We start from the raw sequence: 71,901 nt of genomic DNA on the forward strand, positions 1-71,901 counted from the left end.
CAATATCCCTTCCCTGTGGTGGGCATTAAACTTGTTAATGTGATGCTAATCGTGTATGCTGGCTATCTGTTATTGATGTGAGCATCACTGGTTGCATTATTCAGCTCCTCTCTGCTGCCCGCGCTCCTGTGTATGACTCAACTCACTTCCTCTTCACTCCTTTCAGCTATTTCTATTTGCCTCTGCATGACAGCGCTGCAGAACAACCTGAGAGGGAGTTTACAGTGAACTAAGAGTCATAAAGCTCGACACACACTTATCATCACCAGGAAGAAAACGCATGCTGCTGCATTCAGGAAGTGTTAAAGGCCCTTTGGGTTTTTTATGTTAAAATTTAAGTTGAGGCCTCTTCCATTGCCCTTGATCATCTTTAAGATAGTTCTTTACCTTTATGGAGGTCCACCTGTTGGAAAGTCGTCATTTCAGCATGTGGCTGCAACTAAAAGTGGTTCTGCAGCAACCTTACTAAAATAAGACTTTTCATATATTCCAACAACTATTCTTAGTCCGTGTTCTTTCCTTCCCCCTCCTCGTCATCTATCATTGCTGCTCCTCTTTCCCCAGCTCACCCCTTTTGGGTCTTTGACAAAGTAGCTTCCGCTGGAGCCCTGTGAAATCCTCTCTGGAAACGCTCCGTTCTCGATGGCCTGCTCCGCCCTTTGGATGATATCTGCAAACTCAGGATCATCAGGGAAATGGTTGAAGTCCCCACTGTTGGCACCTAGGATGGGAAAAAGCAAATAATATTAAATATGAAATTAGATAAAATAGCATGGAAACAACATGGTTAATGTTAGTTTTGAGTCTGAGTTGACAGCAGACTACAAAATGAGTGGCAAAAAGCCATCAAAGAGTATCTTGTTTTATAAAAATGAACTTGGGAGGTGAAATATTTGATGGTAAACTCATGTGCAGAATTGACTGACAACGAAAACAGGCATTGAATATCCTGCTCATCAGTGCCAGGTCTTGTGGTGTTGGAGCCCTCTCTACCCGCCATGAGGTGTGGGTGGGTTCAGCCTGGAGGACACGACTCCAGTCTGTCACAGGGTCAATCAACAACCTCACACACTCGCGTTCACATCTATTGGACACTTTTTAGAGTTGGCATTTAGCCCTGGGAGAACATGCAAACTCCACACGGAGAGGCAAAACCAGGAGGCCACGGTGCTAACCATAGATATATATAAGAAGACTAGATGACTCACCTGACGCTGATGCCCAATGACACAGCGTTGCTATCACGGCTGTCATCTTGGCTCAGGCAACTCTCTCCCTCAGAGCATTAAGCCTATGGTGCATGTTCTGCTGTTATAAGCACAACTTACTCAGTTTTTGATCGATTTTCAAACGGTTTGGGTTGTTATGAACGAAAGAAATGCAGCTATGATACTCCGTACTTAAAATCACAAATAACACACTGTACCATAATATCTACATACAGACAAAATTAAAGTTATGAATAGTTTTTTTTAGTGAAGATGACTGGATCACCCATCTACTGCAGCCAGAGTCAGAGCAAGTTGCCTGACCCAATATGGCTGCCTGTGAGTTACGCCTGCGCATAGTCCGATCCATCCCCTTGGTGCTAACCACTGGTCAACCATGCCGCCCACAATGGAAATACTTAAAGGGGACATACTATGGAAATATCACTTTTTGAAGGCTCTTAAACATGTATTTGGGTGTTTGTCTTGCCTTCCGGCCCCCAAAATGTGAGAATTGACAAATTAATCTGTAATATTCAGGCTCCCTAGGTTGAAATCCACGTGGTTTTATGAGCTGTTCCCTCAGTTGTCGGATAGCGATGCAACTAGTTTTTGAATTTGCACAATACTACCCCTACGTGGGACTGGTAGAAGGGGTGTGGCGGGGCAAGCAGTGGTTCATTTGCATTTAAAGGGACAGACACCGAAAGCAGCTGTTCTGAACAGAGCTGTTTTGAACGGATGAAAAGAGCTGTGATGTTTGATCCTTGGGGGATTTTGACCAAAGCATGTCACAGACATGTCTTTAAGACACCTGGGAACTATTTTAATTTGTGAAACAGGGGCATAATATATCTCCTTTAAATAATGTATATTTAGGCCCATCTAGATCTTTCTATCCATTCCTATCCATTAGTGTGTCATATCTAACACACCATTTCTATCCACTCTCTGTACCACTCATCCTGTTCATGGTGATGGAAGGCTGGAACTGTTCCCAGCTCATACTGGGAGGAGAGGAGGGATAAAACAGGTGGCTGGTCTATCACAGGGATGGTACACACAGCAACACACAAACATTAATATCAAATTCACCAAACCTGCATGTCTCTGGACTGTGGCATGAAGACACAGAGAGAAAATATGAACACTCCACACTGAGAGGCCTCAGCTAGTCAGATCATCTGAGCCAAAGTTCTTCCTGCTGTGAGGCAACAACGCTCGCTGAGTGACTCTGCCTACAGTCGGAAAAAAACATTTTCTTTTGCTTTGCAGATCTAATATAGTTCTGTAGATGTGACCGCTCTCTGATAAGTATGGGGTGTTAATTACTCCTGTGAAGAAGGCTCGGTCATATGACAGGACTCCATATGCTGTCTATCAGTCACACCAAAGTCACAGTGGGATGCGGGGGAGAGATGAAGAGACTTGACACTGGGGAGGGAAGGGGGTGGACAAAGGGACAGGAGGACAGTTAACTGGCCATTTGTCACAGAGAGATAAAGGCAAAAACAAAGATCTCTTTGAAGCTAATTCACTTGAAGAGAGCAGAGGGAGGCTAATTAAAAAGGAGGAAGGAGATAATGGAAGGATGGAGATGTGAAAACAGTGGACCTGAATCCCCACAGGAAAATCTATTCACAATATAGTTACAGAGACTACCTGAGGGCACCACAGACCGTGGACGCTTTTAAAAATCTACCTTTTAAAAAAAGCTTTTTTTTCCCTTTTTTTAAAGATGCTCTTTTAAATTCGTATTTCTTTTTCGGTAGCACTTTGAGATTGTGGGTTCAATATGAAGTGCATTACAAATTAAATTCATTATTATTAATATTGAATCTTTCACTTTGGGGGTCCAAGATATTCATTTTGTAGTCATGGTCTTTATCCCCTGATGGGTTCATCTTTCAAAAAACCAAATAACTCAAAACATTAGCAGTGAAACCTCTCTAAAAGCCACAGATTTTGTACATAAGGTCCACTTAACAAACAAGTATAATAATATTTTAAACCAGGCTGTACTTCTGCTTTGTACTCTAAGGCCGAGTCACACAATACAATATTTAAAAGTCTACCATTTGGGCTTACACCAAGGCCACCATCAGTGGCAAATATCATCCTATGCTCCATGGTAAACTGTTAGTTGATATCTTTAGGCTTTGAATTGAATTGAGAATTTACATGCTAGTTGATAGCACACTAGGTGAAGGCTGTGGTAACTGAAAGAGGTGTTGCACTTACACTTACATCTATAGAGACTCCAAACTTCCTGCTCAGCATTTGGAGGACATGTAAAATGTGTACGCTATCTTTGAGCCAGTCAGACTGCTCTGATTATGCACCACTCTGCCATAAGATGTGAGGCCATGATGTAACTTTTTTGTGGTCTCCACTGAAGCTGACTGAGCTTCAAAAACCTGCTCCATCTTGACTTTAATATGGAAATAATATGGAGATGGAGTGTGATAAAGTCCTGCAGGCAGTCTCTGATTTACAGCCAGATTTATTCTGTGTGTTTGTGTGTGGGGCTGATGTGACAAATATTTTATCTTCATCATTTAATTTCTAACAATAAATTCAGTGTGTTTATTCAGCTGTCGTGTTTGATGAAGGATGTGCGCTTGCACTGGATTGCGCTGTTGATGAAAGTCTATGATAATGCCGGCGCGTAGTGTGACTGCAGGAGACAGAGATGTCTCTCTCTCTCTCTCTCTGATCCTCTCTTTTCATTATTCTCAACCTGCAGACAGCCAGAGCGAAAGTAAATACACATGCATGCTTTCCTCTCTCCCCAAATTCCCCCTTCATCAACATCATGCTCGCTACTGGGCCACAGAGTATTTGTGTGCCTGTTTGAGCAGCGGCCTTATCCATATTTAATGTCTGTCTCTCAGCTCTTGGTCAGTTAATGGGCTCAGAAGAGCTCACTCATGGAGGGGGTGGGGGGGTTGCAGCTCACTCTCTTCTCCAGAGACCTGCTGACCTGCAGTGCACGGCGTGCGACATGTCACAACACAAAACGTGGGTTGCTGCCAAAATGTGCAGCTACAATTAAAAAAACAACTTAAAATTTTTGTCATTACTATCTCATGTCCTTAGTGCATTCAAGCAAATCAATCAAGATTAAACATATGTTGTTTAGCACACACTGACTGCTGCTTCTGGCAACTATAGACTGTTGGAAAATGGCTGCTAGAATGGGTTAAATGCAGCTTCATAGGTTGGATGCATGTAAATTTTACAACTGACCAATAAATCCTCAAGTAACGTTCCAGTCGTGTTCAGGGAGATATGCTTGGTAAAATTTAACTGCCACAATCTAAAAAGGGAGATTGGAGGACATCTTGGCACAATGGCTCTCAGGACTATGTGTGACTCCTCATTTGTAATGCAAACTGTGTTGTAACTCTAGATCCTGACCTGAACACTATTATTCTAAAAGGCCACAGGAAATGGGACACTAACACCTGCGTTTTCAGGCTCAGCGTGTCTACCTGTGGCCTAGATATGTGTGTGGCCCTGCTGGAACATCATTGAAAAACAGATCTCTGCAGAGAAACACAGAACAATAGTAATAATAAAAAAGGTGAAAACGGATGGAAACAAATGCTCAAAAAAGATGCTGCAGGGAGAAAAAAAAAGGTGGGTGTTATAAGAGGGAGAGGTGCTAAATCCAATTAGCAGTTAAGTGAAATATGTGCCGCTTCCATGGTGACGAGATCACTTCTTCTTTGTTTCCTACAATAACCTTTCCTTTTATAGTCCAAAACAAAGATGGTGTTGTGCAAGTGACAAAAAATAAGCAATGCAAAAAAAAAAAAAGATTACATAAACCTTGGTTCAGTGGCAAAAACACTGTGGCTTTACAGAGAGAGAAGCGTTGACACCTGCTGCACAGGAACTGACACTTATGCAGGAAACTTCAACACTGCACCATAATAACTACGACAATTATTGGGCCTCTGGTGTGTGACGTCATTTAAAAATGGTTACAGTATTAGCTGTACTCGTGGCTGGACCTGTAGTGTTGATGTCATCAGGTGAAAGTGCCAGCTCATGTCATTCACGGGTGATAACGTGCAGCTGTTACATCACCTGACTGAAGACCACAGTCATGGTACAGACTCCATCTCAACGCAAACACAAGACAGATGTATTCACTGTGCCATTAATGTGCAAAACAAACCAACAACAACAAAAAAACAAAAACACATTCAGTTATTTGTCCTTTTTACAAAGACCTGGGGATTTCCATCTCAACAAAGGCAATAAGTTACTTATTTATCTCCTATCCAAAGTTACGGATCCCCAATTCAGGGCAGGGACCGACAGGTACAGGGTTAGTATTCCGCAGAGGACTTGCACAACAAGTGCACAACATTTTGACCACGTTGCATTCACGGTGAGCTCACCTACCAGTAATCAGTGTTGCTCTGCAGTGAACCATATGCAACAAAAACATAATGTACCTCCGGACGCTTCCTCGCTCAGCCATGAGCTCCCTGGTCTACCTGTCTTAATCAGCCGCTGCTTAATATAATAAGATTTTGACGGCCTTGATCCGAAACAGTTACCTGGGGAGGCCAAGGTGTCTTTATCCGACGACGAGCTGTGTCTGTTCCGCCTGCTCCGCTTCTCTCGCGCTCCCCGCGGAGACGACGAGCCTCCCGCCAGACACGGTAACAACAACGCCTCTTCGCCGGAGCCGTCCGTCTCCAGCTCGGTCAGGACGCTCTCACACGAGTCCGAGATACGGACGGCGGCTCCGGGGTTCGCCGCCAGCCCCAAGCCCATCTGTTTCCTGTCAAATAACACCTTGGGAGGCTCGGCGGAGTGAAAGTTAGACCCCAGCACACACTCCGCTGTTGCCCCGGCAATCGGTCCGGGCTCGGTGGTCTCTGTCTCTGTCGGGTCGCATTCTGACATCATTGTCGCTCCGTTTTTAACACATACAAATACACTAATTTACACCGAGTTGTATTCAGGTTGTCAGCCTTCCATTGAGAAGAAACCCGAGTACATAAAACCCAAATAAATTAATCGAAAGCAGCTGCTTTCGCTCACCGACATGTCCACATAATCCTTCCAGCTTGTCTGTGTCCTGCTTCCTATGTAGCCCAACGCGCATGCGCACCAAAAAGAAAACGGTTGGCCAAAGCTGCCTTCAGGTGCTCCTCGGAAAGTCCGGACTTCTCGGAATCAAATTTGTAGGCTACCTCATAACAGATAACCTGCATCCTGCAAAAACAATACAGAAAACTAATTTCTATCACAAAAATGTGCTAGTTTTAACGTCGACAAAAACAAATAAAGCAACGTAATGGAAATTAGCCTAAATGTGTGAGTCAGACAGTTTTAGGCTAATTAGCAGGCAGTCATTTGCTGGCCTGCTGTGAAACTACTTCTTCCTTTCGCATGTATGGTGTCTATTTTCAAAGGAACTATTAGGCTACACTGTGAACAATTCCTGACATTTGAAGCGCCATTCTCTAACCCGAGCTGATGCCCCACGGCAGTCGTTTGTTTCAGTCTAATCCAGTTTCACAGAATGATAAAATCATATATATATATATATATATATATATATATATATATATATATATATATATATATATGTATATATATATATATGTATATATATATATATATATATATATTTTTTTTTAAATATATATATATATTTTATTTTATTTTTTGTAAATGTTGATCAAACAGACTAAAGACAGTTCCTTAAGAAAACAACACTGATTTCCTATACAAGTAGATAGATACAGTGATGCATTCGCTGGCCATTCATTCATGTTGCTGCTTGCCTGTCTTGTCACTTTTTGGGCCACTAGATGTCGACAATGATACACAAATAAAAACGGCTGCAATAATGTTGAATCCCACATATAATGGCCTTCTTATTAGTTTTTTTTTCCCATTTTGATGTGAAACATAGGTGTTCCTCATGAGCCAATTTTAATTTCTTTCATCCAGCGCCATCTTTCTTAATATCTGCCCAGTTTGAAGTAATTTCTTTCCTGCATCACAAATTACGGCTTTTCTTGTGCAGCCACCAAATGGAAAGACAATGATTAATTTTACTAAGCTCAATTTTTGCGGTTTGGGCCCAATGTGGATAATAATAATGCATGTTGAAAACGCTCTAAATTAACTTTGCTAGTACTAATTCAGTCATTTCCCATTCCTTTATTTTACTTTCCCCTCTCTCTTCTTATCTCCCCTATGAATAAGTGTGGCCACTCTTCTCTTTATTCTCCTAGTGCACTCAATCACCCAGTGGTCTGCACAGCACCAGCTCTACCATAACCCTCAGCCCCTCTCCACCTATAACTCAGCCCCTCCACCACCACCACCACCCAGCTCTCTAATAAGGGAGTAGCTGAAACACATGCAAATGAGCAGTCAGCCAGCTGGTATCACAGCAGTCATGTGATCTATCAAGGTAGGGGGTTAGGGGGTGAAGGAGACATGGAGAGAGGGGGGGGGGGGGGGGGGGGGGTGAGTACCGGGACAGAGGAGGAGGGAGGATGAAGGAGGGATCTTGAGAGAGATGGACAGGTTCAAAGACATGTGATAGAGACACCCTAAAATAATCCAACCAGTCTTGTTTCTTCTTGTCCATCAGCCTTCTCCATAGTGCCTGCTATGATCTATATGTCTATATCTCTCCATTCTTCAAGGACAAATATACCTGAAATGTCACTCACGTGACGCATGTCACTTTACAGAGAAGCACATCAGCACATCCCTCTTTTTGTGTGTGCTTGTGTGTGTGTGTGTGTCAAACCTATGTACTTCACCCACCACTGGATGACAAGCCCCTGCAGCAGTCAAGGCACACTGCAGACACACTCACTGCATGAATGCATGCGTGTGTGCGCATGTATGTGTGTATGTGTGTGTGTCTTTGCCTGACTGTGGCACCCAGCAGATTCTGCTGGCACAAGATCTGATTTACTCTGCCAACAGCAGCCACCCTCATCCATTCCTGCTTCCTTCCTTCTCTCTCTCCCCCTGCTTGATGAGGGAGAGAGGGTCCTATACCTCAACTCTATTTTGTGTGTGCATTGTTGGTGATTAGAGTGTATTTTCGTATGCGAGCAAATACATCCAAGTGTAATCCTGCGGGCTCTTGATTGCAAATTCAAACACAGACAGTCAGCAGGGTTTGATGTTGGAATATTTAAAAATGTAAAAAAAACAAAACAAAAAAAAACCATACTGATTTACAATCTTCACATACAAAGTTAACTTACATTATAAAAGTGAATAATCACATACACATGGCTTTAAGTGGTCATTACACATTTATAAATATTTAATCTTGCAGAATAATACATGATAGTCAACTGAAGTTAAAAACTCTGTAATTTATATTCATGAATTAGGTTTGTCATTTTGTGGCCAATAAGCAGGCCTTGTGCATAAGTCAGCACTTGTCCATTTCAGCTCAGTCTGGTTCCTGTGGAGGGGACGCGCTCTGCCATGGTGACACCAGTCACCTGTTACCTGTCAGGAGAGATTCACACAGAGAGAAGAGATCCAGAAATTGCATGTGTGTATGTGTGTTTGTGTGTATGAGTGTACGTGTGCATGTGCATTCACCGTGGGAAGGCAGTACCTCTTGGACCGAACATCCTCATGTAGCAATGTGAACAGTATGGCTTCTCATCATACTGAAATTCAATCAACAGGGCATATTTACATTTGCATTTATAATTGCATATCTGGTTTATTTATGCAATCACTTTTGGTTTGTACTAGTTTTCTATATGCATTTCTTTGTTTCTCTTCCTGATGTACCTCAGCATGTTGTCCGGCTGTGAGCTGTCTGTTGCACTTCTGACACTTCAGACACAGAGGATGGTAGTCCCTTCCTAAGGACCTTTTCTTCTCACCTGACCAAAGAAAGATGAGACCATGTAAATGAAAGGAAGAGTGAGATATATATTTTAAATAAAATAAAATAAAATAAAATCTAAATAAAAACAAGAAGAAATTTCATTCAGCCCAACATAGGAATCTTGCATCTCCACATTTTCACGTTGTAGGATGTATTCTTTCAAATGTGTGACAATCAGTTCAATTAAATAATATTTTATCACCTAATTAAAGAAGGACATAACCTTGTGATTCAAATGTCTGGTTGGGAACATGCAGGTTGTTACTCTCCTCAGTACAAATAGGCCAGAGAGTGTGGTGTGGGAGGAAAAGAGGTAAGTAGGCCAGGTCACATCAGAGCATTTGAACTTAGCTGACATGAATAGGAAAGGAGAACTAGCAGTAAAAGAGCAGCAAAATAGACTTGAAATAGCTGGTTTATGGGCTGTTGTGAATCGAATACTGAGTTCTGACTGTGGGAGAGGACTTGACTAAAAGAGACTGAAGGTAAGGAGGAAACCCAGAGAACAGCACGCACGCATGTTTGGCTAGACCCACATCCTGTTGTCATCATGGATATGTGTATGTGCACTTGTGCGCGGCAGAGAGAGAAGCAGAAAGCCGGGGAGAAAATCTTTTTGTCCTCAATTTAAGCAAAACTAGATAACTCTGGCATTTAAATGTGAAGATTTTATAACCTATAAATAAACAAGTTGTCATTATGATGGCATAGGAGGAGCACATAACGAATGATGTTGCTTTGGCTTAGTTGTATATGTTTGTGCAAAATTTCAAAGAACTAAGTCTGGGTACTTACATAGAGTTGTAGTTTGTGTTAGAAAGCCCACTGTATAAATTATCACTGATGATCATTATCAATATCTTTACCTATTCCTCACTTCTCTTCTATCCCATTGACATTTTAGTGAAATTCTGACAAAAATCCCTACTAAGATCTTTTTTTGTTCTTACTTTTCTTATGAAAGTAAATCCAGAGAGTGAAGGCAAAAGATGAAATCAACAGACGTTCAGAGCAAAGATGCCAGGCAGACAGAGGAAGACAAACATCTAGATTTAAAAAAAAAAAAAAAAAAGTGAAATAGGTCAGACTCACCAAAGTAGACAGGCTTCCCGCAGATTGGACAGTAGCCTACCATGATAGCATATAATTATTTATCATACAGTGTGTGTATGCGTGTGTATAAGCTACCCTCCGAGAGCATACGCGTGCATATGTGTGAGAGCTGAAAATTGACAGGAAAACCGTTAAACTGAACATATGTCGATGTCTTGTCAAGTCAAAACCAGGATGTGGTGAGTGAGACGTCAGAGGAAGAGAGAAAATGTGATTTGAACTGTAAACGCTATCATCAACAAAAATAAAAGAGAGACAGGCGTCATCTTAAATCAAGCCTTTAGAATGTAAAGTCATATAAATAGGCTTTTTTAAAATCTTTATTGTCAGCTTTGTATTTGCTTACATCAGATGCTTGGGGACCCAGCCCTGACACTATGAAAAGAAAGAAGAAAGAAGGAAAGAAAAAAGAAAGAGAGGGGGTGAGAAGGGAATGGACAAAACCCAGCTGTCAGCAGCTCAAATTCCCAGCTATCTCATCTCCTTTCCTGCTCTTTTCACCCTCCTTTCTAGATTAAAAACAAGGAATTGAGCCTCTGAATTGAAAAAGGAAACCTGACACTTGTGCCTTTCTTTCCTTCTTTCTGTCTTTCCTCTCTCTCTCTTTCTCTCTCTCTCTCTCTCACACACACACTCTGTCTCTCCTTCCTTGTCACATACTCACACACACATGCACGCCCCCGCTCCCACTGACTCACACAGACACACACCCAATTACACACCGCGCACACACTAAAAGGCCGTACTTCTCCTCAATGACATCACATAAAGAGGCTGTAGCCAGAGAGCAGAGGGAGAGGCAGGGTGAGGCTGGGTTGGTTGAGGGACAGACGGGGGCGGGGGAGGTGTGTGTGTGTGTGTGTGTGTGTGTGTGTGTGTGGAGGCCGTTATCCCCTCTGGATATGTGATGGAAGTAGACCTGGGGAGGGACAGGGGTGAGGAGAGATGAGCGAGACAAGGATGGAGACAGTAGCCAGACTCAGCTCAGCGGGGACAAAGAAGATGAACTCTGATGAACTTCGCAGAGCCGAACAAGGCACCGAAGTCACAGAAGACAGGCAAACGTCTGTGTGGTTCGATCCCTATCACTGTCAATGGGACTTGTTTCTGCCTTATGAATGACTGAAACACATGTACAGCTGCATGAATTAGAAGTCAGGGTATTATGATGATGGGAGAAGTACAGTGCAGATCCTGGAGAGACGAAAAAAAATGACCTACAAGTAAGTGGTCATTATGACGAATGTTCATTGTCAATGTCAGTGTGTTACATTACAGCATATCATTTGATGATAATATCATATTTGTATGTATATAATTTTATTTAACTAGTTTTTTTGTATTATTCTTAACTTATTGTTCAGTTCTTGTTGTTGTGTGTCTTTATGTGAACGTCAGAGAGAAACCAGAGTCAAATTCCTTGTATGCAGCATACTTGGCCATTGAATCCAATTCTGATTCTGATTATAATACAGGTACACTTCTTTGGGCTCAACTGCAGAATTTTATACTATATTATATTTGTTTCCCAAACTTTAAAGGGACAATGAGGAGTTTTGGAAAGCGAAACACTACATTTCCCATGAGCCTCTGTGCGCACTGTGAAATTCTTGGACCGGTGCAAGACGGAAGAAAGCGAAAAGAAAGTTTTCAAATCAAGAATGAAAGTCGGAGGTTCGAAGACGATCAGATACCGTCGTAGTTCCGACCATAAACGGCGATTCCCATTTACCTCGAAAACAACTCTGTCTCATAACATTCCATTATTATCTCATAGCGTGGTGAATGTGCAGGTCACAACTTGTCCACGAAAGCGTTTTGGAGTTGTTGGATTGTGTATTTGATGAGTTTGATGAGGGAAACCAAGAAATCCCATTAGCCTCCGTAGGGTAGCTCTAGTCTGAGCAGCTCCTCCGTTCTAAAAATAGCTTACACCGACAAATAAAGGTAACAAACCTACTGCTATGACTATAGCGATTATGGCAATGGGCCAATTTGCCAAAATGTTGAACTATCCCTTTAATTTGCATCATGGCTAATAGGTGGCAGCCAGGGTTTGACAAGGAAGAAGAACATGTAAACTGAGGTAAGACAATATCCATATGTTGCATCTGTTATAAGATCCTGAACAGAAGGAGAATGTGAACTTCACGCTCGGCAAGATGTGAACACTGAACCTTCCTGTGCTGAGGCGTCAGTGCTAACCACTGCACCACCATGCTGCCCCGGGACTTAAAGGCAAATCAGCACAAAATCTAATTTGCTCATGAAGATGTCCAAAGGTTTCACAAAAAGAAGAGACCCACATCTATAACAATAGATGACCTTCTATAAACCCCCTCCATGAATAGAAAACCTTGACCTCCTTGATATAACTGTCAGATAAAAAGGGGAGTGAGAGAGTACAATGCGATGGAATAAAGTAGGCTTTGATGGAACTACATCACTGAAGTAAAGTAAAATTAAAATAGCACAATAGCACAATAGTACTATTTTAATGGCACATATACATCTACGGTTGCATTCATGTTCCTGGCAGCATTTGTGATGTTTTGAATGGTATTTTCACAGAACTCTCACATCACAAACACATCTGCATACCATTTCTGTTGCTGATGAACTTCACACAACCACAAAATATATGAAGTATTTCATCATTTGCATATTTGCCGGCATCCCTCTCCTGTGTGTCATGCTTTGCAGAGGGATGGAATACCAAGTAGCTATTTCATCTGACCAGCGTTCCCTACAGGATAACCTATCATGTCTCTCCATCAGCATTCATTGTGTGCGGACAGTGCTAGGAGAGTTACATCCTGAATTACGTGCCCATACGCATACCCAGCTTACAATGTTTTTTGATGCAAATGATGATGTTGTGATTTTAATAGAGAGCAGAGAGTGAATACACACACAACAAAATCTGAAGATTTGCCTTATCGAATATTATTATTGTATTCAATTCTATTCTATTCTTAATTCTTATTCTGTTTTTTATATAGTATATGCATATTTATATTTTGGCATATAGTATTATGGTAACTTTTGCACTAGAATATTTTAATTCATTCTATTTTATTTAAATTCTTGATTCTATTTTTGTATAACTATTTTTGGTACCTTTATGTTTGTCCCTGACACCAAGACAAGTTCCTCATGCTGTAAACTGACCTTTACTGCTCTTGGCAATAAAAACAGTTCTGATTCTGATTCTGAGGGGTTTCCACAGGTTGAATTGGGGGAACAATGAAACTGAATTGGGAGAAAGGGACAACATTTAAAAAAAAAAAAAAGAAAGGAAGAGGAGCATGGAGAAAGAGATGTTATTGTGAAATGGAGAGAGAAAGGAAACAAGAGAAAAGAAGAGAAGAGAGGGGGCGTTAAAACCACATTTCCCACCGGATCTTTTGGTAAGACTGCATTGAGAAAACTGCCAAACTCTTAACACACACATTCCCGCACAAGCACGCACATATGCATGGTTCACTTCTGCCAAGTCATATGAGATACACCAACACACAGTGGATGGAGGGACGTGGGAATATGTGTGTGTGTGTGTGTGTTTGTGTGTGTGTGTGTGTGAACAGGATTTATAATAACATTCAGTGAGTGGTGGAAACAGGCAGAGTTCGCAGGAGAGAGAGAGAGAAACACTGGCTCCTCTCCTCTGTGTCCTCTGGTGGGTTGGCTCTTGTTGAGGCCAAACCCTCCGACGCCGGCTTTGAGAACTGTGTATGTGTGTGTGTGTGTGTGTGTGTGTGTGTGTGTGGGGTGGGTGTGGGGGGGTGACAGGAAGAGGCTCAGGAAAGAAAACGGCTGGAAGGATTCCTTCTTCCCACACATACATGCACTCATGATCACATGTGCGTACACATGAACGCACACTCACACACACACATATACACAAAGAGCCAAAAGGAGCCTTTGGAAGCTTTTTTTTTTTCCCCCACTCACTCTCACACACCCACTCGTCATCACGTTTCAGTTCTTGGCATCCTCCTTTCTCCTCCAAGCCCAGAATATGACATGGCTTTGGGGTTGCATCTCAGCTGCATACACACAATCAGCTTCACAGTACAAGACATATGGCAAACAAAACCAAACAGCCCTTCAGACATGTGACATGATGAAGATAACCAAAGGACCACATGGTGATTTGCTTTGTGATACCTATTTGAGGTACAGACGCTTTTTTATTTTATTTTATTTTTCTCTCTCTGATAGCCTACTTTATCTTGAGACATTTCTGGGGTGTGTTTTTCCACAAGTCTTCCCCTCTGTGATGGCCATTCCGGAGTCAGACGATCTAAAGGCCATAATCCTCTACTTAGGGTATCAGCGGATGGAAAAGTCAGGAAAATAAATCCTTGTTTTTCACTATTAATCTGGTAAAGCCCTTAAGTCCCCTCATACCTCTATGTAGTGATATGATTATGGCATGGTGACTATAACTACATGATTAGTAGCTGTGAGTGGCTGGGTCAGTCAGATTTCATTATGGCATATTTGGTTTGTTTTCTGTGGTGTGTGCAGAAGCAAATGGACGATGATGGTGTGCTGGCTTTGAGCTCTTTATGCGATGGCGGTACTCCAAATGGCTAACACGCACAGGTCTTGAAATACCACACACACATGCACGCACACAGGCAACAGGTACTTACATGCCATGGCAAAAACACCAAGAAGTTACGTTTTTTTTTTTCTCCTTCTCTTTATTGTATATACATATAGGCTACTTTTGTATCCCAATTCCATACAACAGTGTGAAGGCAAATACATTTATGTATGCAAATTTAGTGCAAACACATTTGCATGTGCAATCATGTGCCATGGGCATAGTGCAATTTAAGTCAATCCTGCACTTTATTGGGGCATTGTGCAATCAGAATAATTTTCATCTTGCACTCATGCACTCGTCACTTTAGCAAACAGCACTTTAGCACGTAGCACTTTAATTAGCACTGTAGCACTTCATAACTGTTCTGTAATCTTTTGGTCCCCTTACTTCTTTGGTCAATTAACATACGTATGTTGTTTATGTCATATATGTTAGTGTAGGATGTCAAGATGTATCATGATGCATTGTTCTATTGTCATAGTGCTGCCTCTTGTGCTTTTATCTCATTGTTTTTATGTCTAACATCAACCTGCCAATGGGACTGGAGATGGAAATTAGCCACTTGCTACAATCCCACATATTTACATGATAGTGTTCATCAATATAGCCTACTGTTAAAAAAACCCTGAAATCTGTAGTTCTTGCACGTTTGTTGTTGTGATGCCATCAGCTTCAAGAGAGTAAACACCGTAAAGCTAAAAGCCGAGCCGATTCAATTCACAACCAAGTCAGTACATTCATGGGCCTTTAGAAAAGATCTCTGCACTGAGTTTGATGATCCTCTTGACTTTTCCACTGGTGTCAGCACAGCTTTGATTTGAAATGTTGCTTGACATCTAGTAAATCTGGTGCCATCTGCAGGTCACAGCTTTGACTCATTCAGGTTTTCTACCATTTGGATTGGCACAAATGTTGACGCAGACATCCATGACCGCCTCAGGATGAATTACAATAAAATAACTTTGGGAGATTTCCTGAATTTTCTCCTAGCTCCATCATAGGATCAACTTTCTAATGAGTAAAATGCCTGCAAAGCTAATGACATTTCCATCCACCTCAGCTGTGCTTTCTGTTTGCTGCTGGTCAACGAATGTTAGCATGCTATTGCTAACACACTAAACTGAGATGGTGAACACAGTCAACATTATATACGTACTAAACTTTAGCATGTCGGCTCCGTGAGCCTGTTAGCAAGCTACTATAGTTATAGCATTTAAGTCAACGTTATGCTGTGCCCATACAGGCTCGCAGAGCTGCTGGCATGGCTGCTGCAGCTTGGTCCACTCTAGCAGATATTTCCACTGTGTGATCAATGGTCTGAACATTTTTCACATTTTTTTTGTAACACAAGTAATGGACTGTGGCCCCTGGTGGGCCAATCATTACAAATGCATCCCGTGCAGCCAAACATGGTTCAAACCCACAGAACAATAATTTGAAGTCGAAAGCTTTCAAAGATAGTCCTACCAACGAATCTCATGTAAATTTATGTGAAATGCTTCACAAAACATCTCAAATATTTCCATTTGATTTAGTGATGCAACCATGAAAACATGTCTGCCTTGAGTTTAAAATATGCCACTCAGTGTAAACATCTATGGCCTAGCTGAAGACTTGGAACACGCTCATACCTGCAGTGAGACTGTGAGGAATAAGTCGATTTTAACAGCCTCAAAACTACTTAAATGGAAACAAAGAATAGAAAATGTATTTTAAGGGTATGATCGTTCCACATGGTTTCAAACACCCAGAGTTAACCTCAGTTTACTCAGCAGGGTTCTGAGGGTAAAGTGCTCAGTTCTCCAGGCTGGACCCACCTATTGTTTAGATCAGCTTAGGGAAACAGAGAGTCAGGCAGAAGGAAAGAACCTAATGTGTTGCTTCTTGCCTGTGCATTCTTGGCATAGCTCTTTGCCCTTTTCATTTTTTGACTGTGATTTTTTTTCTCCCTTGCTTTAATAGTGAAGCCAAGGGTCCACAGCCAGCCAAGTCCCACCGCTCCAGTCTGGCTAAGCCACAGAAAGCTTGGCTTCCTCTACTCTGTGCTTTCTCTCTCTCATTCTCCATGTATGAATACAGTATGCGTCCCGCTCTCTTTCTCTTTGTATGTTTCTCTGTGTTGCTATGTCTTTTTTGTTTATCTCTTTCCTTTCCGTTTTTAATTTTGCTGTCCGTCTGAATTGGTCAATCTGGCTCTTTGTCTCTATATTCTTTTTTTTTTTTTGTCTTGTTCTGTTCTCTCCTAACAAACACTCACACACATACACACAACCCTCTCTATTTCCCTCCTCGTTGTCTGTCACAGCCAGCGGACTGGTTTAGCAGGCGGGGTTCAGCTGGGCTCCACAAACACATGGCTCTCAATCTGCCTTCTTGTGTGTGCTGGAATGGTATTTCTTTTTCTATTCTGCCCAGGCTCTCTATTGAATCTTCTTTTGATTTTACGGTCTTGCTTAAAAATAATTCAAGTATCTCTATATTTTTATGTATGTGCTCAACGGACATATGGCAGGGCCATATGTTTCACTTTTTTTCTGTGAACTTTGTGTCTGGATTTACAAATTTCAACCACTCAGATCATTTGTGATGTCTTTATTGTCAAATATAACCTTCAAAAACATATTGCATAACCATTAGGTAACGCTGAAGGTATTAAAGCCGTGACGTGTCATCTAAAATTCAGCTGTTCCTCAGAAGACGCTCAGTCTTTCTCAACACAATGTGAGTTTGAATGTATCCGAAAGAGACAGTGTTGGCAATTTGCTCCTCTCTGTCTCTCAAGTGAAATTGAATTATAGATCAAGAACCTCTTGTGTGCACTAAAAACAGAATCCTCCAACTCAAGCAAAGCCCGCTCCCTCTTCTACTACGCCCATTTCTATCTGATCAGCACCATTCATTCCGCCACTTAGACAGGAATCTAATTAGACCAGAATATCAACATTAAAACACATATCTGCCCCCCCTCTCTCCCTCCCTCCCCCCTTCTCTCTCTCTCTCTCTTTGTTTCTGTGCTCTTCCCTACAGCTGGTGAGAGTATGGTTTGTGGCTGCCCCTCCCCCAGCGTTTGAACAAGCCAATAAGAGAGCACGTCAGCAAAATAACCCCCCCCCCTCACACACCATCCCTCTTTTCCCTTACCACCCCATCCATTCCCAACCCCATCCCCCAGAGCCCTCTCCACACCCCATCCCCCTTTCCTACCACCCCTAACCCACTTACTCATCCTGCCTCCACCCTCCCACACACCCACGAGACTTCCCCACCCTCTCCACTTTCTCACCCGTCCTCTCTCGTCTTCCTCCCCTTTCATCTCACTCTGCTTCCCACTCACCCCTTTTTCCTGGACACCCTTTTCCCTTCCCTATACACCCACTCGCCATTTTCCTTATCCCCATCTCTGCTGCTCTCCTTCCTTCCCCCACCTTTCCCTCTCTCTTCTGTGGCCTTATCTTATGAATATCGGTAGCACACTGGGTGAAAAATTGATCCTCCCCGCCTGTCTGTGGACGCTGCCACAGCGCATTAGCCTGTGTGTGAGTGTGTGTAATGTGTGTGTGTGGAGGCTTGCTGCTTGCGGGAGAGAGGAGAGGAGGAGTGAAGGGAAGGAGGGTGGGAGGGATATTTGCATATCATCAAAGTAGGGAAAGGGAGTGTAATGAGGAGAGAATGCGTCTGTGTGTGTTGGGTGTGTGTGTGTATGTGTGTATTAGAGGTGGTGTTGATGTGTTGGGGTTGAGTGTGTGTGAAATGAGAGAGCAAGACCAAGGGACTGGGATATGGGAGGTGAGATGGACTGGGATGGGTGTGTGTGTGTGTGTGTGAAAGAGAGACAAGACAGACAGACAGAGATCACACATGTTTCCCCTCACATGCCATCCATCACACATCTCACACTTGCATAGAATATCAACACTACACAGTATTCACACTAGTTTCTGTCATACATCATTCACATATAGGCCATTTCCCTGACCTTTGCTATAACACCCCTACAATGCTTGCACAAAAAAGATATTACGCTTTTTCTAGCTAAACTAAAAATAATACAAGAACTTGACATCTTCCAACATATTATACCATTGCAAGAATTCGAGGAGCTAAGCTGCTTTGCCCTAGGATGTAGATACATGCACAAACCTGTTCTGCTGGTGAGAAATGTCTCTTTCAAACACACTCACTCCCTTTACCGTTGGTGGCCTGAACTGCATTAGACGAATTTATTTCAGGTTAGGGCTACACAAACATTAAAAAAAAAAATGTTTATCACTATTTTCTTTCTCTTGTTTTCTAGCTACCGCGAGATGGTAGCCAATATATCGTTTACAAACACAACGAATACTTATTTTTAAAGCGAACTTTCGGCTCCAGAGGAAACAGCTGCAATGGGCAGGCTTGGTATTTGTAAATAAATAATTTAAAGCCCCTTTTAGCCTGCCTCTCTGCTATCCACAGCTTCTGATTTAACAGGGCATACAATCGATAACCGATCATAAACCGGTTCATATTACGTGTAAACTCGTGATTTTCTTTTACTAAAGTGAATAAAAACCTCCACGTTTAGCACTTTGAAATGTTCTTTCGAGTTTCCTTCGTCTGGGTGGATGAATGGGAAGGGCGTATGGTAATAGCGACTACAAACGCTTTCTTTTATCTGCTATCGACTGGGCAGGCCTGGTGAAATCCGACTTGAGCGTTGACGGTCTGTCACATTTCACGCTGACACCGAGCGAACACTGGGCTCATACACACACACTCATACACTCACGCAGGGCTCACTGTATTATCGACATATCCGCGTCAGAGCACAGTCGTGGAGAGCACATTGAAGGTAAGTTATTATAAAAAAAACTACTCCGGGCAGGGTAATAAGAGCGGGTTTCAGTGGCAGACTGAGAGGCGGGCTCGTTCCCTAAGATCGCGTTAATTTTAGCCGTGGCTCTTTCTTTGTAATTTTAGATTGACCACTTTTTATCTCTCTGTGAGCTTTGCTGTCTGTCCCTCTTTCCAGCCGGGAAAACATCACCGGCTCTCCCTAACTCACTGAAATAACACCGAATAAGTTTTTTCTCGAAGCCATTTTTTTGTTTTATTACTATTAACCAAGAAATTTAAAGGGATTCGAGGCGTGGGTGGCTAGCTGCGGGATTTTTCTCTGTGTTGGTCGGTGGAGGAGGAGGGGTTGGTACGGCTCGCCAAGCTAGCGAACGACATTACGCAGACTGGCTTTAAACAAGTTTAAATGGTTGTTAAAGTGGACAAAGTCGCCTTAAACTCGGTTCGGGGATAAACACGGCTAAGACGAGGCGACTGGGTGTAATAATACATTTATTGTATTGTTAGAATAAACATAATACACTGTATGCTACGCGCACTAACGTTAGCATACCCCCCTAGCGTTAGCCTCCTGCGAGCTAGCGAGCCGTTGCCGGAGTCGTGTCTCGGTTGTTATGGACCAAACGAGACTGAACGTTACCACCTCGTGAAAGTGGCTGCTGAGTTAAATGTTTATCTAAGTTACCGACCCCCCCTTTAACCCACAGTCGTGTCCACTGAAAACACGATACATTTGAAAGTTTCGTAAATATACAACGCTGTGTGTAGTTGTTGAACCAGTTTGTGTAATCACGTTGTTTAGAAGCGTTACTTTGGCAAACTTGAGTCAAGCAGCCAAGCTAAAGTACCAAAGTCACAACTCCCATACTTGTCAAAATAAACGGTGGCGGTTCACGTTTAGTGTTGGGTGTAAACAGTTGTATGTGGTGACTGCAGTCTGAACGGAGGACACCCCACAGCTCGTGTTTAACTGCAAGCCACACTCCAACGTTGTATTTTTTGTGTATTTTTTTTACACACAGAGTCTAAAAAGCTTCTTCTGTGAGAGGAAACGAGAGGAAAACGCAGGAAAAAAAGCAAAAGAGGAAATCCCCCGAAAGGAAATGCCAATCGCAGCCGCTGGACAGCCAACGACCCAGGAGCCTAGAGTTTGCCCCCGGCTGCCCTCCACCCCGGAGCCTGTCCCTAAAGGGGCTGATTTATTTGACGAGGCGGGGGCGGCGGAGTCGGCGGAGCGAACAGAGTACGGGGGCGCAGAGGGGGGCAGAGGACTCGGGGGCTATAGTTACAGCCAGAGCGGCGCTAGGGGCTTTGTACAGCCCGGATCCACCAACGGCTCTCCGCCGCAGTCCCCAGCCGCGTCCTCATCTTTTCTCTTCCACCCCCTCCACCCCCACCAAATGGCCATGGAGCCCCCAAGGACTCGATCGCGTTCTCGTTCTGGATATTACCAGCAGTTTGGTGGCGGGAATGGCACTGGAATAGCCGGCAGCGGAGTCATGGGATCTAACCATCACCACCAGCAGCAGCAGCAGCAGCAGCAGCAGCAACAGCAGCAGCAACTGCAACTGCATCCCCAGCAGCACGGTGCCGGTTGCGCACCACTTGGATCTCACAGCAATCACCCGGAGAACCAGCAGCGAGCCCCAGGAAGTAACGCCTCTCCCGGCATTCAGAGGCTATCTTCGGTTCCAGGAGCGCACCGTATCCCGGCAGCAGGTAAATGTCCCTACTTGTCATTGACACCGACTGTGTACGTGTTTGTGTACCCTCGACCAGGAGAGATAAATGAATCACATGTTTTTTTTTTAGACTTTTCCCTTTTCATACACACCAGGCAGAAGTGACAGAAGTAGAGGGGATTGGTATTTAGTTTTTTTTAGAGGCACAATGAAACAGGGAGGATTCTGGTGGGCAGTGGGGGTGTTGTACTCTAATCAGACAGGATATTTCATGTGCTTGCCATGGAGCTGCAGAGTCTATGTGCTGTACAGTTAACTCATACAGTATGTAAATGAATAACAGCAGTGTGGTGTGGACTAGATGCCTCTAACTTATTGATCTGCTGTGCTTAGTTAGTTACTCGTGAATCTTAAGGCACCATGGCATGTCTATTTTAAGTCAACCACACAAATATTGATGTAGCTAGGTAACAAGCTTCCTAGTGTGGAAGGGCTAATCCTTTTTTTTTCTTCCTCTATGGCTTATTCTTTTTCTAAAACTCTCATAGGTAGTTGGAGTAATTCAGATAACCCACTGCTTTGACTTTCTGCCCTGGCAGTGCTAAGTTGTGAACAAGAAGAAAATAGGCACTTCTATTTTTGCAGTGACACAAGTGTTCATTTTAAGCACAGCCAGATTGAATGATATACATCATGGTATCGCAAGTCCTCACTTGGTGTAAGAGAATCAGCCAAATGGCATGTGTCATGTTACACAGAAAAGGATGGCCATGGCCTCCATAGTAACAGGTATTCAGTCTACTTGGGGATGTATTGGCAGGGCCTAGTCAGTTTCAGATAGAGAGAGGGTACCATACTACTAAGCCATGCTTTGATATTTGTGCTTGACTGCGAACCAAACTTAGCGTGTGCATGGACCGGTGCTGGGTGGAGTATACATGTGAGGGCACCCTCACACAGCGAATGCAGTGCAGTGAACCACATAACACAGAAACGGCATAGAGTTTCACATTCAAGCAAGGACATGGATAAGCTTTTCAGGTTAGAAAAAAATTTGGTGGTCAGTGGTCTCTTGCAATGCTTCGGGGAGTATCATATGAAGGGTCATTTTTTTTCAAAGTAAATATTTAAATAGTATTCAATTTTTCTACACATTTATTTGCATGTACAAGTTTTTAAAGTAAGTATAGATTTTATTACCAACATATAACATTTATAGCATTCTAATTTTTTCTTACCAAACACCTCCAGTTTGTTCTGCTGAGAAAAGACCAACTACTCATATTGATTTTGCATATTGGAATAAGTTGTCATGAACTCAGGAGACTAACCACCCTGTCATCCCTCCTATTGAGCAACTCCTGTGTTACGGGCCGACTAATCCTGGAATGCACAGACACAGTGGCTGGGTTAGTTTAGTCACCACAGGTGTAGTGACTAAGCTAACTTCTTGGTTTTGTTTTGTTTCTTTTCTTTTGGATAAGTGTATTGTTGAAATAAGCCAATTTGTATATAAAAGAGCAGCATGATATTCCCCCAGTCCAGATTCTTCATATACAGCACCAAAACCTCCATCTCAGCTGCATTTAGATCAAATGAAAAGAACATAGACTCTTTTTTACAAGGCGTCTGCGTTTATGTGTTCATGAGAGGCTGAGCAGCTTCAGAGACTGGATCTACCTGTCTGGCACAGTGAAAGTAAAACAAAGGCCCCTTCTGGACCCCCAGCAATGTGTGTGATATATGTCTAACTTGCTGGGTTACTGGGAAATAAGGCTCTATATTTCCTTTTATGTTTGTAAAAAAGGCAAAAAAAAAAATCATTTAAGAACTAAGACAAAAGGATTTAACAATCAATAAAAAAAAATTCAGACAGGTTTACATAGTAGCATTGCATCACCACACATGTTGAACGAGTCATCATGGAAGTTTAGTGGTGTGCTGTGACCTGTGACCCATACTCTGTCATAGTAGCTTGGCTATGACATGTAGGATAGCACAAATCAATGGATAGAATGACTGTATTGCATTTCCATCCAAATGGATTTCGATCTGGGAGGGGGGAGGCACCGGCCACAGATTCTGTAGATGCTCACTCATTATCTGGACTCATTTCTGATTTTAATAAGATCCGGGATGAACAGCACTTAGAAAAACAGTAACTCATAAGAATACAGATTTTTCTTCTATGTGGAGGTGGATGGTGCAGAAATTCATGTTCATAAGAAATACTGTATTTTGTTTAGTGTCAGTGAAGCTACACTAAAACAAAGCAGTGGCTTTATTTAAGGATAAGAAATAACACAATTGCTCTATTTTTGAGTAGTGTTTACATTGCTGCCTTGGGCAAAGGAAACCTTAGGGCTAATTTATAGTTGAATGTTCTCTTACACAAGTGAAGCAGCTGGCTAGCTGGACTTTTTCCAAGACTACACCTTTTATTAGACCCTCTTTCCACTCCAAGAATGGGTCCTGTTTGTTGAGAGAGGAGGGAGAGATACTTAGTCCATTCTTCCTATGCAAGTCACCTGCATTGGGCATGAAAGCTAATGATATCCCGATACTCTTCAACCCCTTCCTCTGTCTCCTCTCCTATTAGTCTATTCTACCCCTTTTTGCCCCCTCTCCCCCCTTTGTGCCTCGGTCTTTCATGCCTGTTTCATACTGTTGCATTCACACGTTTTTCTTTCATCTTCATCATTCTTTGTCATGCACTTTTCACATGACTTTGCCCACCATGTCTCACCATAACTCTTGAGAGCCCATGTCTAAAAAAGCAGTTGATTTCCTATCCAGATTCTGACCCACCTCTGTCGCAGCCTGTACTCTCATAGCCACATTCACGCCCCCCCCCCCCCCTCTTTGGACCAGTCTACCCTTTCTGTACCCCTCCAGTCCATTTTCTCTGGCCTCCTCCCTCACATTTGTCTAATGGAGGGATCGGTTTAATGGATTGCCCAAAGCAGCAGAGGGGCAGACGCTCTTGCCACTCTACCTTTACCCCTCCACTTCTATCCTCTCCATCCTTCTGTCTGCAGCAGAAGTGGAAACATAAACATGCACTCTGTTTCCACCCCCCCCTCTCCTTTTGTCTTGTCGCCCAGGCAACCCCCTCCGTTTTGAAGAGAAACTCTTTCACTTGGATTGACCAAGTAGCAGGGGTTCCCTGTTACTCCGTTACTCTGAGCAAACAACAAAGCAGTCGCTTTGGTCAGTTAGGGCTGATCCTGGGAGGCACAGGAAAGTGACCCCCCATATTATCTCTGAGGGGTGGACTTTGATCTGGTTTGGAAAAAGATGTATTGGAGAAGGAATGCCAAGGGTTACTAAAAAATCTTCAGTAACGAAGGTCTGTATAGAAAGAACAGTGAGTTCAAAATCTTAACTGGAGAAGAGAAGTATTTTCAAAAGAAGTCATAGTTTGGATAAGGTTGTGGTGGTGTAGGTAGGAAGACAGAGGATGAGGTCTAGAGAAGAGGATGAAGATGGAAGGGAGATGGTTAGGCTGAAGCACAGGAGAAAGGTCAAAAAGAGGAGGTGAGCAAGTTATATGGGGTAGGGCTGCCTTTGGAAGAGACACAGGGTTTCTCGGTGTGTGTGTGTGTGTATTATCGTAAGCAAAGCAGAGGAAGCACGCCTCAAAGGAAGCAGTTGAGTGTGTGACCTAAGAGGAGGAGGCAAGGATATTGTGACTGGAAAGAGAGCGACGAAAACAACCGGCTGGCAGCAGATTGGGGCACGAGGAGGAGAGTGTATGATTGAAGCCAGTAAGTTAGTGAGGGAAGATAAAGGTGTGTGTGTGAGGAATGAATGAATGTTGAGTGCTTTAAAGAAAAGGGGAGGATGGGGAGGGGGGGTGATGTTTATCCCTACTCTTTGAACGTTGGTGTCCTGTCCCTGTTGATATAACTGGGCATGTCAGCCAGGTGTGGCTCAGTAGTGTCATGAGTGCAAACCCGTGTTTCCAGTGTCCACTGGATGTAGGTCAGGAGTGTGTCCTCAGGCAGCTATATGTGTTGTTCTGTAGCTGTCTCTCACTGACTGGACTGTGAACGTCACACTGCCTCCTTCTTTTTCATCATGTCAGAACCAGGTTGTTTGTATAGCAATGTAATAAAAAGGTACAGTAAAGTTGCTGGCTCTCACCAACTAAAGATGACACGGCTTCTACTATTTCTGTTTGTATGTCAACCTGCAGTAACTTTTGTAGCAATTCAGTGTCTCAACAGTTTGTTGGCATCTTCAGTTTTCACTTGTTATTACAACACAACTCCTGTCTCGTGTCCGTTCCCTACTTCCTCCCCTTGTTGTCCTCCTTCTGCCTCGGTTGTAGCTGTTATGCAAAGCGAGTTGACACTGCACACATGGAGCGGCTACAGCACTGCGAGTCTGCTCGTTGAGGTTGTAGTTAAGTTTGTTTTAGGTGTTTTTGTAGTCATGTAGTTGTAAGAAAACGCCCTTTAAAAAAAAAAAAAACATCTCTTGCAGCATAATCCACTTCTCATCCGTCCACACACAAAGCAGAGTGTCTTCCAGTAATAATTTCACCATCATGTTGCTTAATATGCTACTAATATCAGGGTTCGACGTAACCCATGGCCCGCTGGCCAGTAAAAGTACATGCAGGGCAAATTGATTGGCCACTGACTGGCCAATCACTGTAATCACTGTAATCAGCGATTGGCCAGTTACCATCACCACTACATCATTTTAATCCAAGAAAATAACATGTGAACATTTGAACCAATTTCAATAAATAAACAAGATTTTGTTTAAAAAATAAGTTATTTTCATTTTTTGGTGGCCGGGCCAGTAAAACTCAAATCTACTGGCCAAGTGGGCCATGCAGACAATTTGAGCACTTTCCTTCATAAACAAGGAAGCATTCAGATAGACAGAAGAGATGTTTTCTCAAACAGCTCATGTTTGGTGGCACCTGCTTTACACTTCACTCTGGTATTTTCTTTGTCCTAACAAACCACCACCTACCTTTTTTACTATAATACAACACTATGGTACAATATGTGTTAGCACTGAATAAGATGAAATACGCAACACTGGATGAGTTGTGCATTGGTTGTACTTAGGGCTGCCCCCAAATAGTCGACCAAGCACTGGTCGACCAAAAAATCATTAGCCGACCAAAATTTTATTGGTCGATTGGTCGCAGGAAAAAAAACAAACATTTGGAGCCATGTCTTGTCAAAATTAAGCCAACATCAATGACTGAACTGTATATGAAAGGTTATGGGGCTTTTATTTTGAAGGGCAAGATACAGGAAGTCGTGACGTGACACTTTCCTTTTTCTTTTTTCTTTTTTTTACATGGCACGGCGTCTCTCTCATATCACCGCTGTTTTCAACCTTAGCGGGTGCTGTCTGAGCCCCGGTCCCGTCCCACAGCGCTCACCGGCGGTCAGTCTCAGTGTCACGGAGCGGATCCATGATAGTCCCCGCTGCAGTCAGAGACCCGCACCCATAGACATGTCTATGCCCCCACCCCCCCACCAGTCACACAGCCTGAGCTCAGTAACTTTTTACCCTCCTCATCTACTGTACTGTGTTTATTCGTGATAAATGGGCATTCTGCCGGTAATAACGGTGAAACCAGACCGGCTTGTTGTTGAATCTCGGACCCAACACGGCTGGATTCACGAGCATTAATTAAAGCAGATATCAGTGGAATGTTTTTGTTAATATAAGTCCTAAATAGTCCTATTTTCCGTCAGCAATCACTTACATGAAGTATTTCAGCCTAAACACGAGTCTCTCCGTCACTCTGCTCTGCTGTAACCCGAGGAGAAAATTTTCCTTGTGGGATACAAGTGTTATCCAATGAGGGGAGAGAACGGCATGAAGGGCTGTGTGTGCAGCCAAGGGATGCGCGTGAATGTGGTGACGTAGCACGAGGACCAATTGATGCCTGACAAGGGCGGGGGCTGCTAACTCATGGTGCGTTCAAGGAAACTCGTACTTTGTGTTTTTCCTTCCTGTGAAGTCATACCAGTTCGATCTGGTACGAGTTCACGGGTCGGAAGTTACGAGTGGCCGTTATAGGGAACTTTCACAGACAACAGGACGGTAAAAACACGAGCTACGGGTTACCTGGAACGCTACCAAGTCGTAGTTGTGACTTGAAGCTGTAACTTACGGTTTCAAAAGCCTGCCTTGAACACAGCATTAGCCGAAACGGCCGTGCCACTGATATCTGCTTTAATTAATTCTCAACCTGACTGCGAAATTTTTATTTTTTTCCCCCTCAAGGTGGCGGGTCGATTAGTCGACTAATCGCCATAAGTGACGACTACTGGTCGACCAACAAAATCTTTGGTCGAGGGCAGCCCTAGTTGTACTACATTTAATAATGATAATAACAAACTTCTCATAACAGTGTACTTTATAACAACACACCAAACAAGTGAATTTCTTATCAACCGTTTCCATTTAGTTCCTCAGACTGTAGTTTAAATGACTTTAATGGCCCAGTTTGTGGTTGTAGTGTTGAGATTTATGATGGAAGGGAGGAATTAAGAGAGACATCTGTCTCTGACTTTCTGTCCTTGACTTTCTCTCAACGAGCACTGTGTCTCTCAGCTGGTCTCTGTCTTTAATTGGGGGAGGGGGAGATCGAGAGAGGACAGACGGAGGAGTGAGACAGAGTAAGGAGTGTGGAAGAGTGGGTTAGCTGCATGACATGTGGTGTGTGTGTGTGTGTGCTGACTATGTGTTGGTGCACACACCTTGTTTACTTGCTGCTGGGTGGGCTGTGAGCAGAAACAGAACTGTCAGAGTCATGCGTACATGCAGGATGACATCACTGCAGCGAGAAGACAGAAGTTGATGGAGGTAAAGGCAACGGAGCAAAGGTAGATGGCACATAAGGTAAAATGTTTAGCAGGTTCACACTGACATGCACCGAAACGTCAACCAGTTAGCAATACGAAACCGACCATCAGAACAGACAGTCGACATATAGAGCCACGCAGCTGTTATTGACACTGAGGATGTATGGGCCTTGCAATGCAGTCAGACAGGTATCATCTGTTGGCTGTAGGTGCAGCGTCTCTGACAGCTCACTGAAAACAAGTTGTTTTAAAAGTTCTCCTCTAAATTAAAAGTAACTTTTTGAATGATTTATTTTTTGATGTGTTACTGATGTGTCTGCCACCATGTTAGAATTAGCAACTGTGTCTTGCATCTCTTGCTGGCTGCACAGCTTCTCAGTTCTGTGACCAAAAATATAACAGCAAAATCACAAGATGAAATGGGTACATTTCAAAAGTTGCCAAAGACTGCCCTGGCTACTGCCTTTATGAGTCTTAAGAAAGACATTTATGGTGCCTATATACATGCGGTTTTTAAAGAAAGTGGGGGGAATTAATTATATATTCCTTTCAGACATGGTTTAGTGGGGCTTCCTTGAAAGAAAGGTTAACCAAATGCTTTGCACCATATTAGATTTATGTTCATAACATTAATTCTGTGACTTGTGTTGGACCTTGTGCGAAAATTGAAGAAACATGACGGAAGTCTAAACTCAGAATGTGCTTTTACAAAATGAATGGTTAGGCATGGACATGAGGAGGTTGTGGGTAGCTGTTCCTCACATCTTCAGAATCTCTGGTGCATCTGCAGTGCTGACAGTTAAAGGAGACATATGATGCCCCTTTCCACAAATTAAAATAGTTCCCAGGTGACATGCTTTGGTCAAAATAACCCAAGGATCAAACATCACAGCTCTTTTCATCCTCTCAAAACAACCCTGTTCAGAACGGTTTCTGTTCTGTTTCTTAATATTTCCTGTGCATCTTCATTTTGGTCAAAGTAATGTTGCGGTCTATACACAGAATAACTTCACATTCAAGTACATTAAATGCAAACACCTGCATGTGTTCACCGACAGGGCCTTATGAGCAGTTTTTCAGACTTTCGGGGGGGGGGGGGGGGGGGTGCAGGATGGAGGAGCAACCTCGAGAGCCACAGCAGTAACAGAGGTGGAAGAAAGATAATGAGAAAGATAATGAGGAAGGAGAGAACAATAAATAGATGGAGGGGACAATGAAGTGGGAGAGAGGTAGAGCCGTTCCCGTTTCTATACGCGCACACACACACACTCGCCATCAGGTCTGTGTGATGCGGTGTTAGGCAGGTAATAGCTGGGCAGGCGTTACATGCCGCCTATTTTAAGCCCATATGGCAGCTTGTTACTCGACTCTGCTTTGTGCCAGGGTGTGAATTGTGCTGTGACATATGTGCAGGAGGCGGGGTGATGTAAGAGGTGTGCATGTTCCTGTTAGACGTATGCTTAGACTGAAATTGCCTTAACTTTGTGTGTATGTTATGTAAATTGCTACAAGTTGTGCAGCGGTCAACAAGGTTCCTGTCGGTGTTCCCATTTGTTACTGTTGAGCTGGTGATTTATTTAGTAAGACTGTCACTTATCTGTCATCTTATCTATCCAGCCAGCCTTTCTATTCACCCACTTTCCCCTCTGTGTTTTTCCGCTCCCACTCGAGGGGAAGGGATGGGGGGGGGGGGGGGTTTCATGGAGAAAAAAACACACAAAAAAAGAGGAGAGAGGGTGATGGAGATCATGGACAGAGATGGTGCGATAGGGAAAGCAAGGAAATGTGGATGCTGTGAGATAAAGCAGCAGGAATATATGGGAGGGAGACAGGCCGGCTGATAGGGAAATAGATTGGTGGCAGGGAAGGATGGTGATGAAGTGATGGAGAGTGTGAGGAGGAGGAGGATGTGTGAGGAGGGTGTCTGAGCTGAGTGCGGGAGGAGGGGAGGAGGAGGGGGGGTTAGAAAGGGAGGGAGAGGTGGAGGAAATGGATAGAAATAGCTGATGCACTCTGAGGCTTACAGAAAATCAATAGCAGTCAAGAGGGGAAGCCACAACCCCACACCCTCCCCCCCTCCCCCCTCTCTGACTGCTCTCTCACCCTCCACTCCTCCACTCTTTATCTTCTCCCGTCTCCCTTTCCCCCCCCTCAGTGCTCTCACCCCTTTAATGTACGTTTCCAACCCTGTCTTCTTCTTCTGTACCTCCACTCTGCCCTCTCCTCGTCCCCCGTCTTCGGCTCCTTCCTAAACCCCCTCTTCTTCCTCACCTCCCATCCTCGTTGCAGCGTTCTTGTCATCCCATCTTTACTTCTACAGGCTGCTCTGCTGCATGCTTTAGATGAAAAGGCAGGGATCGTCCTTCATCATTTTTTTTTTATCAGTATTTAAAACAAACAGCTGAAGTCAATGACAATTTTCCACTGTCGCTAGAAAGGTGTGGTCGGTTGGATGTGAGAAAGAGATGGTTTAAATTGTCGTTTAGTTATTGTGCAAGTGTTGATTGCTAAACCATCTCTCCATATTCGACTTTACTACATTTGTACCACTTTTTTTCACACCTTTTTTAATTTAAATTCACTTTACAAATGTTGATTAGGCAGAGCAGGATGCAGGTTTTTCAGTATTTTCTTGGGTATATTTACCAGGCTTTACACTTTGACCATTTCAGTCACATACGACTAAAAATACATGTGTGAACTGGAAAACATGTTCAGAAGCGTGTTTGTGGAGAAAAGGGGTACTTACAAAAACAATCCAATCAGCCCTTTTGTAACAAAAAAGTTGGTAATACTCAACTAATCACTGGACCAGTGTGTCCTCTCTGTACCCTTTTCTCTCTCTGACTAAAGACCCTATTCATTATGGCAGAGTTCATACTGTCACACAGTTAAAAGCATGAATATTACATAACCAAATACAGTTTTAAGCACAAGAAATTAATAACCTACTGTGCATTCTGTGTTCAAATGAATCAAATCGTGTTGCTTGTAAATGTTTCCTTGTATCGACTCATTAAGGAAAAAGTTATCGTTTGATCAATTTTTATTATAGCCCTGAATTTATGTTTTCCAACTTTACCATCTTGGCAGCAAGCCCTAATTGATGCAGTCAAATGTGAGCTTTGACATTACGTATGCCACTTGTTTTCATGCTACACTTTACTTTCTAACTTTCTTTCTTGTATATTAGTCCATGTTTGGCTGGTTAATACTACAGAAAGCAAAAAGCAATTCATACTTGATGATAGTATTTCATTTCCCTGCCAAGCTGATATTGTCAACACACCACCATCTGATTTGTCACAACCTATGACTACTTTATGTTCATATTCACACTCCTCTCTATAATGGATACTATCTGATCTGATGCTTAAAGTCATACATTTTGACAAAGTTCACTTAAAGAGATAATCTGCATCGTCCTGCCTATCGGTGAATGCCAAGAGGATATATCTTGGAATATGTTTCTAGTTGTGATGGAAATTTAAGGTAACACATACTCATTAAACTCATTATGTCAGTTCTCTAACTCTTTTCGCTGTTTTTCACTGGGATCAATTCCAGTGTGTGTGTGTGTGTGTGTGTGTCTTTCTAGAAGCATGTGTGTGAATACATGCTCTGCTCTGAGCTACTAGTCACAGTGTGTTCATGCAGACAGTCTGACTCTGGTTCTTGTCTCCATGTCTCACTGCTCTGAAGCACTCTGTTCTGCCTCTTGAGCTCTGCTGATGCCTCAAGGTCCAGCTCTCACTTAACTCCTGTTTGCTCAAGAATTTGTCTGAGACTATACTAACATGCAAACAATATTAATCCATATAAATCTCAACATGGGCCCGGAGTCTCAGCGGAGGGTAAAGGTGATTCAACAAGACGCCTGCTCTCTGCAAGAAATCCCCGCTCGGCTCGGCCATACATGAGGAAATCCGCCACATTACCATGTTTTTAAATTTCATAACATCACTAAATCGCACACACACTGAAATCCACACCGCAGTGCTGTGATTCAACTTTCCGTGTGCTGTGTGCAGTCTGCGATACACCAACAGGGGACATGATGTCACCCAGCATTTTAAACCTGTTCTGTAGCTTCTCTATAGAGTGACTCCGTCTGAATGATTCGTCTCTGACTCAATTTACCGGACTCTGACAATGTGCAAGTGAGACTATATTGAGGAGGGGGGGGGGGCTGGATTTTTGCCTATTGTGATGAATGAATGAGTGTCGTGCAGAAAAGCGCCATGCAGCCGGCAAGTCCCATGAATGCTTCGCCACTACTCTGTCCCAAATCATCTCTATGAAAATAGTCTGTTAGCTGGTTTTTGACTACACTAATATAAGCTTTACTTGCCCCAACCTTTTCAATCCATTTATTTTGCCAGCGCTGGGGATTGGGCTATGAGAGAAAAAGCTTTTTTTTTTTTTTTTTAAGGATTGAGGAATTCAGTTGTGAAAACCTCACTCTGTCTGCCTCTTCTCTCTCTCCCCCCTCTCTTCTTTGTTGTCAATCAGAGCTCTTTTTCAAAGACGGAGGCTGTGTGAGCAGGAAAAAATCCCACAAACAAACAGCCGAGAGGTGAAAAATACTCCTTTAAAAGGCTGTTTTGCATCTATTCCCCTTCTTGTTTAGCTCCCTTCATTCTCTATGGTAAAGGTAGCCTTGTCTGAAGTGCCCTTGGGAGCGCTTACCCTTGGAGTGTATACCACTGCCACCATCTGTGGTAAGGACGTCCCCCCAGCTAAAGATGTGCCCATGACAAGGGGGAAAAACAAAACGCCAGAATAAATAGAAAAGACAATAAAAAGATGAAAGGATTGTGGAAAAACAAAAGAGTAAAAGTCTTAGCCATAATACGAGCGGCGGTATCATCAGAAAGCTTCTCTAATCCTGGATTACTGTGTTTATTTTGTGTGCCTGGCTGCGTGCATGTGTGTGTGCGTGCGCGCACATCTACATCTACTGCCTCTGATCTGAGACAACAGTATACCATATGCGTTTCAGTCACTTTTGTGCTGTACACATGGTCAGCGCCCCTCATCACACAAACATGTTGTCATTGTTTTCTGTTGTTGTGTATTAGAATCCAAGTTGCAGTAGAACAATAACAACAAAAGGATTAAATGTACGGGATGTAAATGAAGAGGCCACAATGTGCGTGTATAATGATGCTATCAATTTCAACAAAAGATATTGACAACATGTTTGTGTATATTGCATCGTAAAGTAATACAACAGTTAATAATTAACTATCTAATGTAATTAATAATAGAAACAAACCCACACATACTGGACGCATAAGACAGAATGTGAGGCTGTGTACAAATGACGTGTAAATATGATAAAAGTAAAGAAAAATAGGATTTATCCACTTCATTTTATTACAATTACAGGCAGCGTTGTGTTAGTGGTGATTAATGAAGATGAAAATATCAATGTTTTCATATGGTATCTCAGTTTTAGTATTGTTTGTGTGATATTCCTGCTCTTACAGAGATCTACTGGAACTCAGCATTGATCTGATGAACAAAATCTTGTGTTATAAGAGTGTAGAACATTTAAGAAACATGAATTGTCTGGTCTGTTCTCTCCCGCCCGTGTAGGAGCCTCCGGTGGATCCTACCACTGCCACCCGGACCACGCGTACGGAGAGGAGAGTGATAAGGTAAGCCCGACCGTCACACACCAATGTTGACTTCACGCTCACATAGGGCCATGTACGGATGTTTGGATGTTACACACTGTTGAGATCACGCTGCGCTGTAACTGAGTATTAGATAATATCGTCTCTCAGCCGATGGCGGGGTGAACCAGCGACACACGCGCACGCGCACAACCCACTGAAACAGACAAGATCCTGAAATTGTGTGTACACGATGTAAATGCAATGTGTGAGTCTAATCCTGACCCAGTGAACTCCTAGTTGTTGATGATGAAGCTGTTTTGTAGCCTGTAAACATGGTTGGGATTTAGTGGGGTGGGAATCACCAGAGGCCCTGCCATGCATTATTATCACAATACTTACTTGGCCTGATACAATATTATTGCAGTGTTAAAAATATTGCAACATGTGGCGATATGTTGCGATTTATTAGCTATTTTTTAACTGCAAATCGTGTCTCCACATAAAAAATTTGATAATATCTGTTAGAAGATAAACTTCTGAGTCTGTTCAGAACGATACTTGGCGTACATATAGCGATACAATATTGCCACACAAAATATAGCAAAACTATGCTATATAACAATTTTTCCCCCCACCCCTAGTAAAGCATAACTTTGACCCATTGTGATCTCTAATGGGATACATACTGTGCTTTTAGTTTTGTCCATCAAAAAGTAGTTCTTTGTGTCATATCAATGTACCAAATGTGACACATACAGCATAGTTTCACATTGGTGTATCAATTAGACACAAAGAAGTGCAGAAACAATAGAAATTATAAATAAATTTAACATATGACCTTGATCCATAAATTATGTCTTCAATGTTTTGTTGTTAAAGTCAATTTTTAAATGATTTCTGATACTTTTATAATTTACTACCGATACCATTTAAAAATAATTCAAATGAAAGAAAGGGCTTTTAGGCTAAAATAATACAATAAAAAACTTTTAAAATGACAGTTACCCCCCCACCCCCATCCACTTGTCTGATAAAAATGCAGAATTTTTTTCTCGTTGCTTACAGGCAGTTCAGCGCGTTTGTTGTATAAATGATTGATGAACCGAAGAGCTTCCTTGAGAAACTCAAACAGCACAGTTTGCAAATATGAGCTCTGATTGTCTTTATGTAAAGCACATTGAGTTGCCTTGGTATGAAATGCGCTATATAAATAAAGATGCCTTGCCTTGCCTTGATTTTTGTTTCACGAATGCCAAAGTGTGTTCCTAAATTGTACAATTTGAAATGTCCTGTGGGAAGTGTGTCCTCTATGAAACACAAGGATGCAGTGTGTTTGTCAGTTGTTCAAACATGTTCCTTATTGGCAGTTGTGATCACATTTCACCATCATATTCATCATCACAAATCATCCAGCATGTGTAGTTTTTCTTCCTTCTACCTTCTATTTAATTAATTAGATTTTATAGCCGATGTAGTTTGTTAGGAACCACAGAGTTAAAATTATTTAATCTACCAAGGCTTCATTTGCTTTAGTGAGAAATAATCTATTTCAAACATAGTTTCTGGTCATTTCAGCAATACTGCTATGTCAGTGATGGCAGTATCATTAAAAGTAGTGTACTACATGACTTGTGATGGCGATGATGATTTCCTGAAGGCCCGTGTTAAAAGCAGATGAAATAAAGGAGAGGAAGGGGAGGCAGGTTGCTGTGGAAGGTGTTGCAGAAAGCTTGAAGGGAGAGAGAGGGAGAAGAGAGGAGGAGGCAAGGCCAAAAACAGGGAGGGGGTATTGCTAATGATTTCACCTCCAGCTGTGGGACTTGGTTGGAGGGAGAGGAGGGGAAGGAGCAATGGAGGGAGGGGAAGGAAGGGAGGAACAGTGGCAGAGGAAACAAAATGGGCTTTGAAATCTTGTTGATGGAAAGAAAATAAGTGGGGGGAGGGAGAAGTGTTTGAGTGTGAGTGGAAGCATGTCTGCAAATATTAATGAATCTGTAAAAGCAGAATGACCATATTCTCTCAGCGTGCACATCCACACTGGAGAAGGAGGGATGGGAGGCTGCGTTCACTTTGTGTTTCTCAGGTTTGTGTTAGTATACACTCTGGGATTTTCTTTATTTTGGGTCTCAGCATTGACAGCGAAGCCACAACAGCTGCTGGCCACAGTTACTGTGTGTATGTGTGTGTGTGCAAGTGGATGCATGCATCTCCCAAATGTGGACATAGTGAAATAGAACGTGGTAGGGTGTGTCTGCACTCATGCTTCAGGATGTCTGCTCAGCCTGGTGTATGTGGACAGAGTGAAAGGGGATGGGAGGGTGTGTGTGTGTGTGTGTGTGGTTGGTCTCTACACTGCAGAATGTGCTGTAATATCAGTCAGCAGTGTTTCTGGGCCACGCCAGGAGTCACTGTGCGTATTTGTTTGTATAAAGTCAGCATGTCTTTGTTTTTTTCTCCCCTCCATACATTCTGGCTTTAGTTGAAACTTGTTTGGACCATAAATATATGTGTGTGTGTGTGTGTGTGTGTGTGTGTGTGTGTGTTCTCAAAAAGCCCCCTATTAAAACATAAGGCCACATTATGGCACATGGCTTGGGGACACACAAACGCACACTCCTTTGTCTGACACCGCTCCCTTTCCACTAACACGGGCAGACAGGCCCATCAAACTTTCATACTAATGGGCGATAGTCTGCATGTGTTAAGACAGACTGTATGTGTGTGTGTGTGTGTGTGTGTGTGTTCTGTCGAAGAACTTCTTGTCTTGTCCCCTCAGATTTCAGGCCGGGGTCTCGGGACAGGACAGGCACACGGAGGAGAACGGGGGAGGGACCAAGAGGAAGAGGGGACTGTAGAGGGATTCAGTTTATCTGATGGAAGGAAAAAAAGGAGGGGGGGTTGCTGATGAGCAGGGGGAGTGGTTGGGGGGGGGGGGGGGGGGGGGGGGCGGCATGTCAGGGTTGGGGTGGAGGAGGCTGGCTTGGATATGAAAATGGGCACAGTAGATGTCCCAAGGGTTTTGGGGTTGGGGCTGGTAGAGAGAGGGTTGCGGGGTGCCGGGTTGGATGAGAGGGGGTTGGTGTGTGTGTGGGGGGGGGTTAAGGGTGGGGGAGGGCTGTGGTGCCCTCGATCCTATGCAGTTTGTGTCCTCCGTATCAACTGATAAAATGGGCCCTTGAAACGTTTCAGCTTCTTCTTTCTCAGAACAAAGTCATGCTTGTACATGCCAAATCTTTTGTACGTGACTCAATGAACTTGGCCATATGACGTCTGTATTCCATTAACCGTTCACTAGCTCCCTCCAGGTTATCCAAAGTCATAAAACATAGAGTACGTACATTTTTTTTTTTTTTGGTCACTGGTCAGATCTTTGACGAAAGCTCACACTTAACCTGAGGAAAAGAGCAAGTCAGCGAGCGACGTATTCAGATGTAACAAGGCTTTGAAGGGATGGTTAGCTGCTCGCTGATACACCAGTCGTCTTTGACCCAAATGTTCAGCCATGGTAATTTTACACGGCTTATGAAATACAGACAGACACACTCAAAATTGGGGTGTGTAACCCTCGCTGCGACCCAAATTTCTTCTGTCATGTAGGGTCTGGTGTGCCCCAAGGCTCCGCCGAGCTTCTCTACCAGTGCTTCTCTTATTCTTCCAAAGCCTCTCCTATCATGTGCTCTGCTCCACTCGGTACGTTTACACACAGCTTAATCGAGCTATGCTCAAAATTTCCGATTTTGGCATCTAACCGGACTTCTGTCCTTGTCCCAGTTTACATGCAACTGAGAAAATCGAATAACTGACAGTGTCCTCCTCCTCAGGCGGCGATTCAGCAGGTTAATACGGCCCCCTCGCATTATTTAGGTCTTAATCAGATAATATCAGGATATTAGTCGGACTAACGCGTTTACATGCACTTCAGTTGTCCAGTTATAGTCGGATTAAGGCAATACTTAGCTTTTTTCAAGTGTCATGTGAACATACTGAGTGAAGGCTAATTGAAGCCAGTGTTTTTGTTTGTCTTTCCCATGAGCAGCTCAGGTCACATCTAGTACCATGAGACAGCGATAGCGGCGTCAGGACACGGTGTGTTTGAGCCCGACGATCAAAATACATTTTGTTCAGGTCATGTTGGAACGACAGAGTGTGTCTCTGAAGAGCTCCAGAAGGTATTGTTCTTTAAAGAACAATATCAAGAACTCAAACGGTGGCAGCTGCCCATGTGTGAATGTGAATTTGCATGTCTGCAGGCGTTTCCATAACTCTGTGTGTGTGTGTGTTTCTGCTGCCTGCTCTCCAGCTGTTTCCTGTTAGCTATCACACTGCTCTCAAGGTTGCTGAGCTGTACATGTGTATGTATGTGTGTGTGTGTGTGTGTGTGTGTGTGTGTGTGTGTCTGTGTCTGTGTGTATATATATGTGTGTGTTAAAAGTCACAGCCGCTGAGTCATTTTTATCACACTTTAACAACGTGTCTACCCCACAAAGAGGGGAGGCGGAAGAAGGGATCAAGTAGGTAGAGGGAAAAATTTGTTGAGATGGTAACCATGAGGAAGTGCGTGTATGTGTGCAGCTCTTTAAGGAACCTGTGTTCTTCAGGTCTGCATAAGGATGAATGACTAAGAGCTGACACATGAGTGTGTGTTTGTGCGCGTTCTTGCCTCATCAAGTGCCAAGTGTGAGAGTCACCGCTTGACTGTAAGTGAAGTGAGTCACACACACGATATGATCGGTCTGACTCAAGAGAAAAAAACGATGACTCCCGAGTCGGCCTCAACCTGGGTGAGCACATGCTCAGCTATGTCACTGGTTCTGTGTGTTTGACTGGCTGTTTTGACTCACAAGTATTTGCCTCTCCAGTAACTCTCCAGTAGAGGGTGTGTACATATGACTCGCACATGGGCCTGTGAGAGCTTGTCTTGTGTTTGCATTTCCTTGCAACGAGAGGAAGTGACTTTGAACCCTCCGGGCCTCCGAGCACTGGTGGTGTAATATGCTGTCTCTTTTTCTCTCTCTCTCTCTCTCTCTCACACGCACACACACACAAAATGCACATAAGCATACACTCACTCTGGATCATACAGGAAATGCCACGAGTCACAAAGGAACCCGTGTCTATGCAGTAGTATGGATTCTAGGCCAGAGGGAATGTCAAGCATGGTAAAATTGATTTATTTGATACGAGTGCAATGGGTCACTAACCACAATACCCATCCCCTCTCCCACCCCTCCTCTCCTTTTCCTTTCTTTCCTCCCATTTCTTTTCTACCGCCCCCTCCCCTCCCTCTCCTTCTCCAGAGTGAGGAAAGCCCCAGTCCAAAGCGCCAGAGGCTGTCCAGTCAGTCCGTCTTGGAGCAGCTAACCTCATCCGCACCCCCACCATCCACCCCATCTCCCCCCATCCGCCCCTGGGAGTCAGGGCCCCCAAGTCGGAGGCCGCCTCACCCTCACACACACTACCACCAGGAAAGATGCCTCACTCCTGCGCGCCACCGACGCAGGTAATAGAATTTTTTTTTTTTTTTTTTTTACTTTCAGAGATAACGTTATTGAATATCCCAAATATTAAACCGCCTGCCGCCCCGTCGCCCCCTCTAGCCCGCCAGCCAGGCGTCAGCGCGGCCGCCTCTCCAGACCCACCCGCCACCACCTGCCTCCGCATCACCACCCCTCCACCCAAGGCCCCGCGCCTCGCCTGTCGCCGTCAGACCTCCAGGATGAAAACTACCACCACCACAACCCTCATTCCTCCACACTCCAGACATATCCAGCGCACACGCCCAGCACCTATGGTCAGCCCCCTCCGGCCGGCGGCGGCGGGGCAGGCGCGGAGGAGCCCCGGGCCTTCCACCCACCTACCTTGTCGCCACGGCTACTGCATCCAGCTGCTCACCACCACCATCACCTCCATCATCAGCAACAACATCATGCAGCGCAACAGCAGCAAGGAGCCATGGTCATGGACCTGCACGAACAGGTTCGTCCGCTGCAAATGTCAAGTTATGAGCAGTGACGCCAGCAAACGTTGCCAGTGTGTTTGTGTGTGATTCAATTCATGAGTCAAGATTCAAACTGCTTTGTTGGCCATTAAACTTGCATAAAATGAAAATCTGGCAATTGAGTTTGAGTTTAAGTTTATTTGGTCAATTTAGAACAACTCATCATGTGTTACAATACATTGAATGATCATTAAAACATGGACCAAAAAGGTGTAGGCTGAAGCCATGAGTTACTGTGCCTATCATTTTTACATCAAGATGCAGTTACAGGATGAAGATAAAAAGCAAAGAAAACTAAACAAAAAACTCAGAGTACAAAATATATACACACATACAAAAACGTCATACAAAACAGTGGACAAGAACAGTACCGTACATGTGTTTGTGTGAGAGACTGTGTATCAAATGTGTTGTGATCTCTCCTCAGCTGCAGCAGGGCAGTGTACCGGTCTCCTACACAGTGACCCCGGTCCCTCCTCACGGTCTCGCAGCGCCTCTGTGTAGCGGTCAGCACCTTCCTCCTACCTGCTCCTCACAACAGCAGGTCCCTACCTGCAGTGTGGTCTTCAGCACTGGACAACACTACCACCCGGTGAGGACACAACGATGTGCAGTTTGCTTTAAAATACACTTTGTGCTCTGCTATTTCTCTTCCTGCTTAACCAAAGAAAAAAAGGGGAAAGTGCTTGAGGGGAAAAGTGGGTAAAAAGTAGCAATTACCAGCAGTGTCTTCCTGCTTCAAAGCTCTTGACTGCCACCTTGTGGCAAGACTCTGCACAACTCCATATCCACAGTGAGAAAATGTGCATTTAAAATGACTCTCTTTTCTCTCTTTCCCATCCTGCTCCTCTTCCACACTCTTCCAGATGCTGCAGGCATGTTCAATGCAACATTTGCCAGTGCCCTATGCCTTCCCCTCACTGCTGTCCAGTGACCCACAGTTCCTGCTTCCTCCTCCACCTCACATTTCTCACCACCCGCCCCACCTCCCAACACCCGGACAGTTCCTGCCTTTCCAGACACAACAGCCTCGATCGGTATGTGTATGAATGTGTTTGTTTTAAATGACATGAGTGTATAATGAATGGTGTATCGATGACAAACAGAACATGCAAAGTGGTAACTCATAGTGGAACTAGTTTTCTTGTCAGACAGGTAAACAGGATTCACAGACGTTATATTTTTTATTATACATTTGCCTGTTAAGCCAGCATAGCACCATGACGTCTGCTACCAACTGTATGAAAGATTTCCCTTACAATGGTATTTTATATTGGCAGTAATGGACATATAATATATGTAATAGCATACTTTATAGCAGTATACCTAACTGTTAAAATCTACTGTCCTGATTTTGTCAAATTGTCCTACACAGTAAAAACAACAGCCGACGTGTCACACGATAACGGGGTTGACTGTCGTCATGATCAATAATGTAGCGTGTTTCTTCTCAGCCGTTACAGACAATTGAGAACGAGGTTGAGCTTTTGGGGGAGCAGATTTCAGTGGGCGGAGGCTTCAGCTACGCTCACCACCACCACCATCACCACCACCACCAGCCTCCCTCCACCCTGCCACCCTCCACGCCCCTCCAGTTCCTGTCGCATCACGACCCCCTGTCGCAGGAGCTCTTTACAGTGGTGAGCTCACCCGTTCAATGTTTGCTTGTTTTGACTTTTAATCATGTCATAACGCGGAGTAATAAATTGATTTCCTTCTCTCTTTACAGCCCTATCCCCATTTTATGCACCGCCGATTCACAAGCCGGCGTTACCGCTCCCAGCAGGCCGTTCCCCCGTCACCCTACCACCCCAGCTTCCTGCCTTACTTCCTGTAAGTGTCTCTCGCTTCCTCAGGTTTATGTTGAAACCAATCTATGCCCAAGACAGACAACCAGCAATCTCCTAAACTCACGCTCCTTGTCTTCCACCGCCTACCACAGGTCCATGCTTCCCGTGCCGCCAAACGTGGCCCCCACCATCAGTCTAGAGCTGGATGTGGATGACGGAGAGGTGGAGAACTATGAGGTGCGTCCAACTGCTGACTCACAACATGACCTTTTGAAATCAACATAAATCATGTACCATGAAAAGCCGGTCACTCACTCAATTTCAACACAACCTGACTTGAATCATTTCTCTTTTAAAACACTTGACCTTGACAAGAGAGAGTCCATCTCTTTGAGCGCTTTTAGTTATCATATCATGTGTCTGTTGTAAACTTTGCCCTCTAAGCTTTTGCCCCTCTTTGTGAAACCTTTAGGCCCTGTTGAACCTGGCAGAGCGTCTAGGAGAGGCCAAGCCCCGCGGCCTCACCAAGGCAGATATAGAACAGCTTCCCTCATACAGGTTCAACCCCAACAACCATCAGTCTGAGCAAACACTGTGAGTACCTCTCTGGCTTTTTAAAGCGTGTGTGCTGAGGAGTTTTTTGTTACGGGTTTGACATGGTGTAATTTTAGAATATCGAGATGGTGTTAAATGGAACCAACCCTGCTTTGTCTTCCAGGTGTGTCGTATGCATGTGTGACTTTGAATCTCGCCAGCTTCTAAGGGTCCTCCCCTGTAATCACGAATTCCACGCCAAATGTGTAGACAAGTGGCTCAAGGTGAGTGAGGACAACTGCACGACTTTTTTTAATATTTATCAGCCGTTCCTGCCGGTTACATCAAAAAAGAAAAAAGAAAAAAAAGAAATGACCAAAGGGAAATTCATCCACATCTTGTGAAATGTGGTTCTGCAGGCTTGGTGATGTAATGACTACTCACAGGGCTTTTTGGCAAGCGGATGGTGAATGTGATAATGAGCCGGGGATGTGCTAGCATTAGTCACCGACATGTCATCTCTGAGTTGCTTCTCTTGTATCAGTGATCAGCCAGATAACCTCCGGCATTTTGTTTTAAGGACATCCTAAATCTAAAAAGTAAGTTAGTAGAAAGTTAGCATGAACATTAACTGGGGACAGTTCACTCTGATACTGTCTCCAATCCATTGCCCTTTTTTATTTTATTTTTTGTGATCAATTTTGGGGATTTTTTCTTTTTTTGTCAAAGAAAATTGAGATGTGGCAGGAAAAAGTACAACAGATTCACAACAGAAAAACAAGAGAAGAAAATCAAAAATTTAGGTTTATCAAAAAGCAAAAAGAAGATGACAACCATTATTCAACTACTGATAGAGATAATGATTATCTAACAGTAATGAGATATAATAAATCAACACTTACACATAATTTTGTCTTTTGTGTTCAGTAGATTTTGTATAATGGGTGTGATATAATGTAATATCAACAGCACCAATAACCTTTGTTTTAGAGTCTGTTCTGGCTTATGGTTTGTTCAGTCAGATCATGCCACTGTCTAAATTGCTATTAGACTGGTACTGGTGTAGCTGTATATTAGCTCGCCACTGTTCAATGATGCCAAAAGCCAAACTCATTGCTTCACTTAAAAATCACGACGAATGGATCTACCAACAAAATTCCCAGCTACAAATGCTGATGTTCTTTTTTAGTTGTGTGTGTTTCAACTCGTACCCTTCATGTTCTTCTGTTTCCTAACTTCCAGGCTAACCGGACCTGTCCTATCTGTCGAGCCGACGCCTCTGAGGTCCAGCGGGACTCTGAGTGACCTCTGACTCATACAGGCACCCAACGCCCAGACTTCCTGCCTCCCTCTGCCTCCCTTCTGAATGCACAAACCAACCAGTGAACTTATCTCCTTTTTCTAAAACACCACAGGCGCACAAGTTCTGCCACTTATCTGGGACCAGTGCTCTTTAATCCGTCACTCTTGCCCGCCAGGACAGTGATCAGTACGTCTCACCTGGGATCTGCATTTAGGGGTGTGGAGACTTCCTGCTGACTCCTGTTGACTTAATTTGCTGGACTTCCTAGGCCTTCTGTTTTGGACTACTACTCTGCCTTCTGCTCATGGTTTCCTGCTTTCTATGAATGGCCTTTGAAATGAACAATTTCACATGCAGGTGGATGGCTATATATATATATATATATATATATATATATATATATATATATGTATATATGTGTGTGTGTGTGTATTTTTAAAAACACATCATGAACCCTTCCAAACTGATGTGACCTAATCAGTCCTCTTTGGATGGACAGAGTAAAATCTGCTTCTGTATAACTTACCTAACTAACCCTGTGGGAGAATTGGCAGTCCAAAGATTCTATTTTGATTTAATTGTTTTTAGTTTGATTATAATTAATTATTCACATCTTGGCTAGCAGAAACATTTTTTATTTTGGTCTTTTTTTTTTTTTTTTTTTTTACTAGAGTCATTATAACTGCAGTTGAACCGAATCAGTCCATGTGTATCCATGCATTCCTTAACGTGAGTGCAGTCTGTGTGGGGTGAAACAAAGATACTGTACACTGTGTGTCAAAGAGCAAGCTACTTTGGAACAGTGAAAAATATGCTTTATTTTCTTTCGGTGTGTGTGTGCGTGCGTGTGTGGGTGTGTTACACTTCCTGTGGTATTTATACAGTTCATGTGGTACAATGCATTTACTAAATCCCAAATTCAGTTTTTTTCCACTTCAGACTGATTTCAACCTTTGTGGCCGAGCTTAGGACCAGGAAGTCCTCCAGGGAAGTTCACAGTGCTGTGTTATGTCTCTTGGTATTTTTCTGCCACACGTCACCTACACAATCTCAAACTTAAGTTCCATCCACATTGTTCTTGTCTGAAAGGAGTAAAGGCTGAAGGTTTTTGAGAGACACTTTTTTTTTTGGTCATTCAGTGTTTTTTAACCACAATGAAACAAACCAGAGCTATTAGTCTCTGTTCCATCATATCCACTCACTCTCCTCTAAGGCTCATTACGCAGATGGAGTCTAGAGGACTGACCAGGTGGATGCAAAACGCTCATGAAAAACGTCTCCAAACCATGCTCAGTGTACTTAGCTTTCTTATAGGAGTAAGGCCTTCGAGGACACGTGTCTGTATCTGTCTTTGTTCACAAGCAGCTCTCTGTGTGTGTGTGTTGGCGGATGCAGACGCAACGTCTTCTCCATCGCTGACAGGGAACAAGTTTAAAGAGACTGATAAGGTCACAGCTAAATCTTAGGTTTCACCAGACGCCGGATCCGACACTTCAGCACTTTAATACGTAGATTTAAGACCTACTCACTCTCTTTTCATCGTGAACAAACCACTGATCAGTTTTCACTTAGTGTGAGTGTGTGTGTGTATGTGAACAAAGATTTTGAATGCATCACAAACATTCTAGCTTCTTGTACCTACAGTACCCCGATGTGTCAACGCTGCACTGCACGTCTGTTCTGTTTTGACTCCGTTCCTTTAACAAACAGCAACAGCTTCTTTTTTATCTCTGTAAAGCCTATGTCAGCGTGTCATAATGTAACTCCAAGAAGGTCACATCATGCACAGAGCAGGAATATTCATGTAATTTATCACTATTTATCACAAATGGTTTGTTGTGTCAACATGACAGCCTAACATAGGACTTAGAGAGATTGTGTTGACAAAAGGTCGGTTTGGAAAGTTCCGCCAGGCACCTGCAGTTTTACATTTCAGATGCCTTTAAAAAAAGAAAAAAAAAGAAACAAAAAACACAAAAAACAAAAACTTAATTTCCCAGGTACAGTTTGTATCTGTCCTACGTCACCACAGACCAATACATTTGTTTTTAACCTGTTTGCAAACCAAGTGTATCAGTGTCCAGGAAGAACGTTTATTTTATAAGACTCCTCTTCAGTGTTGTCAATGTATAAAGTTATGTAAAATCCATGGGAATGTTGGGAAATCTCATTTTCTGTCATCTTTTTTTTTTCTCTCCTTTGGGGTCAAAGGTCATATTTGTGACTGTATGCATCCATTTTGTGTCTTAGGAATGTTATTTTGTGTTGGACAGTTTTCTGTTGCTTGGTACACTAGCAATTACCTCAGTCCCACTATTTATGTCTTTTCAGAAAATGGCGCAACCAGTATGATTAGTGCTTATTGAGTCATTTTGCTAATGTTTTCCATGCAAGTTGTTGGGTTGTTTGAATTTTTTTTCCCTTTAAAACTCTATGAAACTCTATTATTAAAATAGTGTCATAGTAGTTTCATCATGTATTATATCTGTAACCAAAATCATTTGAAGGCTTGTTATGATAATGAAATTTTTAACAAACATTTGTACATTTTGTATGAGAGTTATTACTAGTAATACTTTATTAAGTAGTGCAATGATTTTTTTAATCCCTTACCCCATCTTTTGGATTTCAAAAGCTGGTTCAATAATAAATGTATAACATCCTCTTCTAAAGCATTGTGTTTTCTTTCTCCTTTCTGTCAGTTTCTGAAATCTAATTATAGATTTTCTTCTCCACTGAGGTTCGCAACGCAGATCAGCGATGTGTTTCAAGGGACGGTCCACTTGGTGGCAGTGTTATCCTGTTATCAGGGAGGCCTGGCTTCTTTCTCCTTGAGTTGCACAAGCTCAATGTCGTCTATTTACTTTCCACTTTCTGTCTTGATCTGTTAAAGTCAAGTGCTGACAGCATTTGCCTGAAGTTGCCCATGCAGCACACTTTTCTATATCACGTGATTTAAACACTTCAATCAGAGAAAGTCAAAGGTTCAGCTGTGTGGAAACAGTGGAGAAGGCTGTCCGGCCAGAGAGCCAGTTTAAAGTGGAGACAAAAACTACTTCTCTGATTACACTCGATACACAATTCTACATATTTTATCTCTATGTTTCTGAATGCCACCAGTCTGTGAGTTTAGATAGAAACCATTACATCAAAGACTGATCATATTTCATAAACTTATTATGAGCTTAATTGTTTCAGAGCTGGTATTAACATCCATCTCAGGTGATGCAATCACAAGTTTTCAGCTCTGAGTAGAGTAACCATCCATTCAATACTGTGCAAAGCAGCACTTAATTTGTCCCCTTAAAAGTATTCATCACTGCCTCCACACTGACACCATCATTTATCATTGTCTAGGTTAAAACAGTCAAATAACTCAGGAGCTGCTGTGGCAGTATGACAGATGACACAGAGGGTGAGGCTCATAAGTTTAATGTTAACTCAGAGATATGAGTTGAGGAGTTGCTCTAAAATGTAAGAATGCTCAGCACCACTGTATGTGGGTTCATGTCTCACCTGATCCTACCTCATCTTTTTGTGATGATAATACAGTAGATACTGAAATGATGCTGGGGCTCTAAAAAAAATCCATTTCAGATGCGGGTGATGAAACAACCAAGTGACTGTCTGAGGACTGGAGACGTTGCTGTCATCGTGCTGCTCACATCATCCTCTCAGACACCTCAGGCTGTCTCCCTTTGTTTCCAACCTTGCTGTTTGTCCTCTGCCGTCCTGCCGCCGTCTCACATGTGCTCCATTATGTCCCCGTTCTCCGAGCTCAAGTGAAGGAAAAAGAACAGGCGGTGACTCAGCCTTCATCTCATTGGTACTTTAACATGATGGAGTGTCACTTGGAAGTAGCACCACACACTTTGGACTTGAACTGTACTTACCCTGCGATGCGATGTGGAGAGGCTTGTAATGTTGGTTCACTGGCTCTGTAAAAGTCACTGCACACCACCACTGGAACTTAGAGAAAACTTTAGAACTTTGAAATTGATTTATAGCAGTTCAAACCCAGCTGGCCACCCAGACACAAAGTTCATTGCATGCTCATTAGCTTAGTGTAATTTAAAAGATGTTAACTGTGTTATACCAATTGATATTATCAGGACATTAAAGGGACACTTCATCCAAAATCAATAATTCACCAATGTTCTACTCACTGTCATGCCAAGGAAGGGTTTGGAGAACTTTTGGAGTCATCAAAACACTTTTGGAGTTCCGGGGGGGGGGTCCGGCTGGCAACGGATTTTCATATAATGGCAGCGGATAGTGCTCACTTTTGAACATCCAAATACCTCCATACTGCTCGTCCGTACTGACCCAAATGTCCTGAAGAAGCCACATGAAAAAGTTGTTCGGAAAAAATTAATTTGATCTCTGTTTATACTGTAGCCTTGTTGTAGTAGTAGCTCCCAGTGGCTCTGTTGATGTTTGTGCACATGCGCAAGATTTGCTGCGAGATGGTTGTAAACCATTGGATGTTTGATGTAAACACGGAAGAACATCTCGCAGCAAATCTCACCCAGCCACTGGGAGCTACTGCTACAACAAGGATAAAAACAGATCAATTTTTTTTTTTTCCGAACAACTTTTTCATGTGGCGGCTTCAGGACACTTGGGTCAGTACAGACGAGCAGTATGCAGGTATTTGGATGTTTCATAGTGTGTGTTTTGGACGATTCAAAAGTGAACTCTATCCACTGCCATTATATGAAAATCCGTTGCCAGCCGGACCCCCCCTGGAACTCAAAAAGTGTTTTGATAACTTTGAAGGTTCTCCAAACTCTTCCTTGGCATGATGGTTAGTAGAGAATTTGAGAATTATTGATTTTTGGTGAAGTATCCCTTTAAGGTGGCTGTGGCATTATTACTTAAACCTGAGGTGTGTCAGAATAGAGTATACGTTTATTTGTGTTTAATCAAATCACCACACAGCTGAACCAGGCTTATATAATACTCCAGCACAGGAATACTGTTGTCAGTACACAAAGAAGGGTAGGAACGGTGGGCTAGGTGGAGGACCCATCTGCTTATTTTTACCACGGGCCCCCGCAGCTGGTTAATGAACTAGCATGACTCATAAGGAAGAAACAATGAAATAATGCTGCACCAATGCACACATGATTAGTGCCTCAATATTTATCATCATTACTTTTAATTAGTCACTTTAAAACCACTATGTGCAGTATAATTAGGACCTTCTGTTTCAGGAGTAGGTTTATATCATTACTGCCATCTAGTGGCAAACATTATAAGATAATGGCCTCATGATAAGTATGCAGCTTATGCAGTTTTTCCAGGGTCAACTTGGCTTCAGTGACATATCAAGGTAGCAGTGGTGAAGTTTGGATGAATTTCTGCCTTAGTGCCCCGAGAGTGCAAGTTCACAAAATTTTGAGTGTGTGCATCAACTTTTCCACCATCCATCACACGGATCCAGACTGACAGGTTTAAACTGAGTCACTGTCTGATGTTTGACTGAACTGATTTGAAGAGAAGTGTTTTGAGTGATTGTTTGAACCAGATCCAACTTTCTCTCGAGATGGTTCAGTGAGGTGGTAGGTGTTGTTTACACTCAGAGTCATCTAATCCACCTAAACTGGTTGAAACACTGCCAAAACACCAGGAAATGTGATCAGATACACCCTGAGAAAAGCTGTGCCAGTAAAACAGATTAATGAATGACTATAAATCTCATCTGATGCAAATTTAAATGTAGATGCCTGCCGTGCGTAGATACGCCCTCCACTGCTGCTGGAGCTGAGGTCGTCCAGCTTCCCCCTTCCTCCCACAGCTGACAGCCTTTAACATGACCCCGACAATCACAGGTTAAAACTGTTTAAATTACAAATAATCAGTGACTGAGTGATGGGAAGTGTGGCAGCATAAAATATAAATGAAAATATATAACATTAGATGCTGTAAAAAGGTTATTCAGCCTACTGCATTGGTTATATTGAATTCATGTCCTTTTATATGGACAGTGTTAAAGGGATAGTTCCGTTTTTTTGAAGTGGGGTTGTATGAGGTACAAATGGCCACTAAGTATAATATCTGCAGTAGAAAGGTCTCTGCCCCACCCCACCCAGAATCACTTGTGCATCGTGCTGCACTGAGACACAGGCAGTAAATGGCTGTGAATGAGGGACGATTAATCAGCGTATTTTTGTCCTGTCTCTAAATACTACACCAGTTCAAGAGTAAATTAAATTAAACATAGTGGCATTTGTACCTCATGCAACCACAGTTTAAAAAAAAACTGAACTATCCCTTTAAGATATAATGTTAGCATTTTGTTTGACCTTTTATTTACAGCAGTGCTTTTTTGCACAGTAATGACCATATTGTGCTGCAAAATAGATGCTAATGGATCTACACCATGTGATGTTTGTGTTCATGTCCAAGTATTTTTTTAATAGTTATATTTACCTGGTATGTGAAGAATTAAAAATACAGAAAATGAACTTAGCAGGATGTGACTGAAGCCTGAGGCCAGAATGGAAATAATAGTGTTTGCGCTGACACGATATGATACAGGGTCTAGTGAATTGATCCCCTCGGGTCTGATGCTTTGTGCCTGACCTGTGTGAATACAATCATCAGCTACAGTATGTGGAGGCTTCAGTCCTGTTCCATCTGCTTCCTGCTCTATATACTGGTTTGTTTTGCTCCATCCCACTTCCCCCATGCATTAGGCTAACTCTTCCAGTGCCACTCATATTCATTTATCTTTCCTCCGGCCACTCAGCCTGGTGTTTTTCTGGATGTCAGTCAACTACCTCTGGCTTACTATGAGGTGACTTTACATTAGGCTACTACTCATGAGTCTGTAGTGACTCAGGATCTTAGGCTCTGATTTTTTGGTAACACTTTACAATAAGGATCCCTTAATTAACGTTATTTTGTACATTATTAAGCATCAATATATAAACTAATGTGTTAATTAATGCTGATTAATGCATACATAATGATAACTAATTACATTATTCAACTTTTATTATTACTTAATAAGTTATTAACTAACTTTGAGTAGTAAACATTAATTAACTGCTTACTAATAGGCTACATTAATTAGTGTGTTTCCTAATCCTAAGTAATACATAATAATGATTGTTAATATATCTGTAAACAGTTAATTAATGCTTAATAATGTACTAACTAACCTTAAAGCAACACTATGTAGGATTTGTGGTACTGGTACTCTGGTTAAGAAGAGCAACTGTCTGCTGCTGTGTCTTTCCCAATGAAGCACAGTAGCCTAGTAGTGAATTTTTTACTGGTACCGGCGCCATTGCCGCTGCCGCTGCCGCCATCATTACCGGTATCAGTCATTATAATAACGTCATTATAATACCAGTATACTGGTACCGGTGCAGTCGCCGCTGTCATTACCAGTACCGGCGCTGGTACTGGCACCGTTGCCAGTAGCTGTTGTTGTTGCCTGTACCGGTACCAAGCAAAGCTCCAGAGGCTCGAGGGAGGCTGGTCGGCCGTGCTGCCCAGCACAGGGCGCTGGTGTGTGGGTGAGAGGAGCAGGGAGACTCACCACGGTGTTCCTACCCGTGCAGGGAAGTTACATAGTGCAGTTTCAGCTGACGTGACCCCGCTCAGGCTGCAGTGGTGGCACCATTCATCCTATTAACCATTTTTCTACCACTTGAATGAGTTTAGAAACATTATTTTAAAGGGATAGTTCAACATTTTGGCAAATTGGCCCATTGCCATAATCGCTATAGTCATAGCAGTAGGTTCATTACCTTTAATTGTAGGTGTAAGCTATTTTCAGTACGGCGGAGCGCAGCAGCTGGCTGCTCAGAGCTACGCTATGGAGGCTAACGGAATTTCTTGGTTTCCCTCATTAAACTCATCAAATTCAACATCCCAAAACTCCACAGCGCTTTTGTAGACAAGTTGTGACCTGCACAACCACCACGCTATGAGATAATGACGGAACGATACGAAACGGAGCCGTTTTCGAGGTAAATACAGGGTAAATACGGAGACTGCTTGCTGAAAAACTGTCCCTGAACGCAACGCGCATCAGTGGTTTTGTATGAATTTACCTCGAAAACGGCTCCGTTTCGTATCGTTCCGTCATTATCTCATAGCGTGGTGGTTGTGCAGGTCACAACTTGTCTACAAAAGCACTGTGGAGTTTTGGGATGTTGAATTTGATGAGTTTAATGAGGGAAACCAAGAAATTCCGTTAGCCTCCATAGCGTAGCTCTGAGCAGCCAGCTGCTGCGCTCCACCGTACTGAAAATCATGGATGCAAACAGCGCGCCGAAAAGCGAAACTCGCTTTTTTCATGACCAATTAGGTGACTTGTGTGAATCGTTCAGATCCGAAGAGTTTTTGTTTTTGGGAGGGGGGGGGGGGGGTCTCAGCGTCTCAGCTGGGGTCAGTAAAATGTTTTTCTAACAGGCTGACAGTGACAATCACGTGAAACTGAGGTGAACTCATTCATGGTCTCTGATTATACTGATAACAGCCGACCTCCAATGTTGACGCGCGACGTGCGCGCTCATTAAAGCGGCGCGTATCCGCGTGCAGTCGGTGCGACGGCGACGCTGTTTTTCCCCCCGTGCACCGTGGAGCTGTGGCCGCGGACATGCACAGTTCCCTACGTTGCTGTGTCAGGCAGGTGTTTCCACGGAGCTCTGCCCCGTTTCAGAGGTGAAGGAAGCCCTAAAGACGTCGCCTCCGCGATGTAGAATGTGTTCAATTAAAGTGAAACTAACACATTATATAGGCCTATATGTCCATTACACACTGAATGAAACATCCCATGTCTTTATTAATTCAGTTTATTTTAATAGTAATAATTATGACTAACATTCAGTGAAGACCTAAAAATCAGTATCTCCAAAATGGAAATATTGCAAAGGATTTTTTTTTTTTTAAGCATTTTTAATATAGAAATGTTGGCCTTCTGAAAACTATGTCCATCTATTATGCACTCAATACTTGGTTGGGGTTGAACTACTGGAAACTGACTTTTCCGTGATATTGCAATGTACTTATTTGTTACTGGTGAGCCCCCCCCCCCCCCCTGGAAATTCCTCTCTTTTTTGGTCCTGACCCGTTTGCATCCCTGGAAAATAGCTTACACCTACAATTAAAGGTAATGAACCTACTGCTATGACTATAGCGATTATGGCAATGGGCCAATTTGCCAAAATGTTGAACTATCCCTTTAAGGTCGAAAAACTACATAGTGTTGCTTTAATTAAGGGACCCTTATTGTAAAGTGTTACCAATTCATTTATTTATTTTGACACTATTATTCAAAGCTTGGCTTCTATTGAAAACATTAACCTATATTTTATGTGTCCTGGGTGTCCCTCAGCTACACACTGCTCGTCTGATTTAGCTGAATATTTATCTGCAGTCCTTTAGTAATTTTGACTCATTTTCATTTTGTTTTGTTATTTTTATACATTATTTTCATATTCATTCACAATACCTACCGAGTCGACCACTACCTAGCACCACCAACTGAGACGTGTGAGATGAAACCCCTACACGTTTCCAAAAAATCAGTAGCCTCATTGCTGTAACCTGATCTGGGTCATGTTTAGCCTTTCACCAGTAGTTGAACTTTTGCTATATGAGGCTCAAGTTATCAAAGAGACTGATCATTTATTAGATACTGTCACAGGGAAATTATGAACTTTGTTAATCTTCCTTCACACATGCACTCCATTCAGTATTTTGGGAAATTTTTTTGCCCAGTTTCCATTGTGATACAGATCATTATATGGTTATATGATTATATGGTCTGCATCTAAAACCCCTTAGGCACCAGGCTGCTGCAGACATATATTTAAAGATGCCTGATAGATAATAGTGTTAGACACCAATGAGCTGATAGTCTTTGAGTTTAAAATAGTTTAATTTTCAGCTATGTGAAAAGGAAGTGTTTTTTTTCCCACATCCTGTCTGGTATTCATCTGTATAATGTTAAGATATGAGATAAGACAAAATGTTTTTATTGTCACTGCATTTAGATACAATGAAATTGCAACTGCCTATCACAGTGGTATTTCAGCCTACACACATACAATCATTGCACATCATAAAACAGAAAATGCTGCTCAACATAAAACAAGAATATGTATAGCTGCTCATGTTGTACACACATATACAGGTAGCAAAGTGTTCCCATGTGTACAGTATTTATGTATTTGTATGTATCTAGTGTTTGTTCCAAGTGAAAACAAACACAATGAGGAAAAAGTGAACAAATAGTTTGACTTTCCAATTATAACAAACCTCCATTGGAGCTGCTCATTGGCTAACATCAGCACACTCACTCACTCAGGTGGGACTGTGTGTGTGTACGTGTATGAAGAAGGGAGGCGGTTTTCTACAGGCTCAGCAATCTTTCCGGCGTGCACACTCAGCAGACCTTATCTGGATAAATAAAGACTAAAAGCTCACGAGTGTGGAGCTCCAATAGTGTGACCCCCCCCCCATCCTCCATGTAATATGTTGATATATGGGTCCCACCATGTGCCGCAGTTCTTTCCTGACTGTAAACATATAAATATGGCAGGTAGGATCTTGGCGCTTTCACTCAGCAGCCTGAACCTGCCTGTATGAGACAGAGGCGGTGATGGAGCGGCAGACTTACAGAGGGAGGATGCTGTGAAATGCCTTAAAGCATGTGGCGCTCTTGTGCCAGTTAACTTGACTGAGGCAGACACACACTTCCATTACAGCAGATTGAAATCTCCACTGGGCCGTGTAAGAGATAAATGTGTTAGTTATATGGCCTGGACTGTGAGGGATTTACACACATGCTAAACCCATCAATAACGCCACAGCAGTAAATCTCCCTCCAGTTTTTGTTTTGACATTATTATTGCTGTTTTAGAGGATTATCTTGGGGGTGTAGCCTACGTGTGAGGTGGGGGCTTGTATTCACACATTCTGCATCGAAAAATAACTGAGAAAGAAAAAAAAAGAGTCAGTTATCAGCTCATAATTGGTAATATATGTTTCCATTTCCATTAATCATTTTTAAAACATTTAAAAACACGACCACATGTTTTATTGTGTCTCAGAAAAGACATATATATATTGAGAACACATCCAGGTCCCATCAAGGCTTGTGTCTGTTAGCCCCTGAATCTGCGATGGATTATTCATGAGCTACAAGCAGAAATGTCTAAAAGAGGTGCAGTCTGTTCATGTCTTTTACTCTTCATTGCTTTCACACCCGAGTCTTTTCTCCGTTTTCTCTGTGACTTCTTCAGCAGAGTGGCCGTGCGACACGACTCTCCTCTTACTGCGCTGGCATATCATATCCACGTGCACCCGCACCAGTACAACTGTTAAAAATACTCTGTGTGAGCTCACAAATATGAAAAGCAAGCCCACACATGTATGCAGCAGGAATGAGTAGATTCTATATAGAGCCTCTGAGGTAAGCTAGATAACGTGGGAGAGGGAGATGAGCAGCAGACAGCAGCTCTCCCAGGATAAACAGAGGGAGTCACAAATAGCCTCGCAGATCACATCCATGTTTTAATGTCAAGAAAAAGGACTGATATTTACAGTGACAGTTATTCTACAGACATTAGACATGAAATGTGCTGAAGGTGAATAAAGGAACAAATCTTGTCACTATGCACAGTGGTGAGTGTGTGGTGACGAAGGGGGGTTTCATCTCAGATTTAACATGTACATACATGTGAGCAGGAGGCCAGTCCTACAATGTATACAGCTGTTGTGATGTGGGAACTTGAACCTCTCAGCAAATTAAATTTTTCAGTAGGAGAAGAGGCAGTTGTCAATAAGTAAACAGTTGTTAGTGTCAGCAGGTGAATTTCCAGATGTTGGTGATCTGACTTTTTCCAGATGAAGGCTAATCCTCACTGAGGTCAGAGTTCAGAATGTGGAGCAGTGACCTAACAACTTTTAGAGCTACTTTTTCCACACTGTACACAGTACAGAGAGACAGCTAACATTGTGATCACTATCATCATCATCATCATCACTTTATTGAATGTCCCTTGAAGGACAATTTGATTTGCAGCAGACATCTGTCAGCCAGGCAGTCATACAAGCAGAAGACATAAAGCATTATTCATAGAACATAGGGCATGATTTCATCACATTTTATCAACACATCAGGTGATCAAGTACACGTTGTTCAACACGTTTACAGGCAGCTAGTCAGTACAACAGTTGTACATCTCATAAAAAAAATTTAAAGTTGACATATTCGGCCCCTTTTCCACAAATTAAAATAGTTCCCAGGTGTCTTAAAGACATGTCTGTGACATGCTTTGGTCAAAATACCCCAAAGATCAAACATCACAGCTCTTTTCATCCTCTCAAAACAGCCCTGTTCAGAACAGCTGGTTTCAGAGCCTGTCCCTTTAAATGCAAATGAACCACTGCTTGCCCCGCCCCTTCTACTGGTACCAGGTAGGGGTGGAGTTATGTAAATTCTAAAACTAGTTACATCACTGGAAGACAACTGAGGGAACAGCTTGTAAAACCACACAGATTTCAATCTAGGGAGCCTGAAAATTACAATTTTTTTTTTTTTTTTTTTGCCAATTCTTGCATTTTGGGGGCCAGAAGGCAAGACAAACACCCAAATATAATATATTTGGGTGTTTGTCTTGCCATATTATGGAAATGTCACTTTTTGAAGGCTCTTTAATAAAGAGCCTTCAAAAAGTGACATTTCCATAATATGTCCCCTTTAATAATACTTGTCATAAGACACCCTTCCGACATTCCATACATCTAAGTGATGTGTGATGTAAGAAATTAAAGTGAAAACAATACAATGTGATGTAATGTAATACACACTGCAGCAGACTGTTATCAAATATCCATACCCAGTCTACACATACAATAACAAACCACTTATTGTAGGTGCCATTAAGAGCAGCAGCAGCAGCAGCAGCAGCAGCAGCAGCACTCTGTTTGACAGCCTGCTCCACTCATCATAATGCTGATGCTCAAACTAAGCTTGAACACACCTGTGCCTAAATAATCAGCTTAAAGTCACCAGCGCTTATTATGATGCTTGTTATATAAATGTGAGAGTAACAACAGGTGAGTGAGGTGTGTTTCTGTTCACATTCATTAGCTGTGTGTGTGTGTGTGTGTGTGTGTGTGTGTGTGTGTGTGTGTGTGTGTGTGTGTGTGTGTGTGTGTGTGTGTGTGTGTGTGTCGTTTCTCTTCAAAGCATCGAACAGGGGCCAGTGCGGACCGGCAGTTGAACATCAGTCCAAGCCCGCGTGACGCGAGTGTTTCCCACTCAAGGGGCTCAAACCGTACACACACCCCTCCCCTCTTCCTCCTCCTCCTCCTCCTCCTGCTGCGGCTGCTTCTCTCTCCGGCTTCTCCTCCGCTCTCTGCGAGTTTCATGGGAAATAGCTCTTTGAGGACATTAGAACTGGAGCAGTATTAGTTACCCCGAGGAAGCCACGCACCCCCCGGAGGCGCACCCTGAACTTTGAGTTGCGCCACTTTCTTTCTTTTACGCACCAAGAACTTGTGTGCGCTTTGGCGGTGGAGAGAGCGCGAACTCAGCGCAGGTGAGCGCCGGTGCTTTCCATCCTGAGAGGCAGAAGTTGAGCGATTATCTTTTATTCTGTGTGGACAACATCAGCTCGCGCTCATTTGACATTGTTGGATTTGGCTCGAGAGCGTTTTAAACTGCTGGTTAGTGGCCGAGGCGGATGCGCACCATGAGCAGCCCGGCTCCTGTAGTACTAGGCTGTAAAAGAAACGACCAACATGTTGTCTCTGGTGAATAAACATTTCCTACAGATAAGCTCTCTATCATAGCTGCTATCTACGCAACAACTGAGCGGACAGCTGAGGCTGGAGGTGAAGGGCTCGGCCGCTGTCACACGACGGAGTCTGTGCGCCGATGATCTTATTTCTCTTGTGTGGAGGAGCATCCGGGAAAAGTAGAGAGTTTGTCCAGGGAAGAAGAGAGGAGATGACTACCAACACTCTGCTCCTGTTCTTCATCCTCTCTATCACTAGTAAGTTGCTTGATATTACTCATGTTTCTACCAGACGAGTGTGATGGTGTGATAGGATGAAAATATAGTCTACTGTTAGAAAAAAAAAGTTTCTTCCCCTTCATTTTCTTTGTTAACTTTGAATGAGGTTCTGTGATTAAGACATCAAAACATCAATCCAGCCTCTCTCTCTCTCTCTCTCTCTCTCTCACACACACACACACACACACACACACACACACACACACACACACACACACACACACACACACACACACACACACACACACACACACACACACACACACACACACATACACACACAGACAAGAAGTTTCTCTGACAGTCACGTGCAGCTCACATTAAAGGAGACACTAGTGAATGAGACTTTAAACTTGACCTTTAATCGTTCTTGCATCTTTCTTACTCCTTCTCTTAGCTTTTAACTGAGACACCACTCACCTAGAAGTTCTTTGCTGTGTAAGAACAGGTGATTCTCTATATGTTGAAATGGTTTAGTATTTGAAATATTTTTCTGGACTATTTAGCTAAGTAATTTACAGTAAAAAAAACTTGAATTTGTCATAGCATAATCCTAAACATTTGACAATTTTACTGTATCTCAGAGACATAATTATTCTACTAAAAACTGAAATGACATTTGTCTTTACCAGAAATATCCATGTTTACTGTAATATATGAAGCCTTACAGTACATAAGTGTGTAATGTATGTGTATGTGTAGGACCTAAACTGCTATAATATTGAGGACATCACCTTGTGTTGCTGAGTGATGTTTGGTATTTAAGTTTTCTTTTACAGCATGAACAAATCTTTAGTTGCAAATATCTCATGAGCTGTCATTGTATTCTATGAAATCTAATTCACACTGATTATACGTAAATCATCACTTGAACAAAAATGGGAGAAAAAAAGAAGACACAAACAGACTCAGAGGACCACCGTGTTTCCCTAAAAGAGGGGATGTGGTACGTCTTTGTTGTGTCTGAGTTTTTGAATCAAAAGTAGTCACAATTCTCCTCACAACAATTTTTAGCTCTGAGGGTTTTAAATCTGTGTGTGATGTCCGCACGCTGAAAATACTTGTAAGTACCAGCAGATGGGTTCTTTGAATAATTTACAGAGGGCTATTTTTTCGACCACAAAGAGAAACCTGTCTAGTGTCTTTAAGCAGAACACCTCAAAATGGGAACTTCCTTTCACCAACCCGAGCCTGTGTTTCATGGACTGTTGGGTTTTCCATCCTTTACCCATGAAATAAAGCTTGTAGACGTTGTTGGGCTTCGAAAAAAAACAAAAACCCCCCCCAAAAATGAACAAGGCGAAAAACCATATCAGGATCATCGCTGTTCATATCCGCTCTACAGGAACAGCAGGACACTGACAGAGATCAGGTATGACAGGTAACATAGTCACGGATTATTCTGCAGCATCCATCAAAGCAATGATACCCTCAAGAACAGGTCTAAATTATTGAAATGATGTAATACACCAAGAGGGCGCATAGCACTTCCCTGTGTCTTCCGCCATGTTGTTTTGAGTGTTTGTGTTTCCCTGAAGGCCTGTCGCTCTGACCAGGCTTTGCACTATGCTATGATGGTTGCCACCAGCCTGATCATTTACTGCTGAAACACATAGAGATTAAAAACACAAAGAGGAGAGCCTGCACATTATAATAGTGTTTATTTTATTTTATTTTATTTATTTTTTTTACTGTAAATACAGTGTACCACTGAGAAGTACACTAATAATGCAAGATATAGTCATCCAAATCAGATTTGTATAAATCAGACACTGAGCTTTACAAGCATTGGATTTAACCTATACAGCCCCTTGGTTCCTATTTATGATAAACCAAGCTAATCAAAGAGGATGATCAGTGTTCAGTCTCCTCCCCTAACTTTCAATAATAAAGCAAACTAGAAAATTTCCACTCGGGAAATTTTGAATGGGCCACGGGAGCTACTGCGGGTTGTGCCATCTCTGTCAACATGGGAATCAAACCCACGATCTTAAGGTCAAGACAGAGATACATCAGACACATGATCATCTTTCTATAAGCACTGATATGGAGGAGCTGTAACCACAGGGCACTGGTCCCTGCAGCTATTTCATAGCTGTTGGGACCAGTGCCCGGTGCGATTGCCCGTGGCCCTAACAAGCATATGAGACTTGCTCCAGTCTACCAAACTATTAAACAAGAGCTTGTAGGGCACATTAAAGATCATCATTACCTAATTTAAAGAAGTAAACATAAATCAAACCACAAGTTGGAAATTTAATGGTGGTGACATTGAAATCACAAGACAGAAGTGTGTATATTTTTCACAGCTTTTTCATTCTCTGTGTTGTGCTCATGTGTAAACATTTGTTTGTCACAGGGTCAATGTTGTATTCATGTATATTCATGTAAAATATTATTGTTATTTGGATTTATATGCGTGTTTTAACATGGACCCCAGGAAGAGCTGTTGCATGACTAACAGCTAATGGGGATCCAAATCCTACTCCAAGGCTTAACCCAAGGCTAAGACACTTACTGGCTAATTAGCAAATGGGCAATCCAACCTGGTGGAGAGTGCAGACATTGATACCTGTCAATTAGTGCGAACACATCATACTAGGATTGTGTTAAAAAAAACAAGAACTCTCAGGTTCTTTAGTCAGCAAGTTATAATATCTGTCCGATTCTTTGCATGAATGATCCTCCAAAAGGCTCCAACACACACAACTTCTTTGTTTATGTCCTGTATATACAACATATTACACTGTAATCTTATCTAATCTAACAAATAACCACTCATGTTCTTAAAAGAGGACATGCAGCTGCACTGTGGCCACGTCAGATTAAATCAACCTTCAGTTTCACCAACATCCTTCTGTCACATTAACATGTTCTTCAGGTTCTCACTTAATGAGACATCCTGTATCCTCAGGTTACAATAATCTGCAGACTGAAGAGTTTACATTCAGCTCTAATAGAGTCTCTTCCTCCTCTCCCCTTCCAAACAGCTGAAAAACATCAGTGTTAACAGTGACATGAAAACATGAAGCAGCATGAGTGCTGCTGACGGGAGAACATCTATGCTCAGTCAGCCTTCCCTGCATGTAATCTTACAAAAACAGACAATTCATGTGGCACAGAGGGGGTGAAGCAGTCCAGATATTAAACGCTCTCTGCGCTGTTGTCAGTTTGTTTGACAATGTAGACATAATGGCTGCGGAAGCCAAGAGAGTGGGTCAAAAGCATTTTGCTTTTGACTTATTCATACAATCACTTTTACATAACCAATAATTTAGGGCTGAGGAAACACAAAGCTTCAGGGATCCTCTCACAGGGATGGATGCATGACTGCATTTTTGTTTGTGCTCTTGCTCTGAAACCCTGCAGTAAAGCGTGAGACTGCAAAATGCACATACACACACACACACAAACCCACACACACTCAAAATTACCGAGCATACATGATTCAGCCTTAATACCCTTTGGTAAATTGACTTCATTTACAGCCAACTTGTTTATTGTTCATCATTCATGATGACACCACTGGACTGAAAACATACTGTGACAGAGAGAATATCAAGCTTGGAGCTGCAACCACGCACAGGCTGTGGTGACATTTTTATATTCAAAGTAACACTGAAAGGAAATTGCACAACCTCTTCTGCTATTGGACAAACACGTGGCCTTTATTTAATTAGGACATTTATGTTTGGCTTACTGACAACGTTCCTTCCCAACAGAGCAGTATAGAGGTACGTTTTAAAGCATATATTCTGCACATGTGTCTTTTCTTGTAGGCAGCAGGGCAGAGAATGCTGAGGAGCGGCTGGTGAACTACCTGTTGGGTCCGGAGCGCTACAACAAACTCATCCGACCTGCTGTCAATAAGAGCCAGCAGGTCACCATCTCCATACAGGTGTCTCTGTCTCAGCTTATCAGCGTGGTAAGTCAATTTAAATACACAAACATGCACATTTGTATTCATAATTATACAAAATCAGATCCTGAGACTTAAACACCAGCAGGTATTGTTAAAGGCATAGTTCAACATTTTGGCAAAGTGGCCCATTGCCATAAGTAGGTTCGTTACCTTTTTTTTTTTTAAGTATATTTTTTTGGCTTTATTCGACAGCACGGTGAGATAGACAGGAAAGGGGGAGGCAGAGAGAGGGGGAATGACATGCAGGAAAGGTCTGCCCGACGCGGGACTCGAACCGGGGACGCCTACGTTGAGGACTGTAGCCTCTACATGGGGCGGCCGCTTTAACCACTGCACCACGCACCGCCCCAGGTTCATTACCTTTAATTGTTGGTGCAAGCTATTTTTAGAACGGCGGAGCAGAGCTGTGAGCTGCTCAGAGCTACGCTACGGAGGCTAATGGAATTTCTTGGTTTCCTTCAATGAAGGAAACCATCGAAACCTTCAATGAAGGAAACCATTGAAACCTTCAATGAAGGAAACCAAGAAATCAAACTCATCCAACAACTCCAAAATGCTCTAGTGGACAAGTTGTGACCTGCACATTCACCACTTTATGAGATAATAACGGAACGTTACGAGACAGAGTTGTTTTCGAGGTAAATTCATGCAAAACCGCTGATGCGCGTTCCTGTCAGGGGCAGTTTTTTGGCAAGCAGTCTGTAGCCTCCGTAGCGTAGCTCTGAGCAGCTCGTGGCTCTGCTCCGCTGTTCTAAAAACAGCTTGCACCAACAAGTAAAGGTAACGAACCTACTGCTATGACTATAGAGATTATGGCAATGGGCCAATTTGCCAAAATGTTGAACTATCCCTTTAATAAAGTGATGTATCCCCCATTTGATGATTAGATTAAATGAGTACTGGTGGGGTTTGTTAGCAGACATAAGAATAGTATATGAGCTGGACCACGGTGCACAAATGACACCTCTGCAAATCTCCCACCCACACTGAGTTCACCCTGGGACCTTTTTTTTTGTTTTGCTTTGTTTTGTTTTGTTTTCTCACCTAGACCCGACAACTTGGATTCACATCTTCAAAAGCCCCTAGCAAGTCTTGTCCAGTTTACTTATTAAAGTCCCTGAGTATACTGGGTCATCCTGCACATGCAGTTTGCCTATAAAAATTGCATTGCATTCCTGCATGACCTCATAACAAACATTATACGCCTGCTAATCTGGTGTCGTGGTCATCATTAACCCAACAGAGACAGCATCACAGATATGCTTGATGACTTGTTTGAAAAAAGCTCCATCTACACTATGTAATCGCTTTAATTAAACTTTGTGTTATACCTGCTTCACTACAGTAACTTGGCCTGGTCTCCCTTTAGCTTTGTGGATATTTTAAAAAGCACTGAATAAATATTACATTATTTTGTCCTATATAATAAAAACAAAATAATAATTTATCATCCTGCCAGAGTATAAAAACATGCAGGTTAGAGGCACTGGTGGGTGGCTGTCTGTTGCCTGCAGGTGTGGATGGGTCTGAACCTGTTTGTCTGTCTCTTTGAGTTATCCCTGTGATAGACAGTTGACCTGTCTTGGGTGTGCAGCACCCCTGCAGTCTGTCCCTCTCTGTGGGATACACACCAACTTCACCCCAGTCTCATGGAAAAGTCATTTACAAAATGGATAGGTAGATATTTGTTGAACTTTTCCTTCTTTTGATTTATTTTATTTAAAGAAATCCATCTCTGGCTCATCCATGTTTTTGGAATATTGACTTCTTCCTGTTATTCAGTGTGTGCCATGAACTCTCTGAACTAACACGCTTTAATTCACTGGAGCAAAGGCTTTCCAAGGCTGTGGCAGACCGGTGTGCCAACAAACAAGATGAAAACACACTGTAGAGGTATCAGAGGAATTTGAAACATCCATTACACTCAAGTCTTCACCTTGTTTAGAGGTGTAGTCGGTCCTGGACATATTTAGTCACATTACGGTACACTAGGTGTTACTCAGCCACACTCTGTCAAAATCACTTTCCAGCAACTCTGAACCCATCACACACACATTCACTGTTTCACACTTGGAAGCAGACACAGGAGGCAGTGTGGTTTAACACCTTGATTTAACAGCCATGGTTTGAGGGTATTTAGCAGACACAGGTGGGAGGAAGTCATCTGAATGCAAACCGCAAATCTCAAGTCGTACCCCTTAGTCTTAGTCTCAAGTGAACTCTGAAAAGCAAAACAAGACAAATCATATACACAATTCTGAAGATCAACCAGTCTCCATGTTTACCTCAGATAAAAGATAGTGTTCACGAAAAGCTAAGTTTCACTGTTACAGTCATAAATCATCAGTATTGATTTATGTATGATTTGTGGCTTTGTAGAGTCGGGATCTGTGACTAAGCCAACCAATGCTGCAATTATTATAAGTGTATATCATTATATATTTTCAGTCCTATTATTATTCTTTATTATTGTTGCCTCTGCCAAATGAAAAAATCCTGGATCCAGTTCTGGATTGGATCCACACCAAGACTGAATGAGTTCTTTCCTGGCTCAGGCCAAATCTGTCCTGCAGCTTCACTGCAAATCTGTCCAGTGCTTTTTGTGTAATCCTTGTGACAAACACACACACAAAAGTAACTATGTGGTGGACATAATTATAATAATGAGGCGAATTATGCCTAATGTTTGTCGTAGTGGCTTCCTCTTGTGCTGGCTTCTGCTCGTCCGTTGCTTCCCACTAGATTGCCAGGTCTGTGGGCAACACATTAGAAATTACCCTGTCATGTTTCAAAAACTAAATGTTACTTTTCAACATCTCAACATCTAAAAAAAAACTTACAGAACTAAAATCAAAGTCCAAGCAGGGCTGCCTCAGGCCGAATTAGAGCCCTGAGCAGAATTTAAAATTTAAAAAATCAGTGATGTGTGTGTTGTCAGACCACAGCTCTTGTTGCTCTCTTGCCTCACTTGGTGCTCTTCAATTCAATTGCTTAATTTGCACATATTGCTCAAAATGCTGCCCTATGCACAAATGTGAGGCCCTACTTCTACACAGTGCATGTTCTGCTTTAGGGAGGGGAGACCCTGAGTCTAAGTCTCTGGTCCTTATATTTGTAACTCCGGCCTGACCTGAAGTCATGTAACTCAGGCCCCCACCTCTGGTATTCATGAATCATAAACACCTAGCTTGATGTTTGCTGGTTTGCTAACCTGCTAAGGAGACACAACATGTAGGCTAATGTTACAACTTTGAAGGTCATGTGACCCCACATTCCTCACACCTCTGCCTCTGCACTGAGCTATCAGGTAGCTACCAAACTATCACCCCAACACCAGTGATGGGAATAACGGTGTTACAAATAAACAGCGTTACTAGCAGCACTACTTTTTAAAAAAGTAACAAGTAATCAATAAAGTTACTGTTTCCCCGTTAGAACGCTGTTACCATTACTGGTAATAAAAAGCGCCGTTACTATACTTGTGTCAGGTTTTGTAGGAATGCAGGACCCAAATGCAGGCTATTCACGAACAAAAGGCTTTATTTTTACACACTTGACTTGAACCACGAGGACAAAAACAAACAATGAACAGGGAGACACTGAGGTTAAATACATGACAAATACACAGACCATGACACATTGGAAAACACAGAACTTCAAAATAAAACAGAAACTAAACTGTTTTGCGCTATCAGGTAGCTACTGTACTGTCAACTCAACACACAGATATCAACTTAGATTATTACATTACATATCACATTACTGTGCAAAGTTATACATGATTTCCCAAGACAACTTAAAGGGGAACTAAACCCCTCAGTTTTGGATGACGTGCTCTAAGCTTGAAATTCAAAAAATGCCTTGATTATGGGCGGGACTACAGGAGCACTCTCCGACCCCCCCCCCCCCCCCGCGCCCCATTCACACCCGCGAAATCACACAAAAGAGAAAAAAAAGCAATAAACACACATCGACACTTAGTTCTGCTAGCGCTAACAAGCTACTAACGAGCGACTCTAACAGCACCGTAGTAGCGTGGACACTACTAGGAGAGGACGCCAGAGTCGTGACACAGCATCTACAGCCGATCCGCCGGCTCGTTAGCTCGTTAACGGCTCGTTAGCGCCGGCCGCACTAACGATTCCCATTCAGGCAGCTGTTAGCAGCCGTTAGCCGCAGCAGAGCAGCTAGAGTGCCTAGCAACCGTTAGCGGCAGGCAGCAGCCGGTGCTGATTGGCCGGGGAGCTGGTGGCCGGTGACGAAAGCTGCCTCCAAAACGTCATCTGCCTCCATCTCAGCCAATAGAAAAATTCGATTGTAATAGCCGTGTTTCAACCCATAGAGGGCAGTCACTCTACATTTTTACTACAAAATACACCAAATTGAAATATTTTGACTAAAATGTCAAAAGTTGGACCAGAATCAACTGCACTACCTTATACCCAAATATAATTGTTTTCAGCAGAAAAAAGTGGTTTAGGGGTTTAGTTCCTCTTTAAAGCAGAAGTAAGCGGAATATTTGTGTTAATCACTTATATAGAGTGTTTGGTCTGAAACACGGGTCTGTCAGTCACTCTGCTCTGCTGTAAGCCGAGGAGAAAACTTTCCTTGTATCCTACAACCTTTATCCAATGAGGAGAGAGAACGGCATAAAGGGGCGGTCCTCTCTGTGTGTGCAGCCAAGGGATGTGCATGAATGTGGTGACGTAGGGACGAGGGCGGGGACTGCTAACTCCATCGGCTGACAAGAAGTTAGCCAAAACCACCGGATCGCTTACTTCTGCTTTTAGTTAGATGCACTGTGAAGCATTTCACTGGACCTATTTAACATCTGAAATAAGTCTTAAACTCTGCAGCTGCAGCTTGTAGCCACTATATTTCTCTTCTTTCTTTCTAGCATACATATTTACTCGGAGTGGACACAAAACTGCAGTTCAGCTCTATCTAACTTTGTGACATTTATAAGGTGTTGTAAGGTAGGCTATGTAATCTTGCCCAAGACTCTTTGTGATATTGTGTCCTACCCCTGAAGGCACACTTTGATATTTGGATTTGACCTTTAGTGAGTCTCGCTAAAACCACCGCCACTACACAACATTATGATGATACAACTCAACTCTACTGTTGAGTACAATATTATATATATTATGGGAATTATACACATTGCCTGATTGACTTGACTGGTGTTTTCTTGCAGAATGAAAGGGAGCAAATCATGACCACCAACTTATGGCTGTTTCAGGTACAGTACAGTCTTTGTCACTGCTGAGTTCACCGTGTACAGTTTGTACAGTATGTGGGTGTGTTTGTCAGTAATGGGGTTTGTGAACTCTCTCTGCACAGGAGTGGAATGACTACAGGCTTAGATGGGACCCAGACAAGTATGAAGGCATCAAGAAACTACGAATACCATCAAAACACATATGGCTTCCTGATATAGTGCTCTACAACAAGTACGTACATGTCGCCCCACAAAGAGAAGACCAGTTTTTAAGTGTTTAATTTAAGTGATTAGGTTGTATAATTATGTTGTTTGACTGTCAGTGTAATGAAAAATATGAATAGCCTGTATATGTGTGATCTTGTATTAATGGATTACATTGTGCTATTAATGGAATTTCAGTGTATCATTTAACAATATTAAGAGGTTTGCAGACATTACCATCCAGGCTTTACAAGAGGAATCTATGGCTAAAATAAGCCTGTTCTTTCTATCTGGAAAAATGTTCTGAATTTTCTCCTTTAATTTTTCTTTAACAAACCTCTTTTTGCCGAAATGCAGGGGATTAGTGAATAATCTGTTTATTATCACTTCAGCCCATCACGAGGGAACACTTAGGCTTGTCTGGTTATTAACCGCTGCTGTAAAGGGGGAAACGGTCTTCAGAGCTCAGATGTTTTTAAAGGAACCAAGTGATATTTTGTGAAATAGACTTTTTCACTTTCTTGGTGAGTTTGATGAGAAGATTTAATATGAAGCCAAAGAAAGGAGCTCTTTAGTCTAGTTTAGCAAAATGAATGGAAGTGAAGCTAGCTAGCCAGTTCTATCCAAAAATTGAGCTACAGCAGCAACAACAACAAACTGCATTGAGTTGTACGTTAATGTTTCCTAAATGATCTAAATGATGATGAATTATTTTAATTCATTGTAAAGTGTATCGCAGGTGATCTTTAATCTTACATCTTCTCCAAACACAGTGCTGATGGAGTCTATGAGGTCTCCTTTTATTGCAACGCTGTAGTCTCCAACACAGGGGACATTTTTTGGCTCCCCCCAGCAATCTACAAGTCGGCCTGTGCCATCGAGGTGCAGCACTTCCCCTTCGACCAGCAGAACTGCACTCTCAAGTTCCGCTCCTGGACCTACGACCACACAGAGGTGGACCTGATCCTCACCAGTGACTTTGCCAGTCGTGATGATTTCACGCCCAGCGGAGAGTGGGACATCGTGTCGCTCCCGGCACGCAAAAATGAGGACCCCAACGACATCACCTACCTGGACATCACCTACGATTTTGTGATTAGGAGGAAGCCGCTTTTCTACACCATTAACCTGATCATCCCCTGCGTGCTGATCACATCGCTGGCCATCCTGGTGTTCTACCTGCCGTCGGACTGTGGGGAGAAGATGACGCTGTGCATCTCGGTTCTGCTGGCCCTCACTGTGTTCCTGCTGCTGATATCGAAGATAGTGCCACCCACCTCTCTGGCAGTGCCACTCATCGGTTGGTCATGTTTATGTTTGTCTGTTTAGAGTAGGGGAAATCATTTGTACAAATTCAAGAATGAGGAAAAAACTTAAAGCAGATATCAGTGGAATGTTTTTGTTAATATAAGTCCTAAATAGTCCTATTTTCTGTCAGCAATCACTTACATGAAGTATTTCAGCCTAAACACGAGTCTCTCCGTCACTCTGCTCTGCTGTAACCCGAGGAGAAAATTTTCCTTGTGGGATACAAGTGTTATCCAATGAGGGGAGAGAACGGCATGAAGGGCTGTGTGTGCAGCCAAGGGATGCGCGTGAATGTGGTGACGTAGCACGAGGACCAATTGATGCCTGACAAGGGCGGGGGCTGCTAACTCATGGTGCGTTCAAGGAAACTCGTACTTTGTGTTTTTCCTTCCTGTGAAGTCATACCAGTTCGATCTGGTACGAGTTCACGGGTCGGAAGTTACGAGTGGCCGTTATAGGGAACTTTCACAGACAACAGGACGGTAAAAACACGAGCTACGGGTTACCTGGGACGCTACCAAGTCGTAGTTGTGACTTGAAGCTGTAACTTACGGTTTCAAAAGCCTGCCTTGAACACAGCATTAGCCGAAACGGCCGTGCCGCTGTTATCTGCTTTAACTAAACCAAAAATATGTCAACATTTTTTAGCGAAGACTGCTCTTTGCTTGTGTTGGACATGTTATCAACAACAATTTACAATTCATCCATTATTTAAAGCAGAAGTAAGCGATATTTTTGTGTTAATATAAGTCTTAAATAGTTATATCTTCCGACGGCGATCACTTACATAGAGTGTTTGGTCTGAAACACGGGTCTGTCAGTCACTCTGCTCTGCTCTGAGCCGAGGAGAAAACTTTTCTCGTATCCTACAAGTTTTATCCAATGAGGAGAGAGAACGGCATAAAGGGCTGTGTGTGCAGCCAAGGGATGCGCCTAATGTGGTGACGTAGGGACGAGGACCAATAGATCCATGACGAGGGCGGGGGCTGCTAACTCCATCGGCTGACAAGAGGTTATGGTGCGTTCAAGGCAACCCGTAACTCGTGTTTTTCCGACCTGTGAAGTCGTACCAGTTCGATCTGGTACGAGTTCACGGGTCAGATGGCCGTTATAGTGACTTTCACAGGCAAAACAGGTCGGAAAAACACGAGTGGGTTGCCTGGAACGCTACAAAGTCGTAAGTCGTGACTTGAAGCTGTAACTTGCGGTTTCAAAAGCCTGCCTGGAACGCAGCATTAGCCCAAACGACCGGATTGCTTACTTCTGCTTTAAACACTGAAAAACCAATGAAGGGCAGTGTGATTAAAGGCAGAAAACTATTTATTCCATTATCTGGCCTTATATCTCTCATTCTGTAACTCTCTCTTAGGTAAATACCTGATGTTCACCATGGTGCTGGTCACTTTCTCCACTGTCTGCACCGTCTGCGTCCTCAATGTGCACCACCGCTCCCCGTCCACCCACCATATGCCCGACTGGGTCAAACGTCTCTTCTTGGTCCAACTGCCCAGGTTCCTCCTCATGAGGCGTCCGGGCACGTCCAACGTCCGTGATAAACTCCGCCGGAAGTACGCCAACCGGGGTAACATAGGGAAAAACATCTCCCAGAGCTGCACAGATAAGAAGCAGTACTCCAACATCAGGCTTGGGGGGATCCGCACAGACTCTGACTCTATCTACGTCAACGAGGACTTGGCCCACAAGTTTTGCTGGAGGGTGGGAGACATCCCCGATGGGGGCGGCGGATATTCGGACTTCCGGCGGCCTTTGGCTGTTCAGTGGGATGCAGATCTAGAGGAGGCGGTGGACGGAGTTAGATACATTGCGGAACACATGAAGACAGAAGACAATGATGAAGGGGTGAGAAGATAAAAACTGGTAAAAAAAAAAAACAGGATTAAAGAATGAAAAAAAGGTAGAATGTATTATTGCATGAAATGAGGAAAGATAAGACACACAAAAGCAGATTATGGAGATGGAAGATGACAAAGATGCAATAGGGAGGAATGAGGAGATTAGAGGAAAATGAAGAGGTTATCAGGGCTAGATGAGACATGGAACAGGCCATGTCCTAAATCATTTGGTATTTGCTTTTGTTCCCTTGTGGTATTATTCCAACCTGTCAATCATCTCCCTTTTCCTGAAAATATCAGATATAATCAGAAAACCCCTCATACACTCTAGATTTGAGGCCCTTCCCTTCTACACTTCTCCCCAAACTCCCCCACTTGATAAATATTACAAACTAGTTTTGCAGCTGTAGCCTAATTGCTGATGGCAGGTTCTTCAGAGCTTCCTCTCTTCCTCTCAGTATATGTTAAAATTATAGCCTGAAACACATTCAGTGTCCTGGATCATCTGGAAGCTCCACAACCATACAAATACCATACACACACACCTTTATAGTGTTCACAACCTGCTATGGTTAAACGCTTTGTTTTGGATTCAGATCATAGAGGACTGGAAATATGTGGCCATGGTGATAGACCGTCTGTTCCTGTGGATCTTCATCCTCGTGTGTGTGGTGGGAACACTGGGGCTCTTTATGCAGCCGCTGTTCCAGAGCTATAACACCCCCACTGCTGATGACGCCGAGTGAGTAACACACTAAAACACTCGGTTACATATATTATGACACAATTAATTGACTCTTACATAAATATCTAAGACTTGGAACAAAGAAAGGACTTGGTCTTGTGCAAACATTTTGTAACTCTACCCAAACTGTAGTGAGCACCTGCTGCCTGCACCTCTTGACTTTTAAACTTATGTGTCTGAGAGTGGACGTTTTAACTTTGAAGCAGAGGTCAAACTGAATCATACAGAAGAATGTGTTTTGTTTTGTTATTTCATTTGACGCCTATCTCTGTTACGCATTATAACCATATTATAATGAGTTATAATGCAGTTATAGTACTGTATAACTATAGTTATAGACCGAATCTCCTTGTTGTTTACATTCTACTTCCGGGTAGAAAACCAGCACGTAATTTGAATGAAATCAATAGTAACGAACGAGAGTTTAGCTATAATATCATATTTTTCACGCCCTATCACCGGTTAGACAAATCTGAAATGATTGAAGAAACATTACTATTTCTGTGTGTGTGTTTTGTGTTGCTATGTGTGGTATTTATTCAGTTTGAGGGAATCACAGTGTCTAGAAAGCATCAGTGGCTCAGCTGACAGGGACAGTAGCTAAGCTGACGGCGGTAGCTAAGCTAACATCAGGACGTCAGCTGTTAAAACCCTCCCGTTGTGGGACACGACATGAAACTACTCCAGTTAGCTCAGTCATTGTAACTAAGATATCCGCTGGAGAAAATATTTTTTCATGGAGCGTTTATTGAGTCACTGAGTTATTAAAGTTAAACAGGTAGCTAACCGTTAGCCCGGCTAATCTATGACAACCATGACTAATTACAAAAATGTGCACACATAAATAGTAATGTTTGTCCAATCATTGGTTTTATAGACTTTACAATCATCAGATTAGTCTAAACGGCGATATAGTAACATGAAAAATTAGATATAGCGAAACTCTCGTCCGTCACTATTGTTCTCATGCTGGTTTTCTACCAGGAAGTAGTTGTAAACAACAAGGCGATTCGTCCTATAAACACTCATAAATGATCATAATGCTTTATTACAATAATCATAACACACTATAAAGCATTTTATCATGACTTATAAGGTCAGGTATTATAATATGTTATAATTGTTAGTAACTCGCTG

The 71,901-nt window shown here is 42.8% G+C and overlaps 4 protein-coding genes across 6 annotated transcripts in view; 2 read left to right on the forward strand and 2 right to left on the reverse strand.

Annotated features, from left to right (window-relative positions):
- Positions 1-6,318, reverse strand: part of pi4k2b (phosphatidylinositol 4-kinase type 2 beta) — a 14,344-nt gene extending 8,026 nt beyond the window's left edge. For both annotated transcript variants that reach the window (XM_085761362.1, XM_085761452.1), the window contains exons 1-2: positions 5,783-6,318; positions 570-721 (exon numbers count right to left, since the gene is read on the reverse strand). In XM_085761362.1, the coding sequence (XP_085617488.1) occupies positions 570-721; positions 5,783-6,137 (507 nt within the window). In that variant the 5' untranslated portion in view covers positions 6,138-6,318. The remainder of the gene's footprint in view (positions 1-569; positions 722-5,782) is intronic.
- A 2,324-nt stretch (positions 6,319-8,642) lies between these two features.
- Positions 8,643-10,380, reverse strand: LOC146991343 (cysteine-rich protein 1). Of its 2 annotated transcripts, none has more exons than XM_085790134.1 (4): positions 10,213-10,380; positions 9,021-9,115; positions 8,839-8,893; positions 8,643-8,726 (listed from the first exon to the last, which is right to left on the reverse strand). In XM_085790134.1, exons 1-4 carry the CDS (start codon positions 10,253-10,255, stop codon positions 8,716-8,718), a joined length of 204 nt encoding a protein of 67 aa, XP_085646260.1. In that variant the 5' UTR covers positions 10,256-10,380; the 3' UTR covers positions 8,643-8,715. The 2 variants fall into 2 exon arrangements, with proteins under 2 accessions (XP_085646260.1, XP_085646252.1); XM_085790126.1 differs by having other exon boundaries at positions 8,823-8,893.
- Positions 10,381-19,562: 9,182 nt separating this feature from the next.
- Positions 19,563-43,787, forward strand: rnf38 (ring finger protein 38). The gene is made up of 13 exons (XM_085761779.1): positions 19,563-19,682; positions 20,710-21,406; positions 33,816-33,877; positions 39,136-39,338; positions 39,436-39,814; positions 40,264-40,428; positions 40,703-40,873; positions 41,291-41,476; positions 41,566-41,669; positions 41,779-41,863; positions 42,099-42,220; positions 42,345-42,444; positions 43,403-43,787. The coding sequence occupies exons 2-13, from the start codon at positions 20,791-20,793 to the stop codon at positions 43,463-43,465; spliced, it is 2,256 nt and encodes a 751-aa protein (XP_085617905.1). The 5' UTR covers positions 19,563-19,682; positions 20,710-20,790; the 3' UTR covers positions 43,466-43,787.
- Positions 43,788-57,099: 13,312 nt separating this feature from the next.
- LOC146991345 (neuronal acetylcholine receptor subunit beta-2-like) overlaps positions 57,100-71,901 on the forward strand; it is a 15,744-nt gene continuing 942 nt past the window's right edge. The window contains exons 1-7 of the mRNA XM_085761907.1: positions 57,100-57,490; positions 61,291-61,436; positions 66,631-66,675; positions 66,777-66,886; positions 67,632-68,158; positions 69,536-70,026; positions 70,616-70,761. Coding sequence (XP_085618033.1) covers positions 57,373-57,490; positions 61,291-61,436; positions 66,631-66,675; positions 66,777-66,886; positions 67,632-68,158; positions 69,536-70,026; positions 70,616-70,761 — 1,583 coding nt within the window. The 5' untranslated portion in view covers positions 57,100-57,372. The remainder of the gene's footprint in view (positions 57,491-61,290; positions 61,437-66,630; positions 66,676-66,776; positions 66,887-67,631; positions 68,159-69,535; positions 70,027-70,615; positions 70,762-71,901) is intronic.

The sequence above is a fragment of the Trachurus japonicus genome, chromosome 1 (genome assembly GCF_045865225.1).
Source record: "Trachurus japonicus isolate A0001 chromosome 1, Traja_1.0".
NCBI lineage: Eukaryota > Metazoa > Chordata > Actinopteri > Carangiformes > Carangidae > Trachurus > Trachurus japonicus.

What these genes read in the sequence shown, in the direction of transcription:
- LOC146991343 (XM_085790126.1), bottom strand. Translation starts at nt 10,255, where the DNA reads ATGGTAGGCTACTGTCCAATCTGCGGGAAGCCTGTCTACTTTG. An exon ending in CGGGAAGCCTGTCTACTTTG is followed by an intron (nt 9,116 to 10,212) that starts GTGAGTCTGACC and finishes TTCTTTGGTCAG; the next exon opens with GTGAGAAGAAAAGGTCCTTA. An exon ending in CAGCCGGACAACATGCTGAG is followed by an intron (nt 8,894 to 9,020) that starts GTACATCAGGAA and finishes ATTGAATTTCAG; the next exon opens with TATGATGAGAAGCCATACTG.
- rnf38 (XM_085761779.1), top strand. Translation starts at nt 20,791, where the DNA reads ATGCCAATCGCAGCCGCTGGACAGCCAACGACCCAGGAGCCTAGAGTT. An exon ending in GCACCGTATCCCGGCAGCAG is followed by an intron (nt 21,407 to 33,815) that starts GTAAATGTCCCT and finishes CCGCCCGTGTAG; the next exon opens with GAGCCTCCGGTGGATCCTAC. An exon ending in CTGGACAACACTACCACCCG is followed by an intron (nt 40,429 to 40,702) that starts GTGAGGACACAA and finishes ACACTCTTCCAG; the next exon opens with ATGCTGCAGGCATGTTCAAT.